The sequence below is a fragment of the Miscanthus floridulus genome, chromosome 8, assembly GCF_019320115.1.
Source record: "Miscanthus floridulus cultivar M001 chromosome 8, ASM1932011v1, whole genome shotgun sequence".
NCBI classification, from domain to species: domain Eukaryota; kingdom Viridiplantae; phylum Streptophyta; class Magnoliopsida; order Poales; family Poaceae; genus Miscanthus; species Miscanthus floridulus.
In genome coordinates this window covers 169,517,302-169,589,390 of record NC_089587.1, presented here as the reverse complement: position 1 = coordinate 169,589,390, position 72,089 = coordinate 169,517,302, and the positions used below count along the sequence as shown (strand labels likewise).

Genomic DNA, 72,089 nt, shown 5'->3' with positions numbered 1-72,089 from the left:
TCGTGATACGAACTATTCATGAAAGCGCTCAATATCGGCTAAAACAACCGATTCAAGCATAATGCACAGTTAAAGGCATGCCTTACCAGGAATAGATCTACTAAATATTGATCCCCACTCCACGGTGCTAACAGTGGGGTGTGAGGCAAAATCACATAGGCCGTGATAATGGGCCATGGAACGGTTCTCTCTAGCCAATAGATCTACTCAAGACGCAACATGCCTTAACCGCACGTTATGCACGATTAAGATTTATGTAAAACAGCCGATAAGACATAACTCATCGTTTAAGGTGTAAATTGGATCCGTTTTAGGTTAGCAAATGATGGGTCAAATAAGATATAAGGCCGATCTAAATCAATCTCAATCGGACAGAGTGATATTGTTGTAATTAGATAAATAACAAAAGTAATAAGCAATATCGGTAACTTAATGAATCTACGAAAGACTATCATTCTAAGGTAGAGCTGATAACTTGACCTTGATCTAATTCGAGCAGTGGGGTATGAGGCGAATCATATAGGCCATACTTGAATTAAACAAGAGTCGATAACTAGCTTATACCAGAGCCGCAGTGGGGGTCGATCGGATCGATGCAGCCATACGAACAGAGGTATAAACCATGATGGTACTTACAGACAAGCAGTGGAGGTCGACCGGATCGATGCAGCCATACTCGCTGAAGAACTCGCTGAGATCTACTCTACTCCTACTCCTAAGAGGTGGCTGAAGCCGAAAAGTGTAATTGACTTGTATTTGGATTGATTGATCTCTTTTACAATAGCCGGGGTTTGGTATTTATACCTAGGCCCTATGCATGACTCCTATCTAAGCACGACTTATTACAATTTTTTGACCCTAGAGAAAACATTCCTAATTTAAGATAACTTGGACTCTAATCTTTCCCTTTTTGTAGAGTCCAGCATGCTTCGTCCTGGCGCCGAACGTAGCCTTTGTTGTTATTTGCTGGCACTATCTTTGGAAAGTCGATTCCATTTTCTGCATCTAAATCAGTTGGTCCCGATCTACATGTAATTGATTCCTTGGTGACATGATCTTGGGAGCTTTTGGGTCCCTGTAACATCTTGTTCCAAATTTTGGTGTAAACAGCCGCTCTATGTATTTAACTTTGTGGATTTTGGAGATTTAGATGATAAAGCGAGGCATGGGGATGGCTTAATAGGTATGCACCCTAATGAATTCTACAAAACTAAATTATGCTTATATGCTTAGGTAGACAAACTATAATGCGGTATACCTATTGTACTATATCTAATGACGTGTTCATTCAACAGATGTCATTGGGCAACTCACGGTCGTGCATCCGATGGTGCATTCTAGCAGTTTGAATGGCCCATCTATAAGATGGGAAGTGGAGCTGCATGATCTAGAGTATGATTGCTATTTTTTCACGGTCATTTGGAAAACCCTTTATAAAGAGGTTACTAAAATAGGTTGCGCTCTTAATATCACAGTGACCGCGTTTTATCGATGACTTTATGGGGTGAGCATGCAACATCTTTTGAGGACCAGTTTCTTATTGAGACTATAGGAAACGATGAGGCGGTTGTGATCATTTTTGCTGGGGTCCAAGCAAGGCTATTTTTAGGTGGTGCTAACTCGTGCTAACCATTGATATTTAGTGCTAAATCAAATTTAGAGTTTTGATCCAAGCATCCATTTTTGTTTTGCAAATAGGTTCGGCCAGCTACCGGAGCCATGCAGCAACGAAATGGTACATAAATATTGACATCCCTGAGGTTAATGCTTTCCGTGCTAGGTATGTGTTACTCTCCTTTGTCTTATTAAGTTCTATAGATGCATGTCTGCTTGAATCTTTTCTTATTTGCTCCCCTCTTTTCTCCATAGCTTACAAGGAAGAGGCTCTGAGGTTCAACTTCTACCAAGGGGTGCTGATGTTGCAGCTAGTGGCTGTGACGAGGAAAATGCTAATAGGAAGACTGTGTCCGAACTCTTGTCCTTAAACCCCCATGAAGATAATATAATGCATGGTCCCATCTATATTTATATCCATATGTATTATAGTGTAATGGTTAACTTGTTGCCTTCCACATTGCATTAGGATGTACGCTTTACATGCCAAGTATAAGGGAAATAGATGTCACAAAAGGTTGGTGGTACAAAGGTTGCAGCGTATGTAAGAAGGGTTTGAAGGCAATACTCCAAGGGTTTGAATTTGTAAACTGTGCTGAGATGGAGCCCGTGATCGTTCCTAGGTAAGATTCTTTATCTGCTAAGACCATGCCTCTAACCTTTTTGTGGTGATGAACATTGGTTTCCTAATACGTTTTCTTGATGCATGCATAGCTACAAGCTAAATGTCATCATTGAAGATGCCACTAGCCATGGGAAAATATTTATGTCTAGAGGTGTAGCTGAGCAGGTCGTAAGGCGGACTGCTGCTGATCTTGTGGAAAAAGTTCGCCAAACCAGATTTTATTGCATGCGGCCCTGCGTGCTATTGTAGGCCGCAGCTATGTGTTCCAAGTAGTTATCATTGAATAGACTTTTAGGACAGGGCAGCTGTGTTTTCAGGCCAGAAGGTTATTCAATCCTCCAAGTGTACATGAAAGCGTTCCTGCTAATGTCACACCCGGTAATAAAGAAGCAAGCGATGGGCCATCCGGTGCAATTACAGAGTCTGCCATTCCTAGTGAAAGCACTCCACCTCTAAATGCTCGTACCTCCACTCCCCCAAAAATGCATCCGCCAAGGGAAAGGAGGCAACTGGTGTTGTTCATGAGGACCATGGGTATGCCTTTTGTCCCTAATGTTAGCTTTATCTTGTATATGCATGCACTACCTGTTGCAGGACCTTAGCAAGTATATCCTCCTTGGTATAAATAGGTAGATAAAATGTTATTTGTTGGAGCATTCTAATTTTATCTTCCCCATGCATGAACATGCTGGGAAATAAACGACCATGATCTGCTCGCAAGGAGTTATTTTCTTCCAAAAAAGAGAAACAAAGGTTATCTAATTTACTTGGTATTGTTTCTAAGTATAAACAACATGCATGGACCATATAATGACCAACAATCCTTTCAAGTTACAGTGAGGTGTGAAGCTCCATCTTTATGGTCTACACCACCATATATCATCCACCCTGTCTACTGCTATCGCTAAATAAAGAGTCTGCCTTATCGCGTGTGCTATGGCAATGATGTATTTGTACCTAAGAGTACAATAATCCATCTAGAATTAGTAGACTGTTTGCAGTGTCCTATTTCATCCCTTGGCTGACTGGTGCCCTGGTGTCACCTATGTATGAAGCCAATCCTAAATAAAAAGTTAGCAGGGACATTTTCTATTTGATGTACTTGTCCAGTAGTGTTTTGTACCACCTACGTGTGAAGTAGTTTTGAATAAATAATGTTATCTTCTCCTACGAGTTTCTAGCTAGCCATTTGTGACATTTCTAGTGCTACATTCCTAACCTAATTATTTTGTTTTATGAGAAAACTATATTTGGCACCATTCCACAGTTTATATGTGAGACTGTTTCCAGCTTTACAAGGTACCTATTTTTGAGTTATGTTGGTGATGCCGCTAGCCTACTATCTTCTAACACTCAAATAGCAATAGAACTCTAGCAATGGTATTCGATGGCATGTCATTATTGGGACTCAATAAAAAAGATCACATTCCATGCATTAGGTCCTCATAGTACAACACTAACTCCAAAGACATCATGTCCAGCATCGAATAAAATACATAGCCCATCCAAAGTGTGCTGCTATGATAGGCAGCCACTATTGACCTTGCTATTAGGAAACATAACTATGTTGAACAAAATATACACAAACTTAGTGATAGATTGTAGCCATCGACTGACCCTGGTCCCGTACCATTGTCGTCCTTCATCAGGGCTAATGTCGCCTATGACATCCTCCTTGTTTGTGCCGCTTCCTGCTAGATTTGTGTTGTCCATGCTGTCCTACATGGCACCAGTTCCTCCTAAGATAGGCTCTGTCCAAAAATCATCTGGAAAAAGCTCTAGTGGTTTCCTGCAGTAGAAGTGCAGTGGCTTATGTAAGAAACTGAAGCCGTTATGTACTACATATATATTCAAACGATTTAGTTCCTATATCATTATGGGCTCAAAATGTGTCCCAGTAACACATATAACTAAAACATATACCATTGTTGTGCTGCATGAGTTTTGATATCATGTATTAGAAACAATTTCAAACAATCAGAACTTTATCTAGTAAACTAATACATTAATGATATTGCCCACTGAGAATATATCATAAATAAAAATTTGAGCCAATTACTCTTGGGGATTTTTTTGGGAGCTCCACTTATAATGATATACCTTTTGCATCCTGCGGTTGAGCTTCCATGCGTAACTCCTTTAGACCCTGTAGAATCATGTGCACCATTAATAAATATCCTTGTGCATGTGTACCCCATACCTCGATAGAAAAAGCAACAGCAACCCACTTAGACTACATCTTAAATATAGCTTCATACCTTGATTTGCTGTGCATCTTGCCTCATCCTTGCTGTGTCCTTCACATGAGAGTCGTGAAGGACCAATTCCCTTAGAGTATGCCTCTAGGCTGTTTGGGACATAAGGACTAGTGAAAGACATGGATTGGATTGCTCCAATAGATTCTGTAGGTTCATTAGGCACAATGTATCCTCTCTTCACACAGACACTCCTCCATTTGTTATCTGATGGTACTGGTAATCTAGATGCCAACTGTGAGGCGCTATGCTTTTGTTGTGGCTCTGAGAGATGCATACTTTGTCTAGTTTTAGCATGAATATACACGTCATGAAGCTGAGAGTTGATGCCAACTCTAACAAAAATGGGAAAAAGTTCAGGCCCAACCGTAACAATGAGTGCCCTTACATAGTCACGGCTGTCCCTGGTAGCTTCAACACATTCCATCTTTTCAAACTTACAGAAATAATCAAGAATGCCCTTTACATCATCCCAACCCCAACATTCTCTAGGCAATCCACTTATCCTCACCCAAAACCTTTGCAGCGTTCCATGTGCTCCTATATTCTCCTCCCATCTCCTCACTACCAAAGCATTATTGGAACCAAATAATACCTGCCCAATTGCAGCCTTCTCTAAGATGCTTATGGATGGAAACTCGATGAGATAAGTTCTAGGACCTACTGGAACTACTTTCCAAGGGTACTCGAAATTATAGACCTCCTGTAGTATGCCTTGAACAACCTCTAGAGTGGATTCCAAAGGACCCAAGGTTGATGCAATTGCACATCTCTTTAGTGTGTTTACTCTAGCCTCACGATCTTTGCTAGGCCCTAGCCAGATGAACTGAGGAAAATAAATAGAGTGTTGTTTACCTCCATGTTGAAATTTTGCTAGAGTGCTCACCAATCTAGCACACCTATATTGTTCTTCTTCCTTCCTCCAACCTTCATCCTTGTAATTTTGTTGGCACTATGGCCGTTTTACCGGCCTTTAGTGACTTAAATATATGTGGGGAACGACCCTTCTACATGTCTGAGCCATGATTTGTATGCTCGAGCGGTTCAATTTCCCAGAGCAAACTATTGCCCAATAGTTAGAAGGGTACTAATAAAGGTGCCTTATATGCAATTGGCTGTACATGACCAGTTGCTACACCAGCCTATTTTACAAAGTTGCAAGGACATTAACCAAAGGAAGATCTGCTGGCATATGGTCAAGTGCACCTCTAACCTTGTGCATGGGCCACCGAAGTGCGGAGCCTCATAGGTCAACGCTGGAACCTTAGGAGTCCAACTACCCCTACAATGCCACCTCACCATCGCCCAACTGAACAATCAGAACTAGACCAAAGGGAACACACTAGACAAATAAGTGGAGTATGTAAATTTAGGCCAAAATTTTTGTAAGGTCTGTGGTTTCCATTGTTTGGTGAAGTAGTGTTATGAGGGGGACATCGTTAAAAAGAATCCCTCTATAAAGTTTGGCAGAAGGGCTGACCTCTTATGAAGAATTAGTTGATTTGAACAACATCAAGAAGTTCTTATGAGTAAGGAATTATACTTTATACCACTAATAAGGAGGAAAACAGGATAGCAAGATAAGAATAGGCATTGTTTGACCTCTGCAGTCACGACAGCCATATACTATTTGGCCATCTTATGGGCGAGCAATGTACCCTTGTTTTTTCTATACATCCAGCACACTTATGGATTCACTAGGACATATATGTGATTATCTAGCTGCCATCAGTTTTCCATCAACTATTTGGGTCCCTGTTCGTAAGCAGTTACCTTGTAGTTGTATGGTAGCAGTGTTAGTCCGAACAACCATGCCACTCCAAGGCAAGGTACACTAGCCTTCCCTATTCTAAATAGCGGCCTTTGCTTGCAGGCACACATCAACTATTCAACAATAGTTATATGACCATTGGCTTGCATCCTGCCTTTCCTACACTGTTGTACAAAATGCATATATTAATAGAAGAGAGGCGATACTAGGGATGGATTCGGATCAGAGCCATACGGATACGGGTGCGTACACCACTGTTTACCATACTTTAATTTAAATTCAAATACGAGTACGTATATTGTTAGATACAAATGCAAAACGAATATCTCAAATTCGGATATCTACTTGATTTTGAGGATGATAGGTATCTATTACTTATCGATAGTTTAATAGTATACTAAAACCATAATGGATAAAGGAATTTAAAACATAGCTATATAACATCATGCACAAAGACAACCACAGAAAATAAAATAATTTAATAAATATTCTAATAATTAAATATATAAAATATAAGACAATTATAAATATTATATATCAATTACTGGATTCAAATGAATAAAAATAAATTCTACAAGTATATAAATAAAATAAGATACTAATTAATATGATTAGCCATATTAAAATTAATTAAACTTAAGATTTTTATATCGTTAATAAGATAGTACCGACTTTGTCACATTTTGTCGAATACGAACGTGGAATCGGATAGAGAAAAATCTTCAAAAGCGAATACGGATGCATCCATTTACCATTCATATTTAGATTGATTACGAATATGGATATCCATATTTATACTAAATGAATATGAATATCGGATCTTTTGGATATCTAGAAATCTTGACATCTGCATCCATCCCTAGCCGATACCCGATAAAACACCTGACAACGACATTTATTACTATAAAATATTTGTAGCACGCAATCGTTAATAAGAAGACCAGTCTAAGCAAGGAAGATTATTATTCGACTGTTTGCAGTTGTTCAATACGCCATCCCCCCCCCCCCCCCAATGTTTGGCTATAGTCCTGCTTTATTTGTTCTTTAACTTTTCAGTACTTGCAGTGGTGGAACTAGGGAGGGGGGCAGCAGGGGCCGTGGTCCCCCAATCCAGTAGAAATGTTTTTAATATCTTTATAATTACTATAATTTATAGTATATTAAGACATCATTTTACCCATTTTGTATCATAATATCATGATTTTTCATTATTGATACTAATTGCATATATGAAACACTGAAAAAAATTGGTGAAACATACACTCATGTATATATTTATCATACTTAGAGGTGTCATCGTATTTCTCCAACCCTCCTTAAACAATGCTGCTGGTTCCGCCACTGGTACTTTGTGCACTACAAATTGTCCTATAGGATGCGCCAGAACTAATTCTGGAACTACAAACATCCTTGGCTAATTGCAGTTGAATCATGTTGGGTGGCAGGGAGCCACAAAGTATCATTTAATGATATAAATAATCAGACCTGGACCTATTCATGTTTTTCATTCTAATCCCATGTGACAAGGAATAGCTGGTGCATTTATACGAGGATAGAAACTTAATGCTAGAACTGCTATTGTTACTACTCGAGCTTTCAAACTGAAGGTTAAAGCTTGTTTCCTTGATAAAAAAAGGTACTTATTTTTGTAAGACACGTGCATGTATGAAAGTAAAAAAAAATCACTCTCTTTGCCTCGTGTTGCCTTAGATGACAAATCATCTACAGATAACAGATAACCATACAATACTAGCTTTTTCTGATAGTTCGTACCTATGCGTTTGGTCAAAACCAGGGGCATCCATAGGATTGTAGGAGTATCTAGCTTTTCCAGCGTGTGGAGCAGGCAGTAGTGGCGTGCTTCTAGGATGTATGCATGCGTCAGATTGGCTACCAACATGCATGCATACAAGTATCAGGCTATCTAGCAGGTAGCAGCAAGCATGCAGAAGGTAGGCCACCACATGTGTTGCCAGAATCGATGCTCTTCTTGCTTCTTCGTGTCGAGCATCTTGATAAAAGTAGCAGTCAACAACATCCTTCTGCTCAGTCATGCATGTTATTACTGCAGACCAGTTTTGAGTCCCTTTCCTTTACCTGTCACCTAAGTACACGTCCTTTGCATTTCCATGCTTCTTGGTTTCCATTAGTTCATTCTAAATGAGGGTTATTTACAAATTAGAGGGGAATCTATCAATGCATCCTATATGCTATATTTTGATGACACATGTATAAGTTTCATCCATAGAATTTTCTACATCCATAAATATACCACATAAGTAAACACTTTATGTGTTAGCTGTTGGATTTATCTATTCCACTAATATATACTACTGAGCTCCAGAAGCCTGGTCTGACCAACGTTCACATTTTTGGTGCCTTAAAGGTTACTCGATGTACCCATCCACTTTGTTTATTGATAATTAGTCGACTATACAAGTTAGCTGACAATTGTATAGACCATTCTAGCATCAGCTAATGGTTTTATAGCCCACACATGAAGACAGTTCAAAGGCAGCAAATAAAATGCGATGAATAGGTGGACCTACATGGGACTTGTGCAGATGCTCCTCATGTGTGGTGGAGGGTTCAAATTAATTCTCCATCTCGTGATTGGCTACATGTGCCCCTTGAAAAGAAATGTCTTAGCCATCGATCGCTTAGCATGGTTCCTCGCTTAATTAATGATCCAAACACAATATACATGTCCTAGAGTCCACTAAGAACGAGGACCAGATTGTCCCATACGTACATATATTACAGATGTGGCAAATGTCACATGGAACCTAGATGGAGTCTGATTGTTTGGGCCTCTCAATTATTCTACATGCCCCTTCTTCTTAGTAGAATGGTTCATGTATTGGTCTTCCCTTGCGTGGACTCTTAGGCAACGCGGCCTCCTTATTGAGTGAGCACATAGGCGGCGTGGCATCATGTGCGCTGAGTGACCACCTAGAAAGGGCAGTGTTCTCTGTATTGAGGGAACACCTGGCTTTGACATGTACCTTCTGCTTCTTTGCTACTCGAGCGGCATGGTAGAAATCATCCAGATCACGGTATTTGATGATCCCTTCCATGCATCCAGTATTATCTGGAGGGCTACGTGCCTCCACTTCTACCTATATGTAGCGAATCATTAGGCAATCATGGGCTGTGGCTGGTTTTGATGGCAAAGGGAGATGTCTTAGTCAGTACTCAAGGTAAGATAATAAATCGTTTTCCTTGCATCCGACCGAGCAAAACTGGGCCACATCCATTAGGGCACGTTTGCATGAAATACATTCAAACCTATGGGGCCGGCCGCCCCGGTGCTTTAACCTGACCATGGAGCCTCTACAGGTGCCTCGCTTGGTGAGATGTAGGACCTTAAATCCATTACGCTCATACTGTTGTATCCCCGTTATATCGATCACCCCTACGATATCTTGGACCCGTACCACTTCATTCAATGATGCTTTACGCACCTATATGATGATTTATGAGGCATTAGCTACATGTTGCAGTGGATAAAGATTAAAAAAAGCAATGTGCTATTTGGTAAGCAAAAGTTTGAAAACCTGTAACATCGAGTGAGATGGATGACTTCCTTGGCAGACGTAGCACAAGGCCTCTTGCTGTAGTTCTCGACAGTCTAAGCAAAAGTAGCTGCATGGAATGTCTTTTTGTTCACTGCTTGTGCACTGGACAAGGGTGACCAAACTTGTTGCTGACCAACGCTGCAATGCGCTCGACGCTTATGTGGCTGACAGCCATTAGGTGTGTGCCTCGCTATGTTGGGGGGAGAAGGAGATTTCAACTATCAAATAGTTCTTAGTGTGGTGTTATAGTTTCCACCCTCCATCTAATACATTGCAATGCGCGTCCCCGCTCCTACATGGCAGTTAGCACTGCTGTGATTCAGTGCTTATGATAGGAGACAAGGTTACGTGATATCAAAGTAACATATTTGTGAGAGGGCGCATGGGAGTGGAAGCTTTGTAAGATTCGGATACCCCACCTATGTGTCTAGGCTCTACTTGCATGGTGCTAGAGAACGTGGGAGGGGTGTCTTGGAGGCTCCAAGGGTGGGCTATTTATGGGGACCAGGCTAGACTGGACTTCCTTGTTTTAATTGGTAGACTTTGATTCCCATGCACACATCAACTATTCAGCAATAGTCATACGAACATTGGCCTCGACCTTACCTTTACTACTGTGGCTACGCTTACATGCATACTCCCTCTATCCCTGAATAAATAGATTCCTAGAGTTGTCTTAAGTCAAACTTTTTAAACTTTAACCGAATTTCTAGAAAAAAGGTAAGATTTATAGTATCAAATTAGTATCATTAGATTTAGCATAAAATATATTTTCATAAGGTGTTCATTTTATTTCATAGATGTTGTTATTTTTTCTATAAAGTTAGTCAAATTTAAAAAAGCTTGATTGGCACAGGATTCTAGGAATTGATTTATTTGGGGACGGAGGGAGTAATGATTTAGTCCACCTTTATAAGACTAAGAAAACTGAGCTATATTCATGCTAGCTCATCCACCATCTCATCTGAGTGGAATTTTTTGCACTAGACGACAGTCGAGGTGCGCCTCCTTTGCTAGCTAAGGGGATGAACTATACAGAACACTGGTTATATTATTTTTTGTATTTTGATATTGTAAATTGATAATGCCCCAAAAGAACAGCTACCTGGAAATGTGTTACATCTCAGTATGCAAACACATAGAATGGTCGGTCAGAAGAGTACGCATAGCAGTTTTTTATTGAGATCGGCCTCAACATCTCACATGAGTGCTCTCTTGTCCCGGCCAGAATTTTAGGCGCCATGTCGTGCTATTCCTGTTCATGCTCCGCCTTGGCATGCTGTATATCTTCTACCCTCGGACAGGTAGTGAGCCTAAGGCGAAGACCTCTAGCAAACCATCTAGCATCCTCACTTGATTTTAGATCGAGGGGATCCTAAATAATGGCAACCCTCCTCCTTTCTCTTCTTACTCTAGCTTGCATTATGGTCTTCCTGGATCACGTAGCCGGTACAAAAAACATAATATTGGCTACTGCTTCCTTCTCTAGCGTGTACTTGCTCATCTTCTACTCTAGGCATGCCATCGCCTCAACTTCATGCGCAGATGAACGGAGGACTAGCATACGCGCTTGCATGGTGTGCCTCACTCATTCTTGTGTTGATTCTAGGCTTCCAGGTAATTATAGTATGCTGCATAGTCAACAATAATCTATGTGTCTGCTTCACCGATTCTTGTGGTGCCTCTTGACCTTCAGGTATAGGAATATGCTGCACAGTCAACAATGATCTATATCTGGATGATTGCAGTATGTGTCCAGCTAGCTGTGTTGATAATTCTTGAGGTTTTGCAGCACGCAGACATAGCTGAAGGATTACAGCGGACCAATCCAGTCTGACAATAGGTTTATTTGAAAAGAATAGCTAGATATGAGCTACAAGGCGATGATGCGGTTATGGCATGTCATCCTCGTGTGTGGTTAGATGCTTCATACAAGTACGAAGTAATACTAGGTTAGGGTTACCCATTTAGCCACGGTAATCCTAGTTAGTTGCCAATCTAACGACCATCTAGTGTAATGTCCATTTCTACATGATTGTATTAACTCTGTGCTACTCTACCTAGAATATAGTATGCCTGCATGTTTTTGGTAAGTTTCAGCCAGTCAGACTCAATACATGATGCTCTAAGGCAGCCAGGCATCCTTGTTATGTCTGTACAGTTTTTGTGGGCAACATTACCATTGTTGAGAGTACATGAAAGGCACCTGTTCAAGTATTATAAGGCAGGTGTCAGGGATTATATTACTAGATGTTATAGTTTTTTGCAAGCTATAAGAGATTATATTGCTATTGCTGTTGTTGTTGTTGTTTGTGTGTGTGTGCTGTGTGTTGTATTTTTATAGTGCTGTAATTTAAGGCCTCAAGTAAGGGTTACTCCCATGCCCCTTCAAGTTACTGAGTGCTGCATCAAATGTTTCATGGAAGGACTTAAACCCGAGCTAGCTATATATTCAAAATGCAGTTGATAGTTGAAAGATTACGGCCACTCTAGAGTTGTTGCTGAAGTTATCTGTGTTTTTCAGAGACTTGCATGAGTTTGGTCTCTATTAGTGCTACCTCCAGCTCAAAAAGAATGTCGTCCTAAATTCGAACTCAGACAAAATTTGTAAACTTTCAATAGATTTATAAAAGAGCAAAATTCACCGCCGGTCCCTGAACTTGGCTGGCAGGTGTCATCCAGGTCCCTGAACTTCTAAAGTGATATCTGTGGGTCTCTAAACTTGGTAGACGGTGCCATCTAGGTCCCTGAACTTTCAAGGTGATCACTTCAGGTCCCTAAACTTGGTCCGACGGTGTCATCCCGGTCCCTGAACTTTCAAGGTGATCACCGCAGGTCGCTAAACTTGGTCGGCGGTGTCATCCGGTCCAAATGTGGTCTAACCCACTCTATAAGCTGGCGTGGCACGCTGGCTGTACGTTAGACGTGAATCCAACATGTGTAAATTAATCAATTATTATTTATATAGTATTTATCATGAAATTATAAATTATATAAAATAATTTACAGTCAGCAAAAAATAAATTAAAGTATTAAAATAATTTACAACAACAAATACAGTTAGGTTTAAACTTAAATAGAAAAATACTAAAATTAATTTAATATTTATGTATCATTAACAATATTAAAATAATATTAAAATTCCTATAGTATTAAAAGTTTTCTCCATTAAAAGTTACTTCTAATTTTTGTATTATTTTAAAAGTTTTAGTAGTAGTATTATAGAAGTAACTTTTCTCTATTATTAATACTATAATTCTATAATACTATTATTAAACGTTCTAATGCTATTATTAAAAGTTCTAATGCTACTATTAAAAGTAGTATAGTATTATAGTATAATACTATATTACTATTAATAATACTATTATTAAAAGTTCTAATATTATAATACTAATAGTAGTATTACAATATTAGAACTTTTAATAATAGTACTATAGTATTAAAAGTTTTAGTAATGGTGTTATAGTATTATAGTTTAACTCTAGTATATTTGTTGTTGCAAATTATTTTAATACTTTAATTTATTTTTTTGCTAATGTAAATGATTTTATATAATTTATAATTCTATGATAAATATTATATAAATAATGATTGATTAATTGACACATGTTGCATCCACGTCTAACGTACAGCCAGCGTGCCACGCCAGCTTATAGAGTGGGTTAGACCACATTTGGACCGGGATGACACCGCCGACCAAGTTTAGGGACCTGCGGTGATCACCTTGAAAGTTCAGGATCTAGGATGACACCGTCTGCCAAGTTTAGAGACCTACACATATCACTTTAGAAGTTCAGGGACCTAGATGACACCCCTTTAGTAGTACCACCATTTGTATATCAGAAAACTTTATTGTTAAAATATATTTCACGATAAGCATCCAATTGTACCTGTCCCGCATCATACATATGTTGGAACTCATGCACGTTTGCATACAACCATGATTGGTCGAATAGGAAAAACACTACCATCTATTTGCGAAATTTTGTTGGTGCTATGTATAGTGATCATTTTACACAAAAAACATGTCCGCGTACCTCTTCGTAGCATTTCCTAAATATGTCATTTGGTTAAACTAAGTAATTTGGTTCTATGGTAGCATATACACCACACATACTGGCTTAAATCGAAAAGTGGGTCCATATAAACAGCTGTGTACTCGACGTGTATGCAAAGAGGAGTCTCACAGCAAAGGTGGACACTGTAACCCAATTGTTAGTAGGACAACCATGGCAGGACAAGCCTAGGCCACCCTTTCTATGCTAAAGAGAAGGCTTTGTCTGCTAACATTAGAAACTCATGGAAGATATGGTTGTCCAGATTGTCTCTCTAGAGATTCAAAGATGTCAGCATGGTTCCATGGTCAACTTACACAAGACCTATTCGATACCAGTGACATGAACATTGGACATTTGGACTCTATCTAGTGCCCTATAGCCTGTTACATAGTACACCCCTAGATTTGACATCTCAATCACGCCTCCATATTTAATGCTTGACTACAGGTTTGTACGGCGTATATCATTTTGATTAGGCATCCGCTCCAAGTCATTATATTACCTGTGGTTGAACCTTAACAGGTTTGCACCTATACCATACCCACACTAAATGCTTTATTGTCTTCCAACGGTGTCTGATAAATTACAAAGAAATAGGGTGCTTGTATGCCTTCGTTCCTTACCTGGTGGCTTCTTACATAGATCTTTGTTCATTAGTACATTTTTCATCCATGTTGGGGATTTTGTCCTATATCCTTGTCAGTTTTTCTTCGGTCTCGTGATTCCTTATATGTAGCCAAGGGCAACCCCCTAGTATGGCACAAGATCAAGGTTGTAGCCAATCATTACATGCAAAAGCATGCTTGGATCCAATCTAGCCGGTTTCATGTCACTCTTGTTGAACAGTTAATGTCTAAAGTGAAAGTGAGCCATCAGGTGCGGAAGCGTTCTTGGCATGTCCAATCTGGCCTTACCGTGTACTAGGGTATAGGGTTGGATGGATTCCAATCTCATGTCACTGTAGTTGAATAGCTGATGTGCTAGGGTATAGGGTTGGATGGAGTCCAATGGGCAATGGCCATCCATACTACTCCATCCGTCCTGAAATAACTATTGTTTTTTGTTTCCGTGTCCATAAGTTTGATTAGATTTGTAGAAATATGTGTAACATTTGTATCTCCAAATAAATTTATTATGAAAGTAGATTCAATATCTATCTAATGATATTAATTATGTACAATAAATATTAATATTTTTTATATAAAATTAGTCAAGGTTATTTCTCAGGAAGCGAGAATGACATTTATCAGCGGACTGGAGGAAGTACTCATGACAAATGGTGAAACCATCAAATAATATGTAACTGGTACCTGGTAGGGCCCATATGCCAATATTTTCAAACTTAGTTAAATATCAATGTGCTAATATTTATTCGTACCCATCAGGGTCCATATTTGAATTCAAATTTGAAGTAAAATATGTGAAATAGTTGTAACCAAATTCCATTCCATGTGGAAATGATTTGGATCCATCCCTACAAGCTTTGCTAATCACACGAATACATCAACAAAAAAAAGAAACAGTGGCTTCCACTAACGTGCATACACTAGTACCCTGGTAAGGGTATGCACTCAGGTCCTCTCGCTGCTTCCACATCATCTAGCCTTTGTTACAAGCTTCCAAGTATTTATTTATATGCTGCAGTGACCCCATGCCTCTATGCACGAATAAAGGATAGGAATAGTACACCATACTGTACATTGGTACTAAGACATCAATTAGTATTGTCTCTTTCAGGAAAGTTGCTACATACATATGAACACTCGAACTGTGTTTTGTCATATCACCTGATGCGTTAGTGTTGTCACCAACAAACGCTGGTGTTGTATTATCTATTGGACCATGTCTCAATCCATACACAGATGTACCTTTCTCTTTGCATTCACAGTACTCCCTCCCTCCCAAAATAAGTGTCAGTTATGCTATTCGTACTGGGATTTATAGAAAATAATAACAATATTTGTATTTTTAAATGAGTTTATTATGTAAATATATTCATTCATCTATCTGATGATCTTAATTATGTACTATAAATATTAATATTTTCATGTATATTTGGTTGCAGTTAAAAGCGTTTGTCCCTTCGGGAAACGAGAACGACTCAAAATGGTACTGAGGGCCATATGCAGGCATGCAGGTAGCCTGCTCTGCCTATTTATAGAATGGATTCCTCACCACGCACTTCTCACAGCTCGCTGCATCCATTCCAGCACACGTGCCCTAGGTAATTCATCCTTTTAAAAGATCGATTAGTTGTTTGCTTGTAGGCTAGAAAAACAAAATAGCAATGCATGATCCACATGCTTAAATTTGTGGCATCAAAAGGATGCAAGGATATCGCCACATGAATATTGTCTCCCTTTTTACTCTTCCTTAGTTTAATGGGTTGCTTTTGCTCATGAAATATTTTTATACATTGTTTTGCAATATCCATATACTAGATAACATATTTTTTTTAATATGCCTATATGCCGCCCTCCTGTTTGTCGTGTTAACTAGCTTGTGTTAGGTAAAAATGATTGGATCTTGCTTTTGCTTTTCCTATTTGCCCTAGGATATAACAAGGCTTATTTGAAGGCTTATAAAATGGATAAGGGAAAGGGTGTGATCGGAGAATCGTCCTCACAACCTGCACAAAATGATGATGTCCGTGTCATGGGACCCAACAATGTATTCCTTTGCTTCCTCCAAAAATTATATAGTTACCTGCTCTATGCTTTCCTTTGTCTTCATATTTGAAGAATATATTTTGTTTCCTAACACATTAGCATATGAACACAAGTTATAGACATTTTAATATATACTTTGCAGGGTCCCACTAAAGTAATTACCGTATCACGCAAAAGCATTCTGAGGCAAATCATTGGCAATCTAGGGGCGGTTATTCGCACAGAAGGGATAGTGAAGCTAGATCAGTCTCGCAGGATAGCCTGGCTCACAATTGAGATCCCTGCTCAGAATAGCACTGAAGGTGTGACTATTGAGTGTTTCCATGGTAGCCCTTGTATGTGCGATTATGATGCTAAAGAAAATGTCTCCGAAGTAGCAATTGCCCATTTTATATCACAGAAGAATATCCATGTCAACGACGTGAACTATGCGGCTTTCCATGAAACATATAGCCAACTACGTCATTACATAAGCTGGTGTCACATTCTGCACACTAGATTTCAACTTCTACGTATGGAAAAAATGGGCTTTTTAATGCACACATAAATCTTTTGAAGCGACTTGGACTGATCTGCGCAAGTTATGGTGATATCCTTCCACTTAGACCCTTTGCTCCAACTATGCATCCACCAGCCTCAAGTGTTGGACGAGTCATGTATATTGGACCTAATCCACCAGAAACTCGGCATGAAGAACTAGGTAGGGAGTTGTTCAATGTGTTGCAGGAGTACAGCCCAATTGGCAATCCCATAATAAATTGAAAGGTATGTGTACAATCACTTATCATTTAATTATTATTTCATCCGAATAAATCTCACTGACAACTACATATTTCTTGCTCCCTTGTAGGAGATCCAGTGCTGGGAATAATTAAATCCAAAGAGACTTCTAGGAGCCCCGAGATTATATCTTACTCCTTGTTGTTAGCTTCATCATGCAAGTCGAATTTCCTGTTTCTATTGCAGCAGACACTAGCCAGCATACATTCTAGTCTACTCACTAAATTCCCACAGGGAAAATTTTGTATGTTATAAGTAGGCACTAGCAAGGCGGCATATGCAGTGTTATATCCTCTAATATATTCATATTATGTCAGGTTATGTGGCTCTTATTCTATGTAATAAGCATGCATGTAGAGGACAGTCCTCTCCTCTTTACGTGTTTGCGTTTGGGATCTTGCTTTGGACTGTTTGTATGCAAGAAATGGCAATGTGAGGGCATATGTCGTCTTTACATGTTCTTGTCCCCTTTTATGTTTATCAGGACTGCACTGTGGTTGGAAATGTGCGAAGAGGCATGCATCATGCATGCATATGCACTCTCGCTACTAGAATCTTAAGTTTAGCTGAGAGCTATAATAGGTCCCCGAGCACCCCTTGGGAATAATGTCACCATTTTGGCTGAGGCTTTCAGATCTGTTGTGCTAAGAAGTCAGATGTGGCCAGGGTAGATCCTTATGTACTGGTACCACCAATCCACATGGAGCAGTTGTGAGTTGGCGAACATGACACATTACATATATTTGTGTAGATATTACAAGAATTAAAAAGGTAGGATACACATTAAATATATAGAGTTCAACATATATGAACTGCAGCAAAAAGTGTGAGGCCAACCTTGGCACTGCGCGATGTAGGAGATGGGTGGGGAGACTGACTGTTGGGGTCCAACTGTCAGTGGATGAGGGCGTGGCCCTGTGCTGGCAGCGAGTGAGAGGAGTGGATAGGCGTCGGGAGCTGGCTTCTCCGCCACTCGGTGCCAACTTGCTGTTGGGCTGCTGCGCTATGGCTCGGCTATAGGGCCCAGAAGTAAGGTGCGATGAGTTGGTGGCCCAAGACTGCTACTACATGCTCGGCCAACAAAAGGAGGGAGAAAGTTGGCCTTCTCAGCCGGTTCCCAGGCATTATCTAAAAAAGAAAGCCGGTTCCTAGGTAGTATCTAAAAAAAAAGCCAGTTTCCCAAGCATCAAGAGAGAAAACGTGCGGCAAGGTTGGCCTAGAAAAGAACAGAAGGAGGGAGAGATAAAAGAATATTCTTTCCTTATATTTCAAAGCCATCAAGCAACTAAAAAACAAACAATTTAATTTCAAACCCAAAACAAACATTACAAAAATAAATATGTAGCAGCATGAATGGTACACCATGTTCCTATGACCTATATTTGATTTTGCTTTTTTAGTTTGTCATTATTGCAGGTTCAAGTGCACAGTTAAATCAAATTTAACATATTCCTGAAAATGCAAAATTTAGGTTGTTCCAGAGTTGGGTACAACAAGGTAGACGAAAGGGTGTTATAGAGCTAGGGTACTTCGATTTTCAACGAATAAGGGAGTATATGGTACTAATATGCAAATAACCATATGAAGCATTGCCATTAACATCCATGCTACAAGCAGTAGTAAGTGGAAGGTTTCCAGATCAAATATCAATACATTTTTGAGTCATGGAAATAATAACCCATACTATAACTAACATGGTACCACTCGCATATATTAAAAGATAGTTCAATTGGATTTATTTAATTACTTACAAGAACTCACATGGATAGCCAGCGTTGGCGTTAGCTATGTAAAAACTTATCCACAATAGCAATTGTAGGAGAACTCACATCATGTTCCCATGATATGTCCTCCGTACTATGGTCTCCTCCACTTAGATGGCAGCATATGGCTTCTGTAGAGTCCACCACACACACAGGCCAGCCCCAAACACCAGCAATATGGTGAATCTTTGTAGTCTGTGATTTTGCAAGGGCTTTTTGTATTTGCTTTCATCTCATCTATGGAATCAGAAAGACTCATGCCTCCACCAAAATATTTGCTTAGTTCTCGCACACCAATTGCCTTAGCCAGCCCAGTGTGGTTACCAATCTTATGAGCCAGCGTAGTATCAAAATACTCTTTTAGTTCCTCAACTAAGCCAGAAGCAACCATATCATCAATACGGCGACACAGATACTCATTAAGAATCAGCTCATGAGTATGGACCCAAAGTAGACAACTTTTGAACCTTAAATTTGGCTTATACTTTGCTATCAAAAAAGGATTGGCAAGGGAGGGATCAAGGTGGTCAGCAAGAAATCCATGCATAAGTGAGTTTGACCCACCTACCAGAACTAGGAACTCGACCATGCCTTGCAATAGACTCCACAGTAGTTGTTGCAATAGATCGAAAGGAAGGTACAGATACATCATCCGCAATTGATGAAATAACCCCAATTAAGTGATGAGGAATACCACCTTGATCATTCGGCCAGATCTTGTAGTTGCGATGTCAAGACCGGCATACATTTGCATCTTGTCCGCATTTATCACTTCACCACCAATCACCTTGGATATGTCAATTGATAACTTCGTCTTGTCTGTGCTAGTGGCACCCATGATTACCACCGGTTTAATCGACAACATCTATGAGATGGAGTTTGATCCTATAGAGGTGAGGGGGGATGGGGTGGAGTGGTAGAGGGGAAAGTGCTTCTTGCCCTTTAAACCCTAGGTCGACCAGCCCATGTATATGAAGAGTCGATGGTGTAGTCGGGCAAGAAGAAGAGATGGGGGTAAGTGCTATGAGCGTTGGTAACCTAGGTCTGGCAAACTAAACATTGTACACTAGCAGGCATTCCTATAACTACTTATGTACTACCATGGATACACTTCACAGAAAAAACTTAATTATGCACATGTATGTAGTAACGTAATGCAAAGATGTATGAGTACAATATAATATGTATCATATGTATGTGGACAAATCCATAGGTCCACAGGTGTGGCGAATGCAAGGAGCTTCCTCTAGACAATCAAAGAAGAGGCAACCCTGGCAAAGGAGAAGCTAAAGTGTCAGGTGCCTACACATATTTCTTTACTTTTCCATCCTCTCATGTATTTGTGCAAAAGTCATGTTCTGCCTATAATCAGTTCGAGGACGTCATGACCATCTCCTTTCCATTTTTTCATACTCTTGCTTGCTAGATCTCTTGTTATCATCTCTAATTGTAGGTTACTTTACCCCGTTCTAATGATTTCATTCTTTGGACATTTAAGGGACATGCTCCATTGTAGGTAACATTGTGCCTAGTTTTGTTGTCTTTGTGTGCTCATGTTATGCCTACCACTGTTTTACTTTTGGCACGCTCCCACACAACCTGCACAAGGGCACGCGCATGCCCATGAATAATGGAGAATGACCCTTAACCAGGCAACAACTACTGCCACAGTGTTACCTCACCATCGTTCATGTCGTGTGTGCCTACCATTGTTTAGGCATGCATCCACATGAACTACGCAAAGGCACCCGCATGCCCTGGAAATAATGGAGAATGCCCTTGAAGTGCCCAACAACTACTGCCACAATGTCACCTCACCACCGCCCTTGGCACTACACGACATCACCCGTGTCGACGCCATAGTCGCTCGCATTAAATGTGGTTCTTGCGCTGCTAGGATACAACTCCATCCTTCTAGCTATAAAATTTGGTACCTCAGAGGTCTTCCATATCTCAAGAGGTAACACATCCTAGCTCAACTTCCTTCCCATCGAGTATCATCCCTCTCTCCCCATTTCTCTGCTCTCCTATAGGAATCCAGCGGCTACAGCGGCCTTCCTCTTCGCCGGTGTCCTTAGCAAGGTGAGAAAACCATGATCATCTTTATGAAATCTTACCCTCTCCTATATATTACAAAAATGACTTACCCTCCTTTTCCTTGCAGATGGCAGATGAAGAGTGGACCACTAGCTACTGCTTGAACAAAGATGGTTTTCCCAAGCTCCTATATGCCACCATGTCCAGGATAGGTCTTTTGGATCACCTAGAGTATGTAGGTAGAGAATATGAGGAGTATGGCACAGAGCGGTGCGAGGTCATCATCTATGTTGGAGGAAGTAAAGATTTCCCCAACATAGGGTCGTGGGTGGTTTCTACTATAGGGTTTCGGTTCGAGGACACTTACCAATCTGTCACTCGCAAAGCTTTGAGGTACCTATGCCAGATTTATGAGAGGCCAATATGTCGTACACCCATGAGATTCTTCCCCCTTTAACAAGAGACAGTCCTATGTGGGTAGCCCGAATGAGGACCCTCGAAGGCCCTGAATTACGTGAAAGTGACCCAACTACGGTGTTCATGTCTACCTACCTGCTTTCCCTAGATAAGCAATATGATAGGCATGCCACCCATTTGAAGAAGTGCATTCGTAGGGTAGAGGAGGCCGAGAACCAAATAAGAAACCTGCAAGTGCAACTTGTGGAGGCTAAGGCGCAGGCAGCTAGAGCGGAGAGCCGTGAGGCTACAACAATTGAAGCCTTCAAACAGGCCGAAGACTGCCACACTCAGCAATTGAAGAATATCTACCTTGTCACTAGGGCCAAGAGAAGGACCCTCATTCTAGAAGGGAGAGAATGCCTAATACTAGATGGAATCCCAGTTGCAACCATGGAAGAAATCCAAGGGAAGATTGTGGACACACCGCCCGCGCCTCCACCAACCGAGGCCTCCCATGGAATTCTGAGACAGGGTCAGTCGATGGAGAAGAGATTCTCCCGCTGACTCAGGCACCACTAGGAGATGGCGTCTGCCCTCCTTCCATCCTCCCAGAAGATTTCTCAAGCTACGAAGAATGATCTAAGTGGAGACATGGGCCTTCTTAAGAACCCTCATTGTAGTGTTTATTATTTTCACCTATAATGTAATCCCACATGGTGTTGTGCTTTGAGTTTAATGATGTTGGTTGTTTGAATTCCACTTGAGCAAATATTTCTCTACGCCAATATGCCATTTCTCTACACCAATATGCCAGCGATTTTATTTAGTGACCTAGAATAGGTATTGTGTAATGGATGCCAAACTCTATCGCCCCTTGCATAACACCATACTGGAAAATACATATTAGCTTCTATTGAGATATTTTTTAGTACAACATACATATGATCCCTAAGATTTGATATATACCAAGAAGATCATCTTCCACAACATGGTAGTGGAAAAAATTAATTAGCTATAGCTTCCGTTGAGATACTTATGAGTAACACATATACATGATCCCAAGGTTTGATATATCAAGCAGATCACCCGCAGCGAAGCGCGGGCACAGTGGCTAGTTCCTTTGATGGAGGGCGGAATAGCAAGCCCAACTGATTAATAATCAGTAGCAGGCTAGCAGCCGGCCGAGTTGGAAACTTTTGAAAGTCAAGCTCGGACGAGACCCTGGTGTAGCACACCTCCACGCGACCAAGATCCAACTACGTTTGGTTAGCCGCATCTCATGACCCTGGTGTAGCATTGGTTTCTTTATTTTGTCCCCCACTGTTGCTGTATCGATCAATGACGGAGCAGCAATGATTCAAAACTGTGAACGAATTGAAATTCGATTCCACCGGTACGTATTTAATTATTACCATGATCGGAGAATGAAGCTCACTTCACATCATTAGGTGCGTGTTATACAAGTTGTTTATATAAACACGTCACGTGAAAAATTCAAGTTGGTCATTGTGATTTGCCGACGTCGTGTCAAAATGGAACTGGGAGTGACAGCTATATAAACTCCGGCCACTTGACAGCTTGAGCATCACGAACACTACGTGATTCACGTGGCAAAGAAAGTGCCTGCCTCGTGGTCACGGTGCAGTACTACGTTTCCAAGGGAAAAACGAAAGAAAGTGCACCGAGATGCTGACATCCAGGCCAAACCAAACCCCGCGCGGACTCGCGGAGGCACGGGCAAACCGCTCGCATCCGCGATCGCTGCCATTGACCGGCCGCCCTGCCGATCTCACCTGCCCAGGTGTCCTAGTCCTACAATAGCCTTGGCCCCCAAGCCTTGCCAGCAGCCGCCGGTCAGCCGGTGCAAGCGCAAGCGCGCGACAACTTCTCGGCGCCTTCCGTCCCGCCGGTCCGTCGCCGCGTCAACCATCCTTGTATGGATGAACGAACCGGAGTCGTATATATATGCTCGAGCTCCCCACTTTCGACTTTCGAGTGCTCACTCGCTACATACACACACGGCACACCGGCAAGCTTGCCAACCGGGTTGCATCCAGGCATCGAGAAATTAAACAGCATGGCGCAAGGTTCCGACGAAGGCGCTGGCGCAGCGCACGCGTCGTGGCCGAGCGGCGCCGACGCCGACACACCCGTGGCGCCCACGGCGGGTGCGGCCGCCGCCATGACGCTCGGCAACATCCTCACCGTCGCAGGCATCATCCTGCTCTTCGTCATCTTCGCCTTCGTCCTCGCCTCCCTCCAGTACTGCTTCAATGCCAGCAGGGACAGGGACGCAGGGAGCGGGCGGCGGCGCCGTGGTCCGCTGCCGGCCGCCGGTGGTAGCAGCGGTGGGACACGGGCCAGCAGGGGCGTCGACCCGGAGCTGCTGCGCTCGCTGCCTGTCACGGTGTACCACGGTTCGGACAAGGGGCAGAGGTACGCGGTGGAGTGCGCCGTGTGCCTCGCCGAGCTCCAGCACGGCGAGGAGGCCCGGTTCTTGCCCCGCTGCGGCCACGGCTTCCACGCAGAGTGCGTCGACATGTGGCTCGCCTCCCACACCACCTGCCCGCTCTGCCGCCTCACCGTCTCCAAGCCCGACGACGTATCTCCTCATCTGGCGCCTTCCTTGGCTCTCCCACCGGTCGCGCCGGAGCCCGCGAACTACGCCACCGTCAACCTCCCCGCCAGCGTGCTTCTCGGGGTGTCTGACCATGGCGCGGTCACCGCGGTCACTATGACCACCGACGTCCCCACGAACCCATCCACCTTGGTGATCGAGATCCCGGAGCTGGCCGTGCCGACGCCGACGCTGACCCCGTGCGACGCTGCCAAGTCACCGGGCTCGGCGAGGCTGAGATCGTTCAGGAGGCCGTGGAGCTTCGGAAGGCAAGGGGCCGGAGCGACTCCTTCCTGCTCCTGTGCCGGCGCCAGCGCCAGCGAAGGAGTCGACTTGGAGCAGGGTGTCAGCTAGCCTTACAGACTTACCGTTACCATAGCACAGCACCGGAACGGGACATGCGGCCGACCGGCCAGCCGGAGAGCAGCACGAATTTCTGCGCTCTCTGCAATGGTGCACATGTATATTCAATTAATGTACCATTTCTTAGTTTTAGAATATGTGCATTCGTTTTCTTTTGGAATTCACACTTTCGTCTCAGTTCTTGTTCATCGTTCTCCATTGATGCATCAAAGGAGCAAAAAAAAAACATAAACGAAATGTTTATCATGTTTTCATTTTACTTGAAAAGAAAAAACATGCCTCCTTCATGGAACTCGATAGTTATGGTAGAGCTGGAACATTTGTTCCATTATCTAAAAAAATGGAACTCGATAGTTACATTCTTATACAGTGCTAGTTATCATCCATGACTGAGTTGGTGGCAATTGTGCCATTTCAGAGGTGAAGAAACATGGCATCCAAATTGTAGTTGAGTTGCCCTTTCTCCAGATTTAAAATGTTAAGTAGAGGTGCAATCAAATCGTATGCCATGGAGCATCGCTGAACCATACTTGATTTCACATTTTCTGTCATAATCAGATATATAGATAACATCAGATACAGATATGGCCACATATGGTCTACATTACAAATGTAAATAAATAAATAAATACGTATCAAATATGGGACGAGCAATGCCTATTTAAAATATTTTTTCACACACTGAGTAAAAGCAACAACGATATCAAGGTTCACAATTTCACCGAAGTTTCACAAATTTCGGTAATTTCGGAGGTGGCTGAAAGAAAAATCTAAAATTTCGCATTACACAAATGCATGTGCTATATAACTCTAGACTCATATTTTCTATTGCATATTCTTCTACCTAATAGATGCATAGTCATAAATCATGCTAATATTTTGTTTAGATTTATTTTCTAGAAAAACATACTTCATGTCTAAGCCTCTAAAAAAATTCGGCGAAATTTCGGCCGAATTTCGGGGGTGATCGAAACTTTTCTAATTACGTCGTATATTTTTTTTATGATCTGACCACTCTACAAGTCCATCCAGCAATATAAATCACAAGTTGCATAGATATAAATAGTTAGATATGTATAAATGCTTGACCACATGGCATTCTAACATATTAAAAAGAAAAAAATTATAGATGGTCGCATAGAGGCATAGTAATCAATCAACTAGACAAATTTAAACTTTTATGATGTTCTTGTACTTAAAACCTGTGCTTAAATTTTATTCAAGCCCCTAAACTTTTTTCTCAAAATTGAAACTTCAGTTAAATAAGTTACATTAACTTGACTATTTGCATATTTTGTTTTACTTTAAAGTTATAAGGAATGCTTAAGTAAATTGAAAAATTAAAGTTTGTTGGTATCTCGAGTGTCATATCTATAAAATTTTAGAGAAAAATAAGAAAGTCCACTTCAGTCACCGAGCTGAAAATTGCCTGGGCCTGCAGAACACGTCTCGTTGATGTCTAATGCAACTATTCGAATTCAATACCCAACCTAACTATTCAAATTATCGGGTATCAAATACATGATGGTACTGCCCCTCCTTATATTCAAATATGGAACATCTGAAAAAAATTGCAAACACGGTACTAAAAAACTATAAAAAAATTAGTTACAAATTGTTGACACGGAATTTTGTCCCGTGCCGAGGACACACGAGCAAGCCGAAAGGGTCCGCTCGATGAAGCTGAGGATCCGCCTAGCTTCAGCGCAGGGATGGTCGATCCTACGCACTCCTCCCGAGACGTGCCAGTCAATTTAACACTACAATTGAAAAAGAGAGAAAATTTATCAGTAATTAAGTGCGGAACGTGCCGGTGTTGCCAGACAGTCCTGAATGTGCGGCTCTGAGAGCCGATATGAAAGGAGATCGACTAAATAGCCGATTCCGGCATATTCATAAGAATAAATCGATTAAAGCTCATGGAGTTGTGTAAGAAGAATCGGTTATCATTCTGGATGAATATCATTGTTTAGATATATATTAGTCACTAGCAAAAGGATATCAACAGTAATTAATTCATGCCAAACCAATGACTGTAAGTAACCAAACTCTTTTTATGAAAGAAACAGTTTATCATCATTCAACCGTTTAATAGAAATAAATCTAATGAACATATTAGATCTCATCTATCGCTCTGATCAGTAGGGCATGAGGCAGAATCATGCAGGCCATAGAAACAACAATAGACTCGACGATCCTAACTTATTACTAATATCAGTGGGGCATGAGGCAGAATCATGCAGCTTGTAATACAATCATAAGATCATGGGGCTAACACATCTTTCAACCTATTGCTACTTCAACAATCTCGTGATGTGAACTGTTCGTGAAAGCGCTCGATATCGGCTAAAATAGCCAATTCAGACAAAACGCATAGTTAAGGTCATACCCTCTTAGAAACAGATCTACAAAATAACGATCCCCACTCTACGATGCTAACAGTGGGGTATGAGGCAGAATCACACAGGCCGTGATAACGGGGCCGTGAAACGGTTTTCGCTAGCCAATAGATCTACTCAAAATCAAACACACCTTAACCGCATGCTATGTACGATCAGGATTGATATAAAACAACCGATAAAACATAACACATCGTTTAAAGTGTAGATTAGATTAAATTTTAGATCAACAAACGATGGGTTAAAAAGGATATAAGGCCAATTTAGATCAATCCCAATCAGACGAAGTGATATTGCTATAATTAAATAAACAATGGAAGCAATAAGTAATATCGGTAACTTAATGAATCTATCCGAAGGAACGTCACCCTTAGATAGAGCCGATAACTTGACCTTATCTAGTTCAAGCAGTAGAGGTCGACCGGATTGATGCAGCCGCACTTGAACTAGACAAGAGTCGATAACTAACTTATACCAGAGTCACAGTGGAGGTCGATCAGATCGATACAGCCGTACGAACAGAGCTATAAGCCATGACGGTACTTACAGATAAGCAGTGGAGGTCGACCAGATCGATGCAGCCATACTTGCTGAAGCACTCGCAGAGATCTACTCTACTCCTACTCCTAAGGGGTGGCCGGAGCTAAAAAAAGTAAATAATTGGTATTTGATTGATTGTGTGTCTTTGATACAATAGCCGAGGGTTTATATTTATACCCTGGCCTGATAAGAGTCCTACATGAACATGACTAGATAAAGAGAAATATCAAGATATATGGACTCTAATTTCCCTTATGTAGAATTCATGCTGATGAAGCTTCTTTATTTGATACGTGTCCTTGTTTCTTTCATCCTAATATGCACCTGGACGTCATGTCTCTCTCAAATTAATTAAATAATATTTCTTAGTCTGCTCATAAATATCCGTTAATTAGGAAATTTTCTCGCTTTTGACATCATCGGCCGATCTCTTTCTTTTCAGGATAAGCTTACCAAATTTTGGTGTAAACACAGACCCCCCTAGTTCGAAGTATGAGTTTTCATGCTTCGAACTATTTTGATCTGATGGTCTTCTTTTCCCCAGCCGATGACATTTGATCGCAATCACTAAAAGCTACATCGGCTACATCTTCTTTTTGATATTGATAACTTCAAAATTGATATTTCTCTGCATCTCCGTTCATTCGCTTTAGCCGATTAGGAGCTGGCCCCCCGAGTTCGATCATAGCAATACAAGTTAACCGGTAGTACAGAAATATGCTTATTTCAAGCCTCACCTACACATGTGAACTTTGAAGTGTCTACCATACCATCTTGGGTGGTTGAGGAATGGAACGGATTAGAATCCAGTCATCCTCGCTTCTCCTGCTTAGAAAACTTGGGTTTTTGAAAGATTTTCAAATTAAAACATAGCTTTGCTCCTCAAATGATTCTCTCAGATCGCTCAATGTGTATAGTTCCTCATCAAAGCATTGCTTTGTCTTTTCTTATCCTACTTCTAAAAAGCTTATGTAGAGTTTTAGGTAGGGATAAAATATGTAGCGTACTTACCTTGCATATATTGTAAGGTCAAATCCCGGAATCCAAGGAGAGAAATATCATGCTCTTAAATCAAGATGTGTATATGCATGGAATATTTGGTGGCTAACCTAATTCTACTATGCTCTTTGAAATACATTTCTCTTTTATGGAATATTTTTCGAGAACATGGGCTATCTTTTCTTATCTTTTTCTTTTTCCTCTTTTATTTATTTATTTTGGACTTCTTTTATATCTATCTTTTATATATTTTTGCATAACACATGTCTCTCTTTATAACAAATTTTTTGAGAGAAATATTATCAAGAACTTAGAGCATTTATTCTAATAAAACCTAACATTTTTTTGTCTTCTCCCAATGTAGGAGCGGAACATTTTGAGGTGGATGAAGAACATATTTTTACGTACTTCCAGTATAGAAGCAGCACATATATGTGGTGTGTACGTGATTTTGATCTTAGGAACATGATAAATCTCTCAACAAGGGTCAACAAAACTTGACAAAACTCAACACAGAGCAAGCAGCTTATGTGGAAGGTTTTTAATGAGACTAATATATGGCTCTGGTAGGAAATTAAACATCATTGAGTAGACAAGCTATTGATTTTGAATTTTTATAAGAAAAATTTCCCAAGTACTTTGTGAAAAGAAGCAAGGTTTCTTTTATCATACCATATCTCATTCATCAACTACTTAGATAGCATGTTTTCCCTATGATAGATTGTTCACAAGTGACAGGAAAAGCATGAAATAAAGAATATGTGTACCTCCGCTTTGAACCAATGAATACCTTTGCTCGAACTTTCTCCTAGTATGTACATATCAGCTAGACTTCGCCGACCTTATGATCTCTGCGTTCTCAATCAAACATATGATATGGCATGACCGCACGTACTTCTAAGATCTGACTCATCCTTTTTGTGCCCACATACATCGTGTATATATATATGCATGAAAATCTGACTTGCATGCACTACATAAAGGGCTCTATCGGCTTGATGTCTTAATCTTCCAATCCTGGGCCGATTGCGAGCAATCTTTCATTTATTGCTTCTAACTTTTAATAAGGCGATTATCAATTTTAGAAGTCCCGCAATCAGATCAAGTTGAGAACACAGAAAGAGAACTGTGAAAAATTCGCTTGCTGAAGCCATAAACTACAACAAAGGTTAGGGCTGGTCAAGAGGCTTCCTACGTTGGCCGCTGAGCGCGTTGTAGGTACATCATGGTAGTGCAGACGCCCTTGTTGTTGTCATGACTGTCTTTATTTTTGTTTTTGCTCTATAGGTGATACGTATCATATTAGCTTTTTCACATCTTTAGGCTTATTTTTTTGAACTAGAGGACGATACCCTTCTGGTACCGGCTATCAGAGCCGATGACTAAACGAATCGGCTATCAAGTGTTGATCAAATGTTATGGTAATATTCCATCAAATTTGTTTCATCGATTGCTATTGATAGGTTGCACCAGAACTCTTCAAACCAAAGGTTAAACGATCGATCGATTCAGAGCAAGCACCTCATCAAGTGCAACAAAACTTCGTTTAAGAAATCTATCAATTCTTACTCGCACTTAGGATTCCATTTAGTAGTTCACATACATCGGCCTAAGCCCATCTCCAGGACCAGTGTTTATTCTTCCTTAATCCAATGGCTGACGTGGAGCTGTGACTATTTACTAAAACAAACTCTCAGAGCCGATCGCTTGTATCGGCTATTGACTTTCATTACTGATTTTAATGAAGCCTCCTTCCTATAACTTGCCAGAAAAGCATTCGAAGTCTCCTAGCTCCCTAAAAGACTAGATCGGCTATTGCGATACTTATAGACTCATGAGCATGAACCAGTTTCGACATCATTTCCATAGCCACTGAATCAAACATTGATGCATGGTCGATGGTACACAATAGTTCGCATGAATTCCAATCACGACCAAGGAGTAAACTGTATGACCCTTTTCCATTGATGACGAAGAACGTGGTGAGCAGAGTCTTACTCTCGATTGTCAGTTCGACATTTATTGCCCCCCGGGTCTTAGACGCATTACCTCCTAAAGTCCTTAAGCATCATGTCAGTCTCCATCAGACCTCCTGGTCCTTTGCCAATGTTTACGAAAAGTGGTGTAAGGCTATTAGATTGATAGAAGCACCTCCGTCCACCAACATCTTGTTCATCGGCTTCCCATCATCAAAACCTTTCATATATAAAGTCATTAAGTACCGATGCTTGACTGTTTTATCAAATATTGCTTGTTGTACAGCCATCAACTTGGTAACTATCTCCTCATACTCCTGATTCATTGAAATCGGAATAAACTTCTTGATCTGTCGAAGCTCTAAATTCTGATGGCAACAGAAAAGTCATTTGGATATTAGCCGATGGTTGCTTTCTATCGGCTGTTTGCTTAGTTACGCCATACTTGAGGTTTACCAGATGTCTGAGCCTATTAGAACTCTTTGTTCCTTAAGTCATTGCACCCTTCTCTTCTGGCCCCTTGTCAAACCTCCTAGACACCATTGACCTTCCTGCCAAACATATTTTCTCTCATTACCTTTTTCTTCATAATCAGTCCTAGTCTTGGTCGAACAACATCTTTTTCCTAGCCGATTATGAACACTTCCATTTTTAAGCGCTGATCCATGTTATTGTGATGATATGCATCTTGAGCATGGATAGAGCGATGGTTGATTTGAAGATTGCCCAAACTCCCAATATTGATTGCTGCATTCTGGACAGTCATATCTGGTAGGCAACTTCAAACCTTCATTCCAGCAATGTCTGAAGAAAGGACAATTCCAATGTGATTCGGCTTGTTTCCTTTCATACCTCTCTTTTTTCAGTTGATGCTGGTATTCTTGATCCTTTAACCAACGCTGATAATCTTTTTTCTTCTGCCGCTGCCACTTATTCAACAGGATCTGAGATGTAACTCATGGCTTTGTCGCCCCATCTTTTGACGTTTCCCCCTGCTTATATCGGCTATTTTGCTTATCGTGATGTCTTTTAATTTCCCTATATTTGTCGGCTGATATTTGCATCTTGGGATCGACTGTTCTAGCTTCTCTTAATTTGGTTGATGTTAGGACCTTAGTCTTTCCTTTGAGTAGCCTAGCATCAACCATGTTTTGATCTCCTAGGAAAGGATTATCATCAACTTTCATTTTCCAAGGCGTATCAAATTTGAGCCTTCCTTGCTGAATAGCCCTCTGTATATACTGTCAGAAAATTCTACATTCATTTATGAGAAGTAGCATTATGAAACTTGCAGAACTTTTTATTCTTCAATTGATCAGGGGGCAACATAACATGATTATCGGGCAACTTGATCTGTCCCTTCTTAAGCAAGAAATCAAAGAGCTTGTCTGATTTTGTGACATCAAAGTCATAGCTCTTCCTGACTCCTCTTCCCCAAGGATTTGACACCATTGCTGTCTTTTTGCACCAATTTCATTCAGCCACAACAAACTCTTCATCTTCATAGCCATCATCGATTGAGTATGGATTATAAGCTTCGGCCACTGTGGTACTCTTTTGAAATTGGATATCTCTACGTATACTCTGGAATTGACTATTAAGTGCTGCCACTCGTTGAGTCAATTGACCCAAGTTGTCAAATTCTTGTCCCAGCAGCTTTTCTTTCTACATTGCTAGCATTCCCTGAACAGCTAAAGCAGCTAGCTGATCATTAGCCAAGTTTAATGAGAAGCATAAGTTTCTAGTCTCTCGGAACCTCTAAAGAAACTCAGTGCCCGATTTATTAGTCTTCTGCCTTATAGTTGTCAGATCAGTAATCTTCTTTTCTCCAGTCCTAGTATAAAAATATGTATGAAATTTCTTTTTTAGATTAGCCCAATTGGCAATGGAGTTGACTGGCAGCAATGAGAACCAAGTGAAGGCTGGTCCTGATAGGGACAAGGAGAAGAAATGAACTCGATGGGCCTTCTCAACTGACGCCTTGTCCAATTGTGTAAGATACCGACTGATATGTTCTATCGTGCTTATACTATCTTAGCTAGTGAACTTAGCGAACTCTAGGAGCCCGTAATTTGCAGGAAGAGTGACCAAATCATACTATTCTGGATATGGGTGTTTATATGAAAAGGTCAGCCCTTTTGGTTTTAGACCAAACTAATTCTTCATCATCTCGGTCACCTTTAGCAACAACTCGTCATCATGTGAATTTGGATTTCTCTGCACCTGCTGACCCATCTGTGGATTGAAATCACATGTGCCTTGATACCCTGGATTTGTAATAATGTGAAGGGTGTTATAATCTGTGCCATAATGATACTCCTGTGGAATCTCTATCTGCTGGGTCCTTTGCTGGTTTGCTGCTTGAAGTCTCTGATTATAGACATGAGGATCTATATCTCTACGGATCCTTTGAATGGATGGTGCTATTTTTTAGTCGATGATGGTATGTGGCCTGATGTGCTAAAATTAATCACCTGGTTCTGACCTTGCCTCGCAGGCTATTGCACATGCTATACTGACGGTCTAGGATTATACTGTATCTGATTCGTAGTAGTACCTTGAGCTTGTTCAGATGAACCCTGAACTGCTGGGACATCATCATTACTAGCTGGTGCTGCTTTTTGATGGCTGGTGCTGACTTGATTAGTCCCTTAGGTCAACGGATCTAGAATTTTGTAATAAGCTGGCCCAACTTGACCAACTGAAACCCATGAATCGCCTCTTTCATGGCGTTGTGGAATGTGTCCAAGAAAGCTTCATTATGGCTTGATATGGCATCACGAACAGATTTGTCTACAACTTTTATAAAGAAATGCCTGTCTTCAGCTTCAACTGTATCTGTCTGCCCATATAATAGAACACCTTGTAGTGGATATTTCTGAATAATTATGTTGTCACGTGTTTTAGTGTAGGACAACAAATATTTGTTCTGAAATTCTTCTATAACTTTGCTGATGACACCTTTATCTTCATCAGGTAGGTCTTCGTAATGTAACATAAGGATGTCATTGTTGTTGTGAACCGCCATGATGATTGTGGTGTCCCACAGAGCGTTCAAGAAACACGTGTCGACACGGAATTTCGTCTCGTGCCGAGGAAACACGAGCAAGCCGGAAGGGTCCGCTCGATGGAGCTGAGGATCCGCCTAGCTTCAACGCAAGGATGGTCGATCATGCGCACTCCTCCCGAGACGTGCCAGTCAATTTGACCCTGCAATTGATAAGGAGAGAAAGTTTATCAGTAATTAAGGGCGGAACGTGCCAGTGTTGCAGACAGTCCTGAATGTGCGGCTCTGAGAGCCGATATGAAAGGAGATCGACTAAATAGTCGATTCCGGCATATTCATAAGAATAAATCGATTAAAGCTCTAGAGATTGTGTAAGAAGAACCGGTTATAATTCTAGATGAATATCATTGTTTACACATATATTAGTCACTGGCAAAAGGATATCAACAGTAATTAATTCATGCTAAGCCAATGACTGCAAGTAATCGAACTCCTTTTATGAAAGAAATAGTTCATCATCATTCAACCGTTTAATAAAAATAAATCTAATGAACATATTAGATCTCATCTATCGCTCTGACCAGTGGGGCATGAGGCAGAATCAAGCAGGCCGTAGAAACAACAATAGACTCGATGACCCTAACTTATTACTAATATCAGTGGGGCATGAGGTAGAATCATGCAGGTCGTAATACAATAATAAGATCATAGGGCTAACACATCTTTCAACCTATTGCTACTTCAATGATCTCGTGATGTGAACTATTCGTGAAAGCGCTCGATATCGGCTAAAACAGTCGATTCAGACATAGTGCACAGTTAAGGTCATGCCCTCTTAGGAACAGATCTACCAAATAACGATCATCACTCTACGGTGCTAACAGTAGGGTATGAGGCAGAATCACACAGACCGTAATAACGGGCCGTGAAATGGTTTTCGCTAGCCAATAGATCTACTCAAAGTCAGACACGCCTTAACCGCACGCTATGTACGATCAAGATTGATATAAAACAGCTGATAAAACATAACTCATCGTTTAAAGTGTAGATTAAATTAAATTTTAGATCAACAAACGATGGGTTAAAAAGGATATAAGGTTGATTTAGATCAATCCCAATCAGACGAAGTGATATTGCTATAATAAAATAAACAATGGAAGCAATAAACAATATCGGTAACTTAATGAATCTATCTGAAGAAACGTCACCCTTAGATAGAGCCGATAATTTGACCTTGATCTAGTTCGAGTAGTGGAGGTCGACCGAATCGATGCAGCCGTACTTGATCTAGACAAGAGTCGATAACTAACTCATACTAGAGTCGCAGTGGAGGTTGACCGGATCGATGCAGTCGTACGAACAGAGTATATAAGCCATGACGGTACTTCACAGACAAGTAGTGGAGGTCGACCGGATCGATGCAGTCGTACTTGTTGAAGAACTCACCGAGATCTACTCTACTTCTACTCCTAAGGGGTGGCCGAAGCCTGAAAAAAGTAAATAACTAGTATTTAATTGATTAGTGTGTCTTTGATACAATAGCCGAGGGGTTTATATTTATACCCTGGGCTGATAAGAGTCCTAAACGAACATGACTAGATAAAAAGAAATACCAAGATGCATGGACTCTAATTTCTCTTATGTAGAATCATTGCTGATGAAGCTTCCTTATTTGATACATGTCATTGTTTCTTTCATCCTAATATGCACCTGGACGTCATGTCTCTCTCAAATTAATTAAATAATATTTCTTGATCGGCTCATAAATATCCCGTTAATTAGGAAACTTTCTCGCTTTTGACATTATCGGCCGATCTCTTTCTTTTCAGGATAAGCTTACCAAATTTTGATGTAAACATAAATTATTTATTTTTCTAGAGCTCGCAGCTTGTGATTGACGAAACCATTGCATACAGCTCGTTGTCAACAACATATCGCTTATCAGTAAAAAATAACATCATTAAATCTCGAAATAAATAAAACAATGAACACACATGCCAAATCAATGGCTTAAACCTGTACTTACCTACAAGTACCCAACTTTGGCGCTACCATCTTATATTTAATTATTTATTGACTTCGCCAAGAGAGATTCTATGACCGGCAACACAACGCATTGATGTGAGCGACGCGAGTGTCAAATTCTCTCTTACCACGTCTTTGCTGATGTATGCTGATCTTCCTTGGTCCGTCAAGTCAACAAGCAGCCAGATTGCAACGTGACCCGGGCGGGCGGATGCATTGCACGCATGGCGCATCTCATGACAAATGATAAATCGGTTGGCCAGTTGGGCACTCCTTCGTTCGATCAATTAGTTCAGTTTATATACTACTAGGAACAAGGCAGTTCAACTCGTCATTGGTTTTCAACCGGTCAAATGAAAGTTGTTTCCTTTAGTCATCTCAAAACGAAATGACCATTTGGCATGCCATATTTTGCGAATTTAGATTTTTACATGGAGGGAAGTCATCCACAATCTTATTCTTTCATTTTTTGTCAAAATATATACGATAATTTGGGGGGGGGGGGGGGGGGGGGGGGGGGGTGGGGGGGCGGGGAATGTTGCCACGGCGCCTTCGGGTTTGGTCGTTGGACTGTACTTCTGCTGGTTAGTTATCAACCCTTCACGTGCCAGGATTTATATCAAATCCATAGCCCAAATAAAACCAGCCAGCGCTGATCTGCAGTTGCTAGACGCCAGCGGTTGACGTTGACAGGCGATCTCCACAGCGCCAGTCAACCGCCCGTGTTCGTGGATTCAAGTGTCCCCCTCTTTCGGCCTCACCGCCGCCACTGACCGGCCGGCCGGCCATGCCTGGCCGGGCGAGCAAAACACCAGCAAAAGCCTCCTTCTCGGTGCCTTCTCTCTCTTTGTCTTGCCTGCTTCATGCTAACGAAGCGCACGCTCCTCGTCGCATCAACGCCGCTGTCTGTTTGTCCCCGTCGTCACGGCAATGCTCGCTGCTCGGACACTTCGTGCATCCCACATTGGGCCTCCCCCCGTATATCTGTGCGAGCCCTCTGACTCTGAGTGCCCGACCTACACTACACTTGCGCTTCACCGCGCCACTGAAAGGGTCGTCTGACCGAGCATGGCGACGCACCGGCACCAAGGCGCTACCGACGTGTCGTCGCCGTCATGGCCGAGCGCCGGCGCTCCCATGGCAGCCCCAGCGGCGGCGCGGTGGCCGCGGGTGGCGCCATCACCGTGGCCAGTGCCATCGTCGTCTTTGTGGCCATCTCCATCGTGCTCGTATCCCTGCAGTCAGGGGCGGAGCCAGGATTCAAACGTAGAGGGGCCATGCTGTTTGCGAAGATTTAGGATTCAAATATTGGGGGCCAAAGTATTAGCAAAGATTTTTTTAGAGACTCATAGCCAACAATCTTCAATAAAGGAAGTTAAAACTTAGCCATGTCAAATAGAAACAATAAGAGTGAAAAAATATGACAGCAAATAATAATAAAGGCAAATGAGCTACATATCTATTCCAGAAAGTACATTTATCTAATGAAGAAAAAAATTAAGGTACAGAAGTCTACAAGCAACTGTATATCCATTTAGTAGATTGATCCATAGCGTTTGTGCTAAATATAGGTAGACATGCATATGGACAAGGGAGCTGAAGGAAAGCCACACGATTACCACCAAGGCACCCATGCAGACTATACTGGAGGGGCAAACTGCATGCACTAATTACCATCATTAGCTGCTAAACATGAGATTATATGGCAGTATACGGTAGACCAACCCCCCCCCCCCCCCCCCCCCCACCCCCACCCCCATCCGCAACTGACTGCAGTACTGCTTCGACGCGTGGGACGGCGCCCTGCCCCGGCGACGCGGCGGCCACCGTGGCGACGGGACGGCGGGTTCGAATGGTGCCACCCGGACTCGGGGCGTCGACCCGGAGCTGCTGCGCTCCCCACCCGTCACGGTGTACGTGTACCGCGCCGCTGTGCCGGGTTCCAAGGAGGACGCGGCGGAGTGCTCGGTGTGCCTCGCGGAGCTCGAGGACGGCGAGGAGGCGCGGTTCTTGCCCTGCTGTGGCCACGGCTTCCACGCCGAGTGCGTTGACATGTGGCTGGCGTCCCACACTACCTGCCCGCTCTGCCGGCTCACCGTCTCCAAGCCCGACCCCGACTCGTCTCAAACCCCAACGCCAGCTTCGGCTCTTCGTCCGCTCCCTCCAGAGCCGGCGAACCTGCCCAGGAGTGTGCTTCTCGGGGTCTCCGACCAGGGCGCGGTCACCGCGGTGAACATGACCAGCGACGACGGAGATGACACGACCGCTTCGGCTTCCACTGCCGCTGCGCCCGTTCCGGTGATCGAGATTCCTGAGTTGGCGCCCGTGCCGACGCCGACCCCGCGCGACGCGGCCAAGTCATCGCTGGAGGCTGTGGTGTGGAGCTTCGGAAGGCAAGGCCCGAGCTCGAGCTCCTCCTGCACCTGTGGCGGCGCCGGCGAAGTAGCCGACGTGGGGCAGGGTATCAGCGTTACCGTCGGCATGGCCGTCGCGGAAGCGCAGCTGCCATCAGAGGCCACGCGGCCGGTGCGGCCCAGGGATCTGCTGTGTAGCGACGGACCCCCGGACGTGCGTCAGGCCGACTAACCGGAGAGCAACTACAGCTTTCAGATACCTGTGCATATGTACACTCTGTAGCGTTGAATTCGAGCTACCCTATTTTGTTTTATTTAATTTGTGGTAATTGTACACTCTTTGTATTACATTTACACAGTACAAGTCTAGAACTAGACTCAGCGTAAAATCAATGATTTAACCCGGATGGATAGGTTTCAACATAAAAAACTAACCAATTAAGCAACTTTCAGTTTGCCTCTTCAAATCGAGTTTATAGATACGGTGCATTGTTTCTATAAAACAACGGAACTATCTCCACTTTCAGTCTTTCACCATGGATCAAATCAAAATTCAGTCAAATACTATCGAGTCCTTCAGCACCCACTCTAATCCATGTAAAAGATCAAGTATAGTAAGACCTATTCAGCAAGATGAAAAGTTATCCATCTCCCAAAAATAAAAATAAAAAAATGAAATGAGTACTCAGCTCTCTCTCTCTCTCTTAAAAAAAAATATGTGTTGGGCCCTATTTGGAGTTATTTGTATTTTATTTATCCTTAGTCCTAGTGTTTTATTGTTTGTAGTGATGTTCATTACTTATCTAAATTATCATATTGGTACTATATTAAACATGGGATTGACCAAGAGAATCCTTAGCAAACTACGTATCGGTGCAGAAAGTGACCAACACGTAAATATTGATAGTTTTGCTGTACGTTGTGATCGGAGGTGGCCTATCACTTAATGACACAGGGTTTATACTGGTTCAGGTAACGTGCCCTACATCCAGTTTGAGTTGGTCAGTGACTTTATTCCTGAGTCCAGGTGCTCGAAGTTTGTTGTGGGGTTACAAACAGAAGGGAGAAAGATTGGGGTACAAGAGGTCCGGTCGGACTCTAGCCTGAAGGGCCGAGAGTGACGGGAACTCCACTACGTGCTAAGTGTTTGAGCGTGTGCTCAAGGTTTGAACCTGGTGGTTCTATTGTTGTGTGTGAGTGAACAGATCGATCATTCCTTTTGGGAGAGAGCACATCCCCTTTTATAGATGAAAGGGATGGCCATACAAGTGAGAGAGGGAGAGTGTACATATGCTAAGTCTTGTTGCCCACGCCGTTGGGTACAAGATGATTGTAGGCGTCCATAACACTGTTAATGTCAGATGCATGTGGGAGGTTGCGTCGTCTTCTTCCGATATGGCAGACGTCGGTGCTTGTTATACTGTTGATGCCCAGAGGCATGTCGGAGGTTTTACCATGTTCATCTGGTATGGTAAATGCTGGCGCCCACAATACTGTTGATGCATAGAGGCATATGGGGGAGCCTTACTGTGTTTGTCCGGTATGGGAGTTGATGGCGCCCACAACACTGTAGGGCAAATGTTGGCGCCCATAACACTGCTTGGGTTCTATCACGCCAGGAAGGTCGCAGGGTACCCTTCTGACATGCCCTGTTGGTACTGTCCTGCAGGTATATAGGGTACGGTCCTCGGTATTACGGTTGACTTGAGTGCCCTACCTTACTTTCTCCGTCCATTTCCTGGTCCTCACCGAGCGAGCATCCCCGGTCGGTTGGTCCCAGTCAGCTCTAAATGCGCTAGTCGGAGAGGAGCTGTAAGCAGAGGCTCGGCGTATCATCGGTCGGAGATGCGGGTAGGAGTCGGAAGTGGTGTTTGGCCAGGCCTTCCGGTCGGAGAGGCCATCCGGAGGTGGGCCAGAGTCGGAAGCGAGCGTTGTTCCTCTTTGGCCAGGCCTTCCGGTCGAAGAGGCGGGCCAGAGTCGGAAGCGAGCATTGTTCTTTTTTAGCGAGGCCTTCCGGTCGGAGATTTGGATCGCCCTTCTGGCCTATCATTTTTAGGTGTTTGGGCCAGCCCATGAGTTGCGCGTCGTCCGCAATGTCGTCTGCTGGGCTAAGCCTTTGTTGGGAAGCCTGTCCATGCAGGACCCCGGGTTTATGAACCCGACAGGAGCCCCCGAGCCCCCGGGCGATTCGGGTAGAATCGTCAGGGAGATTTTTGTCTTGATGGCGGGTGTAGCCCCCGAGCCCCCAGGCGATTTAGGTAGAATCATTTGGGGGGGGGTTCGTGCTGCCAGCGGGGGAAGTTTCATTTCGTCAGCGGGTGCGCGTGAGCGCACCCATAGGTGTAGCCCCTGAGCCCCTAGGCTTGTCGGGCAGAATTGCCTGGGGGGTTTTGTCAGCGGGCGTAGTTTCTTCTTTTTCGGTTTCTGACCTGTCATTTCTGGGAGAGTGGTCCTAGGCGTTTGGTCACGGTCGAGGAATCGGGCGAGACGTCGGAGTCATGGATCCAGGCATCGGGCGCGCCGAGGGATTGGGCTAGACAGACTCGTGGATCCAAGTGTTAGCGCGCTGGGGGATCGAGCGAGTCGGAGTCTTGGATCCAGGCGTCGCCGAGGCATTTTTGGGTGTCTTGAGCCCCTGAGCCCCGTTGGGCTTGGTAGGGGTTGGTTGAGTTCTGTGCATTATCCCATCCACGGTTTCTCACAACTGGAGGGGCTGAGCTAACATCGCTTGCCTCGATGGCTCGAGTGACGCGCTCGGTGAGCTCGCTAACTGGTACGTTCGAGTGAAGTTTGGGTCCATCGTTCATGATAGAGTCGGCATAGCCCTCATGTGGCACTCCACTACTCCTTAACCTACAACTCGATAGATGCTTGGGTCATTCCGGAGACCGACCTGGGTGGCCTGTGGGCCTCCCCTCGATGGAGATTCTATGGGTTTGGCGAGGTTTGGATCAAATGAGAAGGTTGAGATGACCCGGTCTGCTTTGGGGCAGATTGGGCGAGGGCTGCTCAGGGCTCATTTGTGTTTTCTCCCCTGGTTCTGTTTGACGTGAGGCAACATCGAGCCCTTCGTGGGCTGGCCTTCGAACCCCGGTCAGTTGTTGCTCATGTTGAATGAGGCAACTTGTAACACCCCAGGTGTTTGGTTTCCACATTTGCACTTGCATTTCATGAACATGAGCATCATTCATCCATTCATAAGCTTATATCACATAAAACATGATTTCGAAACATTGCAACATGTTGCATATTTCATGTATGTCGTTTCTTTTATGAGATGAATAGTGTGCAACACTTAAGTGCAACGTGTGCAACTCACTTTAGTGAAACATGGTTAGTTAGTACCATGCAACAAGATCATGAAACATGTGAAACATGACTATGAAACAAATGTAACATTTCATGTGTTTTTCATTGTTTCAGTACATACAATGCTTGATTCTTGTGTGACCAATGTGTGGTGTGGCTAATAATTCTCTTAAACAACTTAGTGACACCTAGAATGTCATTTGGAACATTGTTCATATTGATCATGTTGCCTAAATATGATTTCAAAAAGTGGTTTGACTTGTTTTGACTCCTAAACCCTTTTGTTTGATTGTTTAAAAAGTGTAGCTTAGAGTGTTTGCATGTCTGAGCAACCTAAAGCAAAGTTGTAGCAAATTTTATGAGGAACAAACTTTGTTTGGAAGCCAAGTCATGAAAATATGCACAACATGTTCAAAAAGGACCCACAAGTCAGTGTTGAGGGCTGATTCAACACTTAGAAATATTTCTAAGTCCTAAATGCAATGTCAGTTTGATCGAGCCGACTTTGGCTTGATATAACTCATTATCCTTTGAGTTTTAGCTGGTGATTTCTGAAGCATTGTCGTAGCCCTATCTTAGCTCTACAACTTTCATGTATATTGTTTGCACTGATTCTTCCCGGTTTAGGAGATCAAATGCTGTCAATCCTTGCTGTCAGGCTGATCAGGTAACTGAATGGCGAGCTATAGTGACTGACCGATTTCAGAAATCGATGGCCGCATGGAGGACACTCGTCGCCGGCCGCCTGACCGCGCAGCCACGCGCCGTGGCTATCCTGGCACTGCCGGTCATGACTTAACCCCTCCCACGCGCCTACCCGACCAGCTCACCAGTCCATTTTCGCTTTCCTTCGCCTCCACCGCGCATAGCAACAGAGCACCACTGCTCCGCCATTGCCGAGCAAGCCGCGCCGTCGCCTAGCTCGCTCGCCGCTGCAAAAACACGAACCCCAGCTCGACAACAGCTCCGCCATGTCCTCCTCTACCTCCTCCACCTCTTAGCTAAGCCTATTGAGTCTTGGTAAGGGCACATTGGCCACTTTTGCCGTCACCGCCATGAGCGTGACCTCATCGGAGTTTGAGGCCGCCGTGGTTGGGGTAGCTAGGATCCTTCTCATCCTCCTCTCTTTGCTAGTATAGCACCGTGGTGACCTCGTGGAGCTCATACCAAGCTCAGATGAGGTAGCCAAGGCTCGTCGTCACCGATGCCTTGCGCCGAAGCTCTGCCATGCAGCCCTCACCGGCGACGAGCCACCTCCGTTGAACATAGGTCTTGCCAGTAGCACCAATCGACTCACCTCATCACGTAGAGCACGTTGGTGTCCTCGGTGTCGCCGGAGTCCTCGCCATCGGTGAGCTAGACCACCGCCACGCCGTCGCACGCCGTCTCCCCTGTTCTGTGTCGCTGACTAGCGGGCCCGGCTGACACGTGGGTCCCATGCGTCAGTGACAGTGTAGTGGTAGGATAGTTCAAATTTGCAGATTTGAGTGATAGTTTGTGAATTTTGTAACTCCAAAAGTGTAGATCCAAATGGCGTGATTCAAATTTTAGTAGACTCACAGTGAAGTCTAGTATTTAAGAAAAATATGACATGAGCACATGATGTAGAAATTTTGGATGAATTAAATAGGAACTTAAAATGTGTTTTTAAATGCATGCAAACTTGTTTAAATTATATCTTGAGTTTCTGTGATCCAAAAATTATGAAATTTTGTGGGTAAGATATTCTTGCTTAGTAGAAGCTCTGGTAAAAATTTGAGAGTCATTGCATGTATGGTTTTTGAGTTATAGATTTTCCTTTTATCATTGATTGATACTTGTGTACATTTTTGTGAATTATCTAGGAATCCTATGACCATGAAACTTTGTGGGTAGTATCCTAGTACCTTAAGGATGCTAGGAAAAATATGAAATCTGTTGCTTGACACTTTTCACTAAGGTTTCCTAATTATGTCATTTTAAGCCATTATGTCTTATCATTTTTGTGTAGGCTATTATACTTGCTCAAATGGTGTGAAATTTTTATAGTGGTCTACTTAGAGCATGTAGTATCTACTATAATTTTTGTAGATTTAATGGTGTAGTTTTCATATATATTTACCATTTCCTCTAATCAATTAAATAAATTAAGAAATGTATTAAAAGAAAGGTTTTGGTGATGAACACCCTACTTTATGGTGTTCTTGTGATATGTGTAATATGTGAGTAAAGTTAGTTTTGTCCAATTATGTGTTTACATCATAAGTTAATAATTATTTTGTTGGTATTATGTCCCTCTGGACAGATCTGGGGACTTTATAAAGTTTCCCATGATATTTTGGTTTGCTGTGAATATGATGAATACAAAAGTTGTGGATAATTTATGTATCTAGCTCCTATCAAAATTTGAGGGCATTGGGCCCAGTAGTTTAGGAACTACAGCTGTTTAAAGTTAGGTTCCAGTTTTGCCTACTCTCTGTTTTGTGAAGACAGGTTTTTGTTGATTAAAGAATTCAACCTGGTAAAGGTTGGAATCATGCTTAGAGGTCTGTAAATGAATTGTATACAATTTCATAAGCTTTCCAAATTGTCTTGTTTCATGTCATTTGGATTTATAAATCTCCAGTTATGACTAGTTTACTGTACCGCTATATAGTCTCCATTTTGCTGCAATACAAATGCTTGAGTGTATGCTTCGTTGCCATGCCCTCGTTGATTGTTTAAGGGCTAGCCTAACTTGAGAACATGCTTAGATGCAGGTGCTAGGTCATTAATTGAGGATGAGCAATTATACATTAGGTTGTATGAACTTGGTAAGTAAAGTGATTTGAATAGAGCTTAAGTGGAATATGCGGACTGCAGTGAGCATGTGCATTCCCCGAGCATTCCCAACTTCGTTCATGTGCATCCATGATATTTATCTTGCGCATTCATGCAATAGGTGTGCCGGAGGGAGTGACGTTGCTAGAGTTCAAGGGAGCCAACTAGGAGGAGGAGCCCGAGGTGCAGGAAGCCGACAAAGCAGCCGCCGCGGAGGAGTTGCCCGAGTGCCCTGACCACCAGCTTTCCTCTTTCCTGAAAGGCAAGCCTCGGAGCATATTAAGCCTCCCATGTTTTTACAAATACATTGAGTATCTTTTATTCATTGATGATGCATTAAGTATAGGAATTGGTTGGAACCAATTGTTGCATTATGAATCCCTCCTTGTCCAGATATCGCACGGGAATCCTATTTAAGTTTAGGAACGTGTTAAATGCTTAGCCATGCTTAGTGCGGTAGAAGTCAGGTGATTTCCTATCACCTGCGAGCTTTAGGATGAGGTGGATCACGGTTGGCTATATTTGCTATCGTGGAAAAGAACCATATTAATAATGAATTAAGACCGGGCGGAGTCTTGTGTAGGTTTGGACATAGTGACTCTATCTGAGTCATTTAAGGACCGATACGTTGTACGTCCTCATGTCATGTTGAATGCAGCCTAACACTTAGCTAGCCAGATAAGTCGTTCCAACCGCGAAGCTGAGTAGCTCAACTCAGGCTGGGATCCATGGGGGTTGGATGCATTTTGGAGGAAGTAAGGATGTGCAGAGAGCCATTGGCATAAGTCCAAGGGGAGTTAGGTGCTTAAAATCCTGCACTTCTTGGCAGAGTGGTTCTCTGAGAATGCAGGGCGGCCTAGACCCACGTCTTTTCTTTTATTTTTCTCCTGAGTTGTACCAAAGGTGACTTATTTGCGACCCTGACGGGGGAAGTAGGGTTTGTGTTAGGAATAACCCTCCAGCTAGATAGGAATCGATTCGAATCGCCGTCTCTCCCGGATAGTGAGGACTTGACTGAGCAGCGGCAACGTAGATTCAATTAATTTAATGATATGGTTAAATGGATGATGATGATAAGGTTGCCATAATGTATACCTGATATGGTTATTAATGTTTGCACCCTAATAAAATGATTGCTTAGTACAGATGCTAATATAGATGATAGGTTAATGGCTAAAAGTCACTGCTAGTTCAAGTTAAGAGTTGATGTTATTACTTATGCTTTTCCACAAAAAGAAAGTGTCAGCCAGATCCACTGCATTAAGCTATGCATAATCCTTGGTGTCATTTGTTTTGGTTTACGACAGGTAAGTCTAGCTAAGTACATTCTCGTACTTAGGGTTTATTCCCTCTTGTTGCAGATGACCTTCTATATCAGGGATTCTGTAAGTATTGTCTCCACCCGGCGGGTGATGAAGACTAGATCATGGGCATGATCTCTGTTTCTCTTATCTAAATGCTTTTGCGGGTTGTGATCAGCGAACCAGTATTTGTATTTGAACTCGGGTGTGTAAGTTAAACTATTTGCTTCCGCATACTTTACAAGACTTGTTTTGTAAGAACGATGACTCTATGATGATGTAATCTATTTGCAAACGTCTGGGAAATGCTGTAATATACGATATGTTATGTTGAATTACTGTGATCTTGGTTGTATGCAAGTTGGTTTGAAATCCTTCGAGATTTCAATTGACTACCGTGTTTATATGGGCTCAAGTTCGAGAATTTGATTGTTTCGGCGATTGTTTTTGTACTTGTGCTCTTATAAATTGGTCGGTTCTGTGACACAACTACCGCTTCATGACGCAACATGGAGCATTGTGATGTATTTGACTGCATATGCAATGCTTTGGATGTATGGAATGAATGAATGTGTGCATGGATGAATGAATTTATATAAAGAAATAGTGGGGGTCGGTAACGTTACCTTGGTGACTTGAGTGACAGGGATTGAGGAGCTCCTATCGGATATGTCCGATGAGGATCTACGCTCATCATTCGTGATATAGTCGGCATGGCCCACATGGGGCGTCCCTCTGCTCCTTACCTATCTCTCGATGTTTGCCTGAGCCGTTTGACCGACTCAGGAAGCCCGTTGGTCTCTCCTGGTGGATATCTCATCATTTGGGCCTTTCCAAGTCTTGCCTAGGAAGGTGGAGGGCCGCCTGTGCATAGTGGCGCCTTGTTTCTTGCGCCCGGCGTGTGGTAGTGGTGGGCCATACCTAGGCCACGTCCCGTCTGACTAGGCATCGTTCCGTCGAGTAGGGTGCATCCCATCGGTCAGGGCACGTCCCATCATATCCCATCCGCATTGAATGGGGGAAGGGAGAGGATTTTTTGCCCCCGTCATTTCACATTTCCCCAATCGCCATGCCTTTCCCAACTGATGTGCCTCTTTCTTTAAGTAGGGGAAGGGAAAGGGCTTTCACCTAGTTCCTTCACCTATTCCTCATCTGTCGTCTCTTCTCTTTCTTCCCTCTCGCCAAGAGCGTCTGAGTGCCGCGGTGGTTCCTAGGAGAGAAAAGGGGAGAGCGAGGGAGAGGAGAAAACTCATAGATCCATTCATGAACCAGGAGCGAAATGTCGAGCTAGAGGTCATCCATCGTGAGGGAGTCGGTGCTAGCAGCCTTCGCCGAGACAGGGTTTCTGCCGCCGAAGGAGGTGGTGCACTAGAGGGCTTTTTGGGAGGGAGGATTTCCCGCAACCTCAGGCCAGCGAGGTTGTTTCCTTCCTTGCCTTCCATGAGCGTGGGTTAGGATACCCCGCGCACTGGTTCCTACACAGGCTCCTCAATGAGTGGGGCCTGGAGTTGTAGCACCTCAATTCGACTGGGGTGCTGCATGTTGCCAGCTTTGTCACCGTGTGCGAGGCCTTCCTTGGGATGGAGCCACACACGGACCTCTTTCGGCGGATGTTTTCTAGGTGAGCTTTGATGGAGGGGAAGCCACACATGATTGCGCCGGTGGGGGCTTCGCGCTGCAGAAGAAACTGAGCGCGTTGGGCTCATACCCCGTGTACACCCCCTGTGACTCCAATCGGGGGTGGCACGGGGAGTGGTTCTACATCAGGAACCTGGTGGAGGTGCCGTTTCTGCCTTTCACTGGCAGGAGGCTGGAGAAGCAGGAGAACTGGTCATGGGGCCCCGCCAGTCGGCAGAAGAAGAAGGTGGAGCTTCAGAAGCTCATGTGACGCGGCCTTGATGGGGTGTGGGTGTTCCACACCCTCTTCCGCCTTCGGGTTGCTTCACTGGCAGAGAGGATGTGGCCGATGTGGAAGTACGGCGGCCTAATAGACTCCGATCATGCATCACCGAAGGAGCTACCGAACGACAAGGTCTGGAGTCACATTGACTGGGTGCTGCAGCTGAAGCCCAAAGAGACCCTCGATGGAAAGCCTGGACCCCTCAACGCTACGACAGTGTCCAAACTGGTATGCTCCCCTCTCTTTACTCTATGTTCTTTTTCCCTTTGCTCTCCTATTTTTTGATTTTGAGTCACCTATTCCGTAGGGACTCAGAGTATACAAGTCCCGGCCGCACCTTCCGAATGGGCCGGAGGGTGTGGTGTGGCAAGTCGCCCAGAAGGAGGCGAAGGTTGAGAGGAAGAGGAAGAAAGCCGAGGAGGCTCAGCGGAAGCATGAGAAGGAGATAGCCCAGCGCGTGCGGGCTAGGGAGAATAGGAGCGACGTCGAGTTAGAGCTCGAGTCGGAGGACCCCATAGAGGTGGGGGATGACATGATCTTCTTCGAGGAGGAGGAAAGCTAGGAGGTTGTTGTGACCTCGGCGTAGCGTTGCAATCCTATGGCCATGTCTGCTGGCAGCGAGCAGGAGGCATTGAGGCGCGGCGATGTTCCCACGTCGAGGAAGCGTGCCACAAGCACGGACGCCGTTGGCAAACGGGAGGCAAAGCGGACATGGTCACCATGTCGTTCTGAGGCATAGCCGGCCTCGTCCCCATCTGCCATGGGCATGGTGGGATAGGCCAGGCGGTTGGGAGAGCGGACCCATACCCGCGCATCATCGGGGCCGATGCCAGCACATGACCCACAATGGGGGGATGCCCCGCTTGCTGCTCCAGTCGGCATGCCCCAAGCCAAAGGTCGTGGTGACTCGCGGGCTAAGCAGGAGCCGATTGGGATGACTCCCCTCGGTTGAAGTGAGGGGATGTGGGTCACAACTCAGGAGCGGTCCTTGCCCAGCGGGCCCATTGATGTTGGGTTAGGGCTTCAGAGTCATACCGCTTACATCCTGGTATGCCTTTCTTTGTTTCTTTTTGATCTCGCTATTGAGTTTTTTGGAGTATGACTGACTTGTACTTTTTTGACAACGGCCGAATGCTGATGGGGCTAAGCATTGCCCCAACTCCCATGCGGGAGGATTGGAGGCCCACCTTGTAGCACGCCATGGCGAGCGGCGGGGAGAGTAGGGTGGTGGCGGGGGTCCTTCGCTTCCAGAGGCAGCTCCCCTCGGGTCAGTCGCTAGTATGGCGGTGGCGGTGGCATCAGCATTGGCGGTGATCCTAGTGGTGACGGTGGAGGCCGTGTTGGAGGTAACCCTTGTGGCCCCTCCTCCACCGGCTTCGGTGGAAGAGGAGAGGGAGGCCAGGCTCCCTGCCTCGCCGGGCGGAGGGCCACATGGCTCACCCTCCCGGTTGGAGCTGATTGTGCCGGGGGAGGATGCGGCCGGGCTAGAACCAGAACATCTACCGGTGGCCCGTGAGATTGAGGTAGTGGAGATCCCCTCTTATGGCGAAGTTGGCGATGAGCCGATGGCGCCGCCACAGGAGTTGGCGGTGGTTAGACTGTTAGCTAGGCCTTCTAGTGGACTGGAGGCCACTGACCTAGTGTGGCCCTACCCTGAGGACCCGACTAAGGTTCAGTTCATCCTTCGGGATGCGCAGGAGTGTCAGCTCTGGGACATCCTAGGGGGGAGAGGACTCACCATGGAGTCCGATCTCGCCAAACTATCAGTGAAGCTTGAGGAGGCCTAGGAGCAGGTTGAGTCGATCTAGTAGGCGGTCAAGGTTGACCTATGCCATGCCACAGCGGTGAGTTTCCCACGCTCATTGGTGACTCCTTGGTCTTTTGTCGGTTGCCTCAGCACGCTTGCTTCTCATTTTTGTAGGGTCTGGAGGAGATGTTGGGCCACAAGTCCCATTTCCTCTAGATGGAGCATGCCCAGATGCTGAGCTTGAGCGCCAGCTAGAGTCCACCTGCCATGAGTCCTAGGACCGAGCGGCGAAGGCAACCGAGGAGCGGGTGGCGGAAGTGCTTGCGGTGGAACGGGTGACTGCTGCCGAGCGGGGGCTTAAGGAGGTGAAGGCCCACTAGGTGGAGACCGAGGCGGCGCTACAGAAGTCCCTAGCGGACCCTAAGGTGGCACTCCAAAGATCCTTAGAGACCCTAGAGATGGAGCGGAATGCCCTAGAGTTAGAGCGAAAGGCCCGGTTGGAGGCAGACCAGGAAGTGCTCACGCTTCGAGGCCAGGTGATGGGAACAGAGGAGGCAAACGCCCGGCTGCGCGAGCTGGTGACTCAGTAGGAGGAGGGACTCTCCATCCTTGAGAACACCCACCTTGGTATGTACCTTTTCTGCTTTCGACATGTTGGTTTCTTCCTTTAGCTTGATTCTGAGCTTGTCGTCCTTTTTCTAGAGCTGGGTGGAAAGGTGGAGTCGTTGGAGCAGGACCTGGAGACGACCAAAGCAATGATTGGCCAAAATGCGGAGGCGCTGGCCAAGTCCCTTGAAGAGCGACGTGCTCTTGAGGGGGAACTTGGCAAGATACGCAATGTTGCCTATCTCGTCATCTCGGAGGTCTTCGGGTCAGTGCCAAGTACTAGTGCGCACCCCATCCAACTGGCGGAGGTGCCAGATGAGGTTCGAGCCCTCATCATCGATGGGTTGTTCTATGGGACGTCGGGGTTGTTGACCTCGGTGGTGATGTACCACCCAGACCTAGACATCGCCACTATCTGTAGTGGGTATGCCGATGGCTAGAGCGCTGAGGACATTCAATCGCTCGGGGAGAGCTTGCTGCCACACGCAAAGTTGGTGGCCGAGCAAGTCTCCACGCAGTGGGTGATGGATGCTCACTGTGCAAACATGGCTAGAAGCGTGCGTTAGGAGGACATCGCCTAGCCTACGAATGGCGTGGAGCCTGGGTCAGAAGTGGACATCGCCCCGCCTCCAACCGAGCCGAATGTTGCCCAGTCGGAGGACAGGCAGCCCCTTCCCTTGCCGGTTGAGCCAGTAGTCGATGCCACCGAGGAGCCATAGTAGAAGTTTTAGAGTAGAAATACTTTAGCAAATGTAGAAGATAATGTCGTGGGGGAGCCCCCTGTGTAAAGTGTTTTTGTGTATTCATGAATATAGTAACTTTGTTTTTGTGATGGAACTACTTCGTTCGGGGAAGCTTGTCCCGTCCGTTCCTTATTTTTACCTTAGCATGACTATGTTTTTTATTCTTTTCTTTTTCGCACCTGCTCGTTCGCACCATAGGCTGCAACCTTAAGAGCCCGAGCGTGGCCCATGAGGCTCAGCCGCTTGTAACTGTAGGTAGAGGCGGGGTGCAATCGGTCGGAATACTTTAAGCAAAGTTACGTAAGGTAATTAAAGGAATGGACTACCTTTTCGTTCATGGAAAAAATATATTTTATCATATGACAGTAAAAAGAAAGGTGGCATTGCACCCCTATGGAGCCCCCAAGTGACCCGGGCCAAAAGGGTTTGGGTCAGGGCCCTCTATAGGAGCAAACGTTAAGTAGAAAATGATAAGACTGAATTTTAGGGGAAGAAACAACGTAGTTGTTCGATGTTCCAAGTGTTGGTGAGAACATTGCCGTTGTCGTCCTTTAGTCAGTAGACATCTGGTTGGATCACCTCAGTTGCCATATAGGGACCTTCAGTCATTCAGATCCTTGCCTGCTATGCCCCCTTTCTTATCCACTGCTTCTTTGCCTTTTCCTTCCTTTGGCCCACCGGCCTATCGCAGAAGGCGCCTAAGGAGCTCATAGTCCTTGTAGAGGTGTTTGATGGGGTAGGCGTGGTTGGTGCATGGGCTCTCCATGAGCTCATTGAAGTGGTCCAAAAGGCCCTGCTGGTGCTGCTTGCCCCTATGATCAGCCATGGCGACCAACGTAGAGTTGGCCGGTCAGTGACGATCTTTTTTGTTCTTTTTGCCCCTCTGTGTGGACGGGCCCTCCTCCTGATCCTCGCGCTTGGCATTGCCTTTGCCCTGGCCTCCATTGAAGCGCTATGGAAATGATGCTCTTAGGATGTGTTGGCCAAAGGCCCGTGGTTCCGGGCCATTCGGGCTGGGGCTCCGGTCGTCCGACCAGCGACCGTGCCTAGGGTGTGTTTCACCAATCCTCGTGATGGTCCGATCGGGGTCTATGTCACCTGCCATCACCGCCAGTCGATGGATGTCATCTTCATGCTGGGACCAATGCTAGTTGGTGATGATGCTGCGAGCATCTTGGTTCGGCCCAAGCCGCTCACGTACAGGCGGTCGGTGCGGAGCGGGCGCCAGGTCAGGCCGAGGCATAGATGCGGCCTCCTGTACCGCGCTCAGCGGCTGTAGCGGTGAGCGGGAGGAGCGATTCATCTAGTGTGTCCCCACTCCCCTAGTGGGGAGAGAGTCCACGAGTTGGTGTTATGATGCGGAGCTCTCCACCTATTGAACGGCAGTGGTTTCCACCAGTGCCCGGAGGTTTTGGTGGATCTCCTGTTCCTGGGGTTGTTTGGCTCAGTAAGGCCGCGCAGAAGCATTGTCGCAGCTACGATGTTCTGGGTAGCCCAAGCGAACTATGGGGGATCATTCCCCCCGTCCATGATATTGTGCTGGACATGGCGGGCACGACCCCGGGCGCCGCTCGCCGGGTTATGCGCACGGGGCGCAGTGTGGTGCTCCGGCGTAGGTGGCGGCTATTTCTGCCACCATGGTCGTAGCTCCTCGCCGTGCTCTCGTGTGAGCGCGAGGGTCCCCGCATAAGGGTTCAGAGGGATGTGAGTCTGCAAGGACTCCACTACCACCGGCGGCTCTCCCGTAGCGTCCACCATAGCGCACTCCCGGGATAGACGATGGCTAGGTGCCACGTCGCCGATGCTGGAGCCATCGCTCTTGACATCGTCATCCATGAGGTCGAGGAAATAGGTCGGAGCATTGCTCGCCATTCCCATAAATTCAGACATGAGGGGGGCGGCACCAGCGTCCTTCGGAGTCCCAAGCGCACGTGTCCACGGGGGACACGAGGCCGTAGCGGAACCGGTCATACAGTGGTCATGGTGCGGACAATACGGTCCCTTCAGATAATCAGTGGGAGATAGTAAATAGTGAGTAAATAACAGTTTGTACATTACTCACAATAGAGTTTGAGCAGAGCGTTTGCTCAGAATGAAGCGCATGTGCCTCATCGTTGAAGTCGTTGGGTGTCCCAGAGCCAACGGAGGGCCCCCCTCTGTCGGGCACCGGGATGGTTGCCACCTCGCGGAGGTGTAGTACGCCAAGCTAGTATGTGACAAAGTCTAGGCTTCCGAAGAGAAAGGCCTAGGACAGCTCAAATATGGGTGGAATCTACATCCTAATAGGTGGGAGTGTAGGAAACTCCAGTGAGCCAAAGCGAGTTGTATCGCTTGAGCCCACCATGGCAAAGGTGGCAGAAAAGTGGGCCATCCGATGACCAAAAGTGTGAACGTATAGCATCTTCCCCATAGATGGCGCCAACTGTCGGTACAGAAAGTGACCAACACATAAATATTTGTAGTTTTGTTGTACGTTGTGATCGGAGGTGGCCTAGCACCCAATGACACAGGGTTTATACTGGCTCAGGCAACATGCCCTACGTCTAGTTTGAGTTGGTCGGTGACTTTATTCCTAAGCCTAGGTGCTCGAAGTTTGCTATGGGGTTACAAACAGAAGGGAGAAATATGGGGGTACAAGAGGTCCCATCGGACTCTGGCCTAAAGGGCCGAGACTGATGGGAACTCTGCTACATGCTAAGTGTTTGAGCGTGTGCTCAAGGTTTCAACTTGGTGGTTCTGTTGTTGTGTGTGGGTGAACTGATCGATCGTTCCTTTTGGGAGAGAGCGCATCCCCTTTTATAGATGAAGGGGATGGCCTTACAAGTGAGAGAGGGAGAGTGTATGTATGCTAAGTCTTGTTGCCCATGCTATTGGGTACAAGATGATTGTAGGCGCCCATAACACTGTTAATGTCAGATGCATGTGGGCGGTTGCGTCGTCTTCTTCCGATATGGCAGACGTCGGTGCCTATCATATTGTTGATGCCTAGAGGCATGTAGGGGGTTTTACCATATTCATCTGGTATGGTAAATATCGGCGCCCACAATACTATTGGTGACTAGAGGCATGTGGGGGAGCCTTACCATGTTTGTCCAGTATGGGAGCTGATGGTGCCCACAACATTGTAGGGCAAATGTCGGCGCCCACAACACTGCTTGGGTTCTGTCACGCTAGGAAGGTCGCAGGGTACCCTTCTAACATGCCATGTTGGTACTATCCTGTAGGTGTATAGGGTACGATCCTCAGTATTGTGGTTGACTTGAGTGCCCTACTTTACTTTCTCCGTCCATTTCCTGGTCGTCACCGAGCGGGCATGCTCGGTCGGTTGGTCCCGGTCAGCTCTAAATGCGCCAGTCGGAGAGGAGCTGTAAGTAGGGGCTTGGCGTATCCCCATCCGAGATGTGGGTTGGAGTCGGAAGTGGTGTTTGGCTAGGCCTTCCGATTGGAGAGGCCATCTAGAGGTGGGCTGGAGTTGGATGCAAGTGTTGTTCCTCTTTGGCCAGGCCTTCTAGTCGGAGAGGCAGGCTAGAGTCGGAAGCGAGCATTGTTCCTTTTTAGCGAGGCCTTCTGGTCAGAGATTTGGATCACCCTTCTAGCCTATCATTTTTAGGTGTTTGGGCCAGCACATGAGTTGCACGTCGTTCGCAACTTTGTCTGCTGGGCCGAGCCTTTGTTGGGAAGCCAGTCCATGAGCGACCTCGAGTTTATGAACCCGACACTACGTTTAAACGAGAATTTATAGATGGCACCAATCTTGCATGTGCTATGCTCTACTACATGTAGATCATATTTGTGCATTACAACTAGTATTGACATTGCTAGCCCTCCAAAATAATTTAGTTAATTTGCCTGCAACATATTTGGTACTCAATTTGGAGTATGGATTCTCTTGGTTGATATCTTAATTTAGTACAACACAAAATGATGACTTAAATAAATATCCGAAGAGCTCTAAATCTAGGACCAACAGAGACTTCTTTGTTAAAATATTTTGGTACTAGTTTCATGTTTGTCTCAATTCTAAAATGAATTAGTTATGAATTCTTAATAAATAAACCAAAGTTTTATTTTTTGAAAAATACAAAACCACATTTGAAGTAAGCTAGAACACAAAGTTTAGAGTTACATGGACAAAAACATACTCAATAAGAATAAGAATTGTATAGAAAAAATAGAGTTCTCCTTTTTACTGACCATTGATTTAGGGATTGGACTATTGGTGTGATTGCTTCGGCAAGATGGCAACCTCTATTGGCGTACCCACCAGACCAATCAGAACAACCACCAAATGTGTAGGGCACACCCAAGAATATACCCTAGGCCACTCCTTATCGTGCTACTCCCCATACCCATCCAGGTCCTAAGAGCCTGCTCACAAGACAGGTTGTGTTCGTTGGAGTTTGGACCTTTGTTTTGGTTGATTTAGGGATAGTCACACACATGCCAGAATCAATCAATCAAACCGGGTGCCCAGTGCATTGCTGCTGCTCGACACCGGCAGCGGCAGCGCGAGCGGTAGCAAGCGTAAACCATGTCCATGGCCTTGCCCACCCTCGCATGCCAAAACCAGCAGCCTGGCTACCAAGCGCGTCATCTTCTTGGTTTCTTCTCCTCTTCGCCCCCCTCCCCATCCCATACACATCCATGCGTCTATGATGCCCGGCTGCCCTCCACAGGTAAGCAACTAGCTTACCAGCACACACACTCACTCACTATGGCTAGAGGTAGAAGAAGAGATTAAGAACAGTGCACACACACTCAACACAAGCACCAGTGTTGGCCGAAGCCCTGTCCTTTGGTTTGTGGCAACTGAACTGAGTATTCCATTGCCCTTTGAATGGAATATATACAACTCTAGCTGTACCTTTACCAGGTACATAGTTGTTGGCCAACTACCTATAGGGTACACCAACTACCTACTCCTAAGGTACAGAGTATACCAACTACTCCTAGCAGTACAAAGCTTATCTCAGTCCACTACCATGTCATGGCTGATGTAATAGCTACCAACTAATACTGCTACTGCTACAGAAACTGGTCGGCAGACCTGATCAATCCCCAACTCCCAACAGGGAGTGGTCGACCGAGCCAACCAATCTCCATCCAAGGAGAGAATGGAGAGCAGCAGATTATGTCTAACAATTCTTCCCCTAATCCTGCTACTAGCCTAATGCCTTGACCTCATCCATGCCAATTATCTTCCTCAGCTCCATGAACTGCAGGCGTCTGAGTGACTTGGTGAGGATGTCAGCGAGTTGTCTGCTGGTCTCGACAAACTTGATGACGATCTACCCTCCATCAATATAGTTCTAGAGGAAGTGGAACTTGATGTCGATGTGCTTGCTCCGGTCGTGGAGGATAGGATTCTTGGCGAGGGCGATGGCGGGCTGGTTGTCCACCATTAGAGTTGGCGGGTGAGCTTTCTCCCTGGTCAGCTCGCCCAGCAGCCAACACAGCTAGACAGCCTGGCATGCCGCCATGGTCGCTGCGACGTACTCTGCATCACATGTCGACAGTGCCACGATCTTTTGTTTTAGTGACTGCCAAGCAATGGGGGCTGCTCCAAAGAAGATGAGGACACTAGAGGTGTTTCGTCGCCCATCAATGTCGCCCGCCATGTCCGCATCGCTAAAAACAGTGAGCTCTAGCTCACTTTCCTTTGCCTTGGGGGTGCCTCATTGAACACCATGAGCCGCAACCCTCCCTTGCCACCACTCTTGGGGAAGATGATCGCTTGATCGAGCATCCCCTTGACATAGCGCAACAACCTTTTCACTGCCAACCAGTGATCTTCGCGTAGGTCCTCCATTAAACGGCTGACATACCCAACTGCGAACGCAATATCCAGTCGGGTATGAGTGAGGTAGCACAGCCTACTGATGATACTCCGGTAGCGCGTCGTGTCCACCTTTGCAGCAGTGTTGTGCTTGCTCAGCTTTAGCCGCTCCTCCATCGAAGTCACGCACGGCTTGCACTCCGCCATGCCACCATGCTCTAGCAGCTTCTCCATGTATGCACACTGACCCAGGGAGATGCTCTACTTCCCCTGCCTCACCTCGATGCCAAGGTAGTAGGAGAGCGTGCCGAGATCGCTCATCTTGAAATGAGCCGCCATCTCACGCTTGAAACCATTGATGTTGTCTGCTCATGCTCTAGTGATGATTAAGTCATCCACGTACACGCCGACGACGAGCTCCTCCTTCCCCAATCGCCACATGTAGAGTGCGTGCTCTATAGCGTAGTGAGTGAACCCAAGCTTGTCCAAGGTGGCATCAAGCTTAGTGTTCCACGCTCGAGGGGCCTACCATAGCCCATAGAGTGCCTTGCGTAGGTTGAGCACCATGTGCTCAGCGCCCTTGACGGTGAAGCCCATAGCTTGCTTGACGAAGATCATCTCCGTGAGCTCACCATTGAGGAACATAGACTTGACATCGAGGTGGTGGACACGCCAATCCTTCACTGCTGCCATGGCCAACAGCAAGCGAATGAACTCCATTAGCGCCATCAGAGCAAAGACTTCCTCAAAGTCAATGCCCTCATGCTGCATGAAGCCATGGACGATGAGCCGAGCCTTGTACTTGATAATGGCGCCGTGCTTGTCCGGCTTTACCTTGTAGACCCACTTCAAGCTGATTGGTTTGCAGCCCACTAGTGGATCTACCAGCTCCCATGTGCCATTGTCCTCGATGGCCTTCATTTCTTCCAACGTTGCCCATCGCCAATTGGCGTCACGTTCAGCCACTACGAACATCGGTGGCTCCTTGGCACTAACAAGGAGCAGCTCTGGTTTGTCGAGCAGTCGACTTGCTAGGCCTGTGGCCCCTAAATTGCTAATGATGTTGTCCAGCCTGCAGAACCAGACCTCTTCACCATCTTAGAAGGCATCCACGAACCCGCTGATGTCGCTTGGAGGGGAGGTGAACTCGATCGGTGGTCCCCGGCTTCCCTGTTCTGCCAGAGTGGTCGGCATAGCTTCTGGACTACTCGGCACCACTACCGGAATGGTCGGATCCACTACTGGAGCAGTCGGCACCACTCCTAGAGTGGTCGACTCCACTGCTAGAGCGCTCTGCACTGGTGCTGAAGTGCTGGCACCCCCTCTATAGTGCTTAGCACCCCTCCCAGAGTGCTTGGCACTACCCTAGGAGTGCTCAGCTCGATTGCTATAGTGGTCGGCACCTCCTCTCTAGCGTCTTCACCACCGTGGATGACTATGCACTCGACGATGAAGGTGTTAGTGAAGCAGCTAGCTTTCCCCATGCCTGGACTGTCCCAGTCCTAGGCCGCCTTCTCATCGAACACCACATCCCTAGAGATCACCACCTTGGCTCTCTTGGGATCATAAAGCCGATAGGCCTTGCTGCCCTCCTCGTAGCCTAGGAGCACCATCGGCATGCTCCTATCTTCTAGCTTGCCGAGGTGAGGCTTGGTGTTCTTCACATGGCCGACATAGCCAAATGTCCTGAGGAAGGACACATTCAGCTTGCGTCCATGCCATGCCTCGAATAGAGTCTTGCTCTTTAGGACCATGGTGGGCGCGCGGTTGAGGATAAACACCGTCGTGGTCATCGCCTCTCCCTAGAACTCCGCTGGCATCTTCTTAGCCTTCATCATGGATCGAGCCATGATGACCACTGTCTGGTTCTACTGCTCTACCATGCCATTCTACTGTGGTGAGTATGGCACGGTGTGGTGTCGCACCATGCCCTGATCCGCATAGTACGTAGTGAATTCTACCGAAGTGAATTCACCACCACGATCAGTCCATAGCACACGTAGCTTCTTGCCGCTCTCTGCCTCCGCGTGCACCTTGAACTTCTTGACCACTTCTGCTACCTCAGTCTTGCTAGTCAAAAGCTGTAGCCACATGTACCAACTGCAGTCATCCACCAGCAAGATGAAGTACTTGCGCCTGCCGGGCGTCACCGACATGATCGGCCCATAGAGGTCACCATGGACCAGCTCAAGGGTCTCTGCCATGCGGTACTTCACCATCTTAGAGAATGGTAGCTATGGCAGAACCGCTGAAATAATGCACTTACGGAGGCACTTGTCTTCCACTAGACACTAAGCACCCCGAGAGTGAGCTACATCGGGCGGATTCCATCGAGCACACCCCAAGGAAGAGCCTGAATAATCCACATTTTCCCTCAGGATCCAATAATGAGAACGAGTTTACATTACTTAGTCCATTTCATACATCCAGAGTTCTTAGAAATACATTATTATAGGACCAATTCAGAGTGCGGAAATTAAACAGGAGAATGAAAAGAAACATCTATCGATAATATACAAGGATCCATCTGTGCCCACTAGAAGAATCCTTCACATAACGGCTACTCCTCAAGCTGCACCTACAACAGGGGTAAATAAACCTTGAGTACACAATGTACTCGCAAGACTTATCCGACTAGTAGGAATAATTTTCCGACTCCAAGGGATATGATAAGCTTTATGGTTTGTTGGATTCCTTTTTACAAAAAAGCAATACTAATAGTGCATCCTTATGTATGCTTATTATTAGCGGTCATGATTATTTCAATATCTAGATATTCTATGTAAGCACATGTTCTACTTTCAAGCAGAAGTTGAGCAAATAGTTCCATTTCACCACCTTTCATCTTTCAGTTCTTACTATGGTGCTAGACTGTAGACAAGCCATACCAGTTCACCGATGATTTGTGAATCAATGTGCCTAGCTGGGTACCCCAAAACACATGCCCCGCTTGTACCCCAGGCACAAGCAGGACTAACCCACCACTCTCCTGTAATATGGTCCAGGTCCCCATCCAAACTTGGACTCCAAGCCCCCCTCCTAAGTCCTAGACTCAGTGCGGTGCTTAGACCTCCACCATCCCAGCCTCCAATCAGTCGGTTTGGAAAGAGCCAGAACCCATGACAAGAGAGCAATAAGTCTTCCCTACGCCCATACACAAGTATGTGTTTAGGATAATAAGTCTTTGACTTGCCTAGAACCCAATGCAATGGCTAGTCCTTAATCGACATAAATAGTGTAACCAAGCCATGCCTCGTTGGCCGCATGACACAACCTCTTACACCTACCAATACCCAAACAATATCCCTGCCTAGTCTCCATTTTCCTTTCACCATTTTTAGCATGAGTGATAATAATAATCACCTATTATGAGTAACGGCAGGTTACTCACGCTACCAAAATCCTGAGCATAGCAACTACTCGACCTATGCTAGTAGGACTCATAGGTAGGTACATCTATGCATGTAGTTTCCATAAAATTCCTGTAACGTAAATGCAGATCACATATATATATCTAGTGATCATTCAAATAAAGGTTATGCACCGGGGCTTGCCTTGGGCAGGCGGGGTGTCAACAAAGTCAGCAACTGATGGCTTCAGGGCTCCCTCCTATATGAGAATCTCCTCCTCGTACTCCTTGATGATCTCCTCATACTCCTGCTCGCCTGCAGGCACGAACTCTACCAACTCGTTATCTACATGCATGAAATGATGATGCAACACTTAGTAATACGGCAACAACTACTCTTAAAATAAGAATACATCTATCAAGCTACTAAGCTAGCTCTACCGACCAAGACACTAAGTTACCTATTATTACCACTAAACAGGTATGAAACATTGCATGTATTATCTTAGCAACTAAAGGCATTCTTACTCTTAATATTGATTTACTATATATACAATAAAAAAAGGAGTACTAGCTACCATATTTATCAACCTATTCTAAGGCTACAAAAATTACAGTGAGCACATAATAATCTAATGAACCTACTGTAAAAATTTCATGACTAGAGCTATTACCAATTTGCCACAAAAATTCCTACAATTATTAATCTAAATAACATTAACACTTTCAAATGATTTAATAGACCTTAGCATCAACATAGACATATATAAACTAACCATACTATCACATAGACAACATTTTTAGGAACTCAACAGAATTTATTTCACAATTTATGGAAACTTATATGAATTGATATTAATTTCCAAAGTTCAACTTAGAATGTAAATAATAAGCTATTTCTATCTTCTGTAAAAATGAAAAACGGATTTATCTCGCGCGGCCCACGAGCGAGCGGCGCAGCCCACTCATGTGCAGCGCGCGCGCACACGCGACCCGCCGGTGTGGCCCAACCGCGCGGCAATAGCCCACGACGAGGAGGCACGCGCGCCGGCAACTTCGCAAAACCCCCCTTGACCTATCAATGATTCACCCCAAGGTCCGTAGTACTATTCCTATAGTCTGCTATTATACAGATACACCCCTTCCCTTTCATTTCTTTACCACGGGCGGGTCCTCCGGCCACCCCGCGTGCACTGGCGCGGCATTGATGGCACTAGACCGCCATGCCGGCCATCCTGGTCCCTCCCCACCCCTTCTAAGGAGCTGATGCTCACCTAGAAGCAAACACGAAGCGGTGGGCGGTGAAGTCATGAACAGAGACGCGTCCAGGAGCTCCCTCCATGGTGATGGCCAACCTATGATGGTGGCAATCCTGCTCAGTCGAGCTCCACCACCAAAGGGGAGATATGGATAGCGGAGGAGCATTAGGGACTCACCACGATTCTACCCGAAGTGGTGGTGCGGCCAGAGACTGCCCTAGTCGAGCCAGCCATGTGCACGTGGCAAGGGTGATGGTGGGCCATGGAGGCATGGCCGCGTTAGCTCCATGAGGGAAGTAGTGAGGGCGAGGCTTAGGTGTGCATGTCAAGGTGGACTACAAGGTGGGGCTAGGGGTGCAACCAATTTGGCTCAGGATGACCAGGTGGGTAATGCCCACGGCAACGGTGGCTTAGCCTTTAATGGCGTGATGGTGGACGTCTGGCTCCAAATTGGAGCTTGCCAAGGCGCGATTGGACACGGTGCGGGGTCGGTTGGCTAGAAGCCTCTAAGATAGAGTTGGGGATGCACCAAATTGAATGGACATGACCCATCCATGCCAGATTGATGGCGTGGCCTAGCTGGCCTGGACAATAGAGGAGGGAGGGGAAAGAAGGGGATGGGTCCGGCTGCTTGCTCGAGCCTTGGCGGGATGCGACGACCACACACGTGAAAGTGCTACAAGCCAACACATCTAGGAGAGGAAACATGCATGTGTGCAGTGGTGGTAGCATAGCAGGGCAGCCGTGGCATCGTTAATGGCGAAACGACATGCGAGCGGCCTCGGCAAGCCCACGTGCGTGAAGTCAGGATGAGTAGCGACGCAGAAGCATAGGCTGACACAATGCAACGTTGTGGGTTGACGGTGACAGCGTGGTGCACCAAGCTGGCGTGCAGCGCGGTGACAGGACGATGGTGGCGCAGCGGCATAAGAAGATGCGATAAAAGCGGCGTGGGTGCATGTGGGCGACCCAGCAAGCGCGACCGCCACCAGCAGCAACGGTGACGCGACGCAAGCAGCAGTTAGGCAAGACAGCTGCCAGCCAGTGCTCTGCCAAACACGTACAAGCATGAGGCCGTTGCGCCGATGATGGCACAGGAGTGCGGTGACTATGTCAACGCGAGGAACCCGACCCAAACGTGCCATGCACGCTTTTTAAAGCATCCTAAAAATCCAATTCGTTAATTCAAACGCCAAACCACCTATGCTATACTTAAGTGGGCATGTTAGGCTAGTAAAACAAGCCCTAATACCCTATCACTCCTTAACCCAATTACTCTAGAAAAATTGCTTAACTTTGCCATGTCAAACCATTTTCCGACTTAAGAAATTTGACTAAGTCTTGATCGGATTCGCGTCAAATTCGATTTCCAAGCTATTAGGTATGTTAGCTAGTGAATCCATTTTTCGACTATAGGAATTTCATCATCATCTACAAAGTTTGTACTTCTAACTTTATTAAAGTTCTGTATATATGTTCTATAGTGTTTTCATTCAATAAAAATTCATGAACATTCTTACTTGCTAATTTCATAAGTCGCGAACAACCTTTCGTTATGCATTTTCATTGGTCGTTTTAAGTAATGGAAATTAATCTACACTCTATATTGCATGTATTCACACATAAACATGATGCTCATGCAGTGTTTTAGTAAACGATTTACAGTGTAACACCGAGGGTGTTACAAATCTACCCCCCCCCCCATAACAAAATCTTGTCCCGAGATTTCATGTGCCTAGTGTGGGAAAAGAGATAAGGAATACATTTCAATGTAAACAACTACCTCTATGAACCAGAAAGAAGGTGGGGGGTAATGCTTCAAGATATAACTTTCTTGCTCCCACATTGCTTCATCCTCTGAGTGGTTTTGCCACTAAACTTTGTAGAACTTCACCACATTGTTCCTAGTCACTCTTTCTTTCTCATCTAAGATTTTGATAGGATGCTGAATATATGTCAAGTTAGGCTAGAGGGGAAGTCCTTTAATTTCCACAGCTTCATCAGGAACCCGCAAACATTTCTTCAACTGAGATACGTGAAACACATTATGTACCGCTGATAAAGTATCTAGAAGCTAGAGACTATAAGCAACTGGGCCATACAGCTCCAAAACCTTAAAAGGGCCCACATATCGAGGGGCTAGCTTGCCACGGACCCCAAACTGATGCACCCCTCTCATAGGAGACACCTTGAGGTACATATGATCCACAAATGCAAACTTCAAAGGCCTTCTTCGCCTGTTCGCATAGGCTTTTCTATCGGCTCTGAGCTGCCTTCAAATGACTATGAATAATACTGACTTGCTCTTGAGCTTCTTTGATGAAATCAGGCCCAAAATATCCATGGTCTCCCACTTCAACCCAATTAAGTGGTGTCCTACATTTCTTTCCATACAGAGCTTCAAAGGGTGCCATACAAATGCTTTTTTTATAGCTGTTGTTGTAAGAAAACTCAGCTAAGTTCAAGCATTCATCCCACTTCTCAGGAAAAGAAATGGCACAAGCTCTCAACATGTCCTCAAGTACCTAATTTACCCTTTATGTTTGGTCATCAGTTTGTGGCTGATAAGCTAAACTTCGGATGAGACTAGTACCAAGACATTCCTAGAGTTGCTCCCAAAAGTGAGAGACAAAGACTGTCCCTCTATCAAAGATGATAGTAAGAGGAACTCCATGCAAGGTCACAATCTAGTCTAAATACAACTTGACATACTTTCTGGCTGAATATCCGGTATCCACTAGAAGAAAATGAGCTAACTTAGTAAGGCGATCCACAATGACCCAAATAGAGTTATAGCCTTTGGACGTGTGGGGTAAACCCACAAAGAAATCCATAGAAATATCTTCCCATTTCCAAATAGGAATAGGCAAAGGCTGCAAATATCCTAGGGTACGCATATGGTTTGCCTTAACTCTCCCACAGGTGTCACACTCTGCGACGTACTTGGTGATATCCTACTTCATATTGGACCACCAATACAAGTGGCGCAAATCATGGTACATCTTGTTACTGCCAGGATGGATAAACAACTTGGAATGATGAGTTTCATCCAAAATCTTCCTTCTAATCTCCTCATTTGATGGAACCACCAATCTGTTCTTGTACCTTACTACCCCTTGCTCATCAATACTAAACTGAGGGCCATGCCCCTCGGTAATTAATTTCTTGATGTGAGGAATTTCTGAAGTGTCTTGCCTTTGCTCCATAATAATCTGCTCAAGTAAATATGAGACTAAGGCTATGTGAGCCAGCACCTCAGCATGGTTGAGATACAAAGGTGCTTCTTCAACCCGATATGACTTCCGGCTCAAAGCATCAACTACCACATTAGCTTTTTCGAGGTGATAATGAACCTCCAAGTTATAATCCTTGATTAATTCCAACCATCTCCTTTGCCTCATATTTAACTCAGACTGAGTGAAGATATATTTGAGGCTCTTATGATCTATAAAAATGTGTACTTTGTTTCCCAACAAATAATACCTCTAAATTTTTAGAGCATGCACCACAACAGCTAGCTCTAAATCATGGGTGGGGTAATTCACCTCGTGCTTTTTCAGCTAACATGAGGCATAAGCTATCACATGCCCATCCTGCATTAGCACACACCCCAACCTCATCTTTGAGGCATCACAATATACATCAAAAGATCTATCAATATCTGGTTGGGCCAGAACAGGACAGTAGTAAGAAATTTCTTCAAAGCTTGGAAGGCTTCTTCACAAACCAGGCTCTATACAAACTTAGCATCTTTTTGGAGCAGCATGGTCATCGACTGAGCTATTTTGGAGAAGTCAGGAATGAAGCACTGATAGTATCCAATAAGACCAAGGAACTAATGAATCTGGTGTACTGACTTGGGAGACTTCCAATTTAATGCATCTTGCATCTTCCTTGGATCTATAAAGATAACTTCAGGTGTCAGAACATGTCCCAAAAACTGCACTCAATCTAGCCAAAACTCACACTTGCTGAATTTGGCATATAGCTTGTGTTCCCTTAATCGAGTCAGTACTGTTCGAAGGTGTTGGGCATGCTCTTCCTTGTTCTTGGAATATATCAAGATATCATCAATGAATACCACTACAAACTTGTCCAACTCTAGCATAAAGACTGAATTCATGAGATACATGAAAAATGCAGGAGCATTGGTGAGACCAAAAGACATGACTAGGTATTCATACATCCCATACCTAGTAGAAAAAGTTGTCTTTGGTATATCTTGCGATCTAATCTTGATTTGATGATAGCTTGAACGGAGATCAATCTTGGAGAACACCTTGGCACCAGCTAGTTGATCGAATAGAGTATCAATACGAGGTAAAGGATACTTGTTCTTAATGGTTACCGCATTGAGAGGGCAGTAATCCACACACATCCGAAGAGTGTCATCCTTCTTCTTCACAAAAATGGCTGGAGAACCTCATGGTGAAGAACTAGGATGGATGAATCCCTTTTCCAACAACTCTTCTAACTGCTTCTTTATTTCAGCCAATTCCTTCGGGGCCATGCGGTACGAGCATTGGGAGATAGGAGTAATGCTAGGCTCTAACTCAATGAAGAACTCCACATCTCTATCTGGTGGCAACCTAGGTAGATCCTCGGGAAAGACATCCAGGAACTCACAGACCATAGGAATAGAGGCAAGATCAGGAGAAGCTTCAGCATGAGCAGCAACATGTATGGCTGGATCTGAGGGCATAAGAAGAGACATCCTATCCTTAGTAGAAGGAAGCTTTAACTCAACAACTCTTTGCTTCAGAAAAGTATACCGGCAAGCCGACACGTAAGTATCCTTGACTTGGAGTTATTTTGTTGTCATGTCCTTATCTCTTTTTGGTGACTGACAAGCTGGTCTAATATAGTGCAAAGCATACAAAGGATCGGACCGCGCATGTCCAGACTGATGAATAGTCGAGGGCTGGTCCTAGTGCAGAGGCAATGCCAGCAAACCGTGTCTCGGAGTCCTCAGGTGCTCGACGGCCTATGGAGGAGTCAACCGCCACTGCTAACATACTTGGCGATGGCGAACAGTTGGCGCCGATGGCAGACAGGTTGGCAAGGAAGCCTGAGGCAGTGGTGGAAATCACTGGGACCTCAGGAGCAGAGGCTGGAGTCACCAACGCCACGCCGGAGTCCAGAGCGGAGAAACCTACGGTGTCAGAGGAAAAGATGACATGCCCTGAAGTGTTGAAGGGCATGGTTGGACACACTGTCCAGCCATGGAGCCCCCTGGTGGTGCCTCCATCTATGGAGGAGGAGGACGAGGTGGAAGAAATCGAGCGTGAGGAATCATGACCTCAAGCTGTTTGAATCCTCCGCAAGCGAGGCGATGACATGGTGGTCGTTGAGGAGGAGGACACCACCAGGGAGCTCAGGAGGCTAGAGTTCGCCCTTTCTGGAGTGATGAAGCAGATCAAGGTCAGTACTGTGTCTGGAGTACTCATCTTTGACATTGGAGATCAGAGTTTGTCATAGTCATTGTCTATTTGTAGGGGATAACTCGGACTGTCGAGCAGCGCCGCTAGCTGATCAAGAGGATGGAGCCCCTCGCTGAGGAGAATGAAAAGCTCAAGGAGGCGATGAACCTCATGGACAAGAACATCTAGAGAGCCCAACGTGAACGAGACCTTGCTGAGTCCAACACGCGAGACCTAGAATACCAAAAAGGCATCCTATCCGAGCAGCTGCCGACCATGTCCGAGTAGCTAGCCACTGTCTCTGTGCAGCTGACAGGTGCTTCTGAGCAGCTGAAGACCAAGTCTGAGTAGCTACAGAAAGTCTCTCAGCAAAAGAAAGGTATGGCGGATCGGTGAAATTTCTTAGCGTTGCTGAAGTATTATTGTTGCTGACGACCATTGTGCTTGTAGAGCAAGATGCGAAGCTCGGCCAGCTACGCCAAACCATTGAGCAACTCCGAGAGGAGATGGCGAAGGAGTCAGGGTGAGTGAACAAACTAGACGAGGAGCTAAAGGGTGAGTACTCCGTGGTCGGAGTTACTATTGGAGTAATTTCCTTGGTTGATGGATGCGTGTAATGCCTGTAGACTACCGTCAAAGGGTGAAGGCGTAGTTTGATGTGCTAGATAAGGAGGCCAGAACCCAGCAGAACAAACTCAACGCCGTGGTTACTGGAATCAAGCCAGTGCTCGACTGCATCGACCTAGAGGTGGTGCCTCAGCCCGACAGTAGGCCGCCATGTCCCAACACCATCATTAAGAGGTGCAAGGCGGCGTGGGAGAACTTCAAGAGCTTCAACCGCGATGCCATTATTACCGCCATTACTCACGCCCTTGCGGTGGTCCAGTCCCACTACCCAGCCATTGACCTTCAGGCGATAGGGGTCGGATTCACCGAAGGGATGGGCATGACGGAGCACCAGCAGTAGGAAGACAAGGTGGAAGACGCGGCGAAGAAGCTAGCCGCGACATTGACCTGTTCGACGAGATGGACGGTGATGGCGAAGCCCGATGATATGCTTGGAGAACATGCTGTAACAACTGAATAGGGTAGTTAAAATGCGCAAGGGCATAGATAGATATTTATGTATATGTATAAATGTTGACATGTGCATGTTTATGTAGCTTGCTAGTAGCGCGGTGAAAAAATCATTATAGTGTTAACCCTAACGCAATTATACGTAGTATAAGTAGCGTTCGAGCGGTTAGTTTGTTACTAAACTCTTTGGCCTTGGCTAGCCCATAGTCCATAACGTCGAGCGCGGAGCTCGTGCACGTGTAGGAGGAACAGGCATAACCAAGGAACCGCAGCTGACCACCCATAACGCAGAGCACGGAGCCCATAGCATGTGTAGGGAGAGATCGGAGACTGGGTCTTCTCCATATAGAATAGAGCAGAACGTGTGTTGCTCGGCGGTTGGCAAAATAACTTAGAGATATACATAGTATAAGTGGCGTCTGAGCAGTTAGTTCTTTTACTAAGCTCTCGGCCTTAGCTAGCCCATAGTCCATAACATCAAGCACAGAGCCCATGCACGTGTAGGAGGAACAGGCGTGACCAAGGAACCATAGCCAACCACCCATAACACAGAGCATAGAGCCCATAGTACGTGTAGGGAGAGATCGGAGACTGGGTCTTCTCCATAGAGCACAGAACAAAGCATGTGCTGCTCGGTGGTCGGCAAAATATTTTGAAGATATGGAGAAACGCGGCGGAGTGTTTATGGCGATCACATATTGGAATTCGTTAAGGAGTAGTTTAGAGCTCGACAACCATAAGTGGAGATTAAATTGTAATGGAGAAATAATAGAGACAAATTATGGCGACCAAAACTCTATTCATCATGGAGTGGAGAATACATATCTAGAGCGTTTCAAGGATAGAAACGTATAAGGTGCTCGATGTGCCATGAATTGGGGATATCGATTCTGTCCAAGTCACATAGCTGATAAGACCCTGGTCAGGTATCCTCTTTGACGACGTAAGGCCCTTCCCAGGGGGAGGAGCGCTTGTGCATCCCTTCAGTTTTTTGCTTTCTGTGGAGAACAAGATCGCCAACAGCAAATGAATGACCTTTGATGTTGCAGTTGTAGTATCTCCACAAGCCTTCTAGATATTTGGCTATGCAGATGTAGGTGATCAGGCATTCCTCCTCGGCCCTATCGATGTCCTCTGTCTGAACAGCTACGGCTTGCTCTTCATCATAATTTTCCACCCTAGGTGCTCGGATGGCAATGTCCGCTGGTAGTATAGCTTCTGAGCCATAGACCAACAAATACGGAGACACACTAGTGCTATGACTAGCTTGAGTGTGCAGTCCCTAGACTACAACTGGTAGCTCTTTGAGCTATCTGCCCCCAATGCTTTTCTTCTTTCTGATATAGCCTCTTTTTGAGGGCATCAAGGATCATGTCGTTCGCCCGTTCGACCTAGCCGTTGGATCTAGGATGGGCAATAGAGACGTAATTAACAGAGATGCATCGGTCTTCGTAGAAGTTCCAAAAATGATGACCAGTGAATGTGGTTCCAAGGTCGGTGATAATGCTATTCGGGAGACTGAATCTGTGGATGATATCTTTGAAGAGCTCGACTGCTTTCTTTGTAGTAGCCAAAACAAGCAGTTTGTATTTGATCCACTTGGAGAACTTATCGATGGCAATGTACATATACCAAAAATCACCTGGCGCTGGCTTGAAGGGCCTGATCATATCCAGTCCCCAGCATGTGCAGGGCCAAGAAGCTGGGATGGTCTGTAGTTCTTGTGCCGACACGTGTATTTGCTTGGTGAAAAATTGGCACCCTTCACAATGTCGGACGAGGTCTTCTACATCTAAGATGGCCATGGGCCAATAAAAACTAGCTCGGAAAGCCTTGCCGACTAGGTTTCTCGAGGCCATGTGGTTGCTGTAGGAACCAGAGTGAATTTTGAGAAGTAGTTTCACTCCCTCTTCTTGGGTGATGCATTTCTGCAGTATCCCTTCCTTGGCACTTTTCCTCGTCAAGTTGCCATCCACCAGTACATAATGCTTGCTTCGATGGATTAGGCATTTAGTTTCAGTCTTGTCGGTGGGTACTTCAGTGCTAGTGAGGTACTTGATGAACTGTTCCCTCCAATCAACGGTCAACGAAGGTACCATAAGTACCAGCTGCTCGGCGGGGGGAATTTTCTGAACTTCCTTCTCTTCCTTAATGGATGGCGCTAAAAGATCTTGAACAAAGACCCTAGGCAGAATCATGGCATGAGAGGAGCCTATCTTGGATAGGTGGTTGGCAAGCTAATTTTGATCTCGTACCACGTGGTGGTACTCGATACCGTAGAATTTTCCTTCAAGCTTCCTGATTTCGGCGCAATATGCATCCATCTTTTCACTAGAGTAGGACCAGTCTTTGCTGAACTGGTTGATGACCAGCATGGAGTCCCTGTATACCATGAGGCATTTGATGCCGAGCTCAACGGCTATGTGGAGTCCGTGGAGACACGCTTCATATTTGGCGATGTTGTTGGAGGCCAGAAAATGTATCTGGAGAACGTATCGGAGCTTATCCTTGGTCAGCATAATGAATAGAATGCCCACACCAGCACTGTTGATGTTGAGGGTGCTATCAAAGTACATCACCTAGTACCCAGGGCAAGTAGCGGCGATAGGCTCTTGAATCTCGGTCCACTCAACGATGAAATCAATGAACGCCTAAGACTTGATGGTAGGCCTACTTCTAAATTTGATGGAGTAAGTGTCAAGCTCGACAGCCCACTTGATGATGTGGCCATTGGCCTCTTTGTTGTGGAGAATATCCCCTAGAGGGAACTCAGTGACCATGGTGATCTTGTAATACTCAAAGTAATGGCGGAGCTTGCATGACGTGATCAGAATAGTATATAGCAGTTTTTGAACTTGAGGATAACGAGTTTTGGGCTTGTTAAGGACTTCGCTGATGAAGTAGACCAGATGTTGCACCTCATCCTCGTGTTCGACAATGATAGCTGTGCTAGCGACGCGAGAAGTGGCGGTGATGTAGATCAGTAGAGTTTCATCTGGTCGAGGCGCCGTCATGATTGGAGGCTTTGTTAAAAACAACTTGAGCTGCTCGAAAGCTGTATCTGCCTCCTCCAACCAGGAAAAGCACTCGGAGGCCTTAAGGAGTTTAAAGAACGGTAGTCCCTTTTCACCAAGGCACGATATGAAGCGGCTTAGGGCAGCCATGCAGCCTGTAAGCTTCTATATGTCCTTTACGCAAGTTGGACATTTCATGTTGGTGATAGCAGAGACCTTGTCAGGATTGGGTTTGATGCCACGGGCACTGACGATGTAGCCCTAGAGTATTCTGGATGGAACCCCAAAGATGCATTTTGAAGGGTTCAGCTTCCATCGATACCTTTCAGGTTGGCGAACGTTTCTTTGAGGTCGGCGATAAGATCATCGGTGGTCTTGGACTTGACAACCACATCATCGATGTAAGCTTCGACGTTGCGGCTGATCTGTTGATCGAGGCACATCTGGATGGCCCTTTGGTAGGTTGCCCCAGCGTTCTTGAGTCAGAAGGACATGGTGGTGTAGCAGTATGCACCGAAAGGCGTGATGAATGACGTCTTGATCTGGTCTTCTTCCTTGAGGGAGATCTGGTGATAGCCAGAGTAACAGTTGAGGAAGGAGAGCAGTTCGTAGCTGGCGGTGGAGCCTACAGCCTCGTCTATCCAAGGTAGACCGAAGGGGGTTTTTAGGGCAGTGTTTGTTAAGATCAGTATAATCAACGTACATTCTTTATTCTTTTTTTTGAATGAGAATAGGGTTTGCTAACCACTCAGGATGATACACTTCTTTTATGAATCCGGTAGCTAGGAGCCATTTTATTTCTACCCTAATAGCCTCCTTCTTGTCTGGCCTGAATCGTCGGAGTTTTTGCTTGATCGGTTTGGCGGTCAACGAGACATTTAAGGAGTGCTCGATCTTCTCCCGTGGTACCCCCGGCATGTCTGTAGGTTTCCAAGCAAACACGTCAGCGTTGGCATGTAGGAAGGAGATGAGCGCACTTTTCTAATTGGGGTCGAGGTGAGCCCCATCTTCATGGTCTTGGAGGGGTCATTGAGGCCAAGGCCAACTTCCTTAGTTTCTTTGGACTTGGCGGAGGCGCGTGGAGGCTCCAGTGATGGGATCTCTAGGTCATCGGTGGGCACCGTCTTAGCGTCGATGACCACACTGGCCATTTGGATGGAGAGGTCAGTGGCTTCGATGAGGGCGAGACTCTCTATCTCACACGCGTAGGTGATGGAGAGGTTGGCCCGTAGGGCCAGGACTCCTGTAGGCGAAGGCATCTTCAGCACCAGATAAGCATAGTGTGGTATAGCCATGAACTTGGCCAGAGCTGGCCGACCAAGTATGGCGTGATAGGTGGTGTTGAAGTCGGTGACATAGAAGTTGATGTGCTTGACGCGGTAGTTGCTTGCCGTGTCAAACTGTACTGGTAGGGTGATCTCTCCAAGTGGTTTGGATGCCCTGCTAGGTACCACACCCTAGAAGGAGTCAAAGGGTGTGAGATCTGTTATCCCGAGGCCCAGCTCCTGTAGGGCTCTAGCAAAGAGGAGGTTCAGAGCGCTCCCACCATCAACGAGCACTTTTCTAAAAAGCACTTTCTGGATGGTTGCGTCGAGGATGAGGAGGAAATGCCCTGTGTAGGGGATGTCTGTCCACTGGTCGGCCCTGCTGAAGGTGATGGGGACCTTGGACCTAGGGCAATAGCTGGGGTTGGCGGCGATGTCTTCTATGTTGACGGCGAGCACCTAGGGTGATAGCTTCCATTCTCTTCTACTCTCGGTGGAGGCGAGGCCCCCAAAGATGGTGGTGACCACCTTGTCGTGATCCTAGAAAGCATTGTTATTGCCCCTAGGTGGTCGGCGGCCTTCGGCGCTATCGTTGTTGTTGTCGTCTGACTTTTTGGCCTAGAATTCCTTAGCCAAGCCGAGGCAATCCTTCATCTTATGCTTGGCATTCTTGTGGAGAGGGCACAGACCAT

At 45.1% G+C, this 72,089-nt stretch overlaps 2 protein-coding genes across 2 annotated transcripts; both read left to right on the top strand.

The window, feature by feature from the left end:
• Nucleotides 1–23,562: 23,562 nt before the first annotated feature.
• On the top strand, nt 23,563–24,767 carry LOC136473968 (E3 ubiquitin-protein ligase EL5-like). Its single transcript, XM_066471583.1, has one exon. It carries the CDS (start codon nt 23,630–23,632, stop codon nt 24,521–24,523), a length of 894 nt encoding a protein of 297 aa, XP_066327680.1. The 5' UTR covers nt 23,563–23,629; the 3' UTR covers nt 24,524–24,767.
• Nucleotides 24,768–36,593: 11,826 nt separating this feature from the next.
• Nucleotides 36,594–47,129, top strand: LOC136470161 (E3 ubiquitin-protein ligase EL5-like). Its single transcript, XM_066468100.1, has 3 exons — nt 36,594–36,707; nt 37,255–38,046; nt 46,863–47,129. The coding sequence occupies exons 1-3, from the start codon at nt 36,594–36,596 to the stop codon at nt 47,127–47,129; spliced, it is 1,173 nt and encodes a 390-aa protein (XP_066324197.1).
• Nucleotides 47,130–72,089: the final 24,960 nt, after the last annotated feature.

What these genes read in the sequence shown, in the direction of transcription:
- LOC136473968 (XM_066471583.1), top strand. Translation starts at nt 23,630, where the DNA reads ATGGCGCAAGGTTCCGACGAAGGCGCTGGCGCAGCGCACGCGTCGTGG.
- LOC136470161 (XM_066468100.1), top strand. Translation starts at nt 36,594, where the DNA reads ATGGCCGAGCGCCGGCGCTCCCATGGCAGCCCCAGCGGCGGCGCGGTG. An exon ending in TGGCCATCTCCATCGTGCTC is followed by an intron (nt 36,708 to 37,254) that starts GTATCCCTGCAG and finishes AACTGACTGCAG; the next exon opens with TACTGCTTCGACGCGTGGGA. An exon ending in GTAGCGACGGACCCCCGGAC is followed by an intron (nt 38,047 to 46,862) that starts GTGCGTCAGGCC and finishes GATGTTTTCTAG; the next exon opens with GTGAGCTTTGATGGAGGGGA.